Source organism: Triticum aestivum, chromosome 5A (genome assembly GCF_018294505.1).
Source record: "Triticum aestivum cultivar Chinese Spring chromosome 5A, IWGSC CS RefSeq v2.1, whole genome shotgun sequence".
Lineage (NCBI taxonomy): Eukaryota > Viridiplantae > Streptophyta > Magnoliopsida > Poales > Poaceae > Triticum > Triticum aestivum.
Window position 1 is genome coordinate 686,367,740 of NC_057806.1, and position 60,948 is coordinate 686,428,687.

General features: G+C 44.7%; 2 protein-coding genes and 1 pseudogene across 4 annotated transcripts; 1 reads left to right on the forward strand and 2 right to left on the reverse strand.

Moving 5' to 3' along the window:
• Positions 1-29,944: 29,944 nt before the first annotated feature.
• On the reverse strand, positions 29,945-38,010 carry LOC123101805 (factor of DNA methylation 1-like; annotated as a pseudogene).
• An 11,547-nt stretch (positions 38,011-49,557) lies between these two features.
• LOC123108417 (probable low-specificity L-threonine aldolase 2) lies at positions 49,558-52,549 on the forward strand. The gene is made up of 9 exons (XM_044530208.1): positions 49,558-50,108; positions 50,730-50,841; positions 50,954-51,004; positions 51,111-51,182; positions 51,275-51,407; positions 51,492-51,550; positions 51,638-51,735; positions 51,954-52,020; positions 52,114-52,549. The coding sequence occupies exons 1-9, from the start codon at positions 49,666-49,668 to the stop codon at positions 52,141-52,143; spliced, it is 1,065 nt and encodes a 354-aa protein (XP_044386143.1). The 5' UTR covers positions 49,558-49,665; the 3' UTR covers positions 52,144-52,549.
• Positions 52,550-54,274: 1,725 nt separating this feature from the next.
• Positions 54,275-59,009, reverse strand: LOC123105993 (uncharacterized). 3 transcript variants are annotated; one of them, XM_044528187.1, is made up of 3 exons: positions 58,108-59,009; positions 56,382-56,571; positions 54,275-55,784 (listed from the first exon to the last, which is right to left on the reverse strand). In XM_044528187.1, the coding sequence occupies exons 1-3, from the start codon at positions 58,654-58,656 to the stop codon at positions 55,123-55,125; spliced, it is 1,401 nt and encodes a 466-aa protein (XP_044384122.1). In that variant the 5' UTR covers positions 58,657-59,009; the 3' UTR covers positions 54,275-55,122. The 3 variants fall into 3 exon arrangements, with proteins under 3 accessions (XP_044384122.1, XP_044384121.1, XP_044384123.1); XM_044528186.1 differs by having other exon boundaries at positions 54,282-55,784; positions 56,382-56,577; positions 58,108-59,001; XM_044528188.1 differs by having other exon boundaries at positions 54,283-55,784; positions 56,391-56,577; positions 58,108-58,999.
• Between the last annotated feature and the right edge of the window lie 1,939 nt (positions 59,010-60,948).

Below are 60,948 nucleotides of genomic sequence, written 5' to 3' on the forward strand. Positions count from 1 at the left end.
CTGTGATGTTGACCCAGTTAATGGCCCCATCTGTCAGTTTGACTTAGTCAATTACTGTTGATTGCTGATGTCAACATGACATCATGCTGATGTCATTAATCCAATTTCGAATTAAATTAAAGGATTAATTAAATTCCAGAAATTAGTAAATCTTTAGAAAATCATATCTTTTAATCCGTAACTCGGATTAAATTATTTTCAACATGAAAGTTGCTCAAAACGACGAGACGAATCCGGATACGCAGCCCGTTCATCCGCCACACATCCCTAACATACCAAACTCGCAACTTTCCCCCTCCGGCTCCTCTGCCCGAAAACGCGAAACACCGGGGATACTTTCCCGGTTGTTTCCCCCCTTCACCGGTATCACCTCATACCGCGTTAGGGCACGCCTAGCATCACGCTTTGCTTTTTCATGCATCGCTATGCATCTGTTTGCTTAATATTTATTGTTTCTTCCCCCTCTTCTCTCGCTAGACACCAAGACCGACGCCGCTGCTACCCAGTACGACTACGGAGTTGACGACCCCTCTCTCTTGCCAGAGCAACCAGGCAAGCCCCCCTCCCCTTGATCACCAGATATCGCCTACTCTCCTCTATACTACTTGCATTAGAGTAGTGTAGCATGCTACTGCTTTCCGTTAATCCTATTCTGATGCATAGCCTATCATTGCTACTACTGTCGTTACCTTACCCGCAATCCTAAATGCTTCGTATAGGATGCTAGTGGTCCATCAGTGGACCTACACCCTTGTCCGTCTGCCATGCTATACTACTGGGCCGTGATCACTTCAGGAGGTGGTCATGGGCATATGATATATACTTATACTATTACTTTACTTATGATACTGTTTGGAGATGGGGGATGAAGGGGTAGGTGGCTCCATCCAGGTAGTGGTGGGCCTGAGTTCCCGACGGCCCCCGACTGTTACTTTGTGGCGGAGCGACACGGCAGGTTGAGACCACCTAGGAGAGAGGTGGGCCTGGCCCTGATCGGCGTTCGCAGATACTTAACACGCTTAACGAGATCTTGGTATTTGATCTGAGTCTGGCTACTAGCCTATACGCACTAACCATCTACGCGGGGACAGTTATGGGCACTCGATGTCGTGGTATCAGCCGAAGCCTTCGTGACGTCAGCGACTGAGCGGCGCGTGCCGGATTGGACTGGAACGCCTGCTAGGTTAGGTCTGCTTCCGGTCGTGTTCGCAACGTGCAGGTGTGCAAAGGGCGATGGGCCCAGACCCCTGCGCCATAGGATTTAGACCGGCGTGCTGACCTCTCTGTTGTGCCTAGGTAGGGCAGCGACGTGTTGATCTTCCGAGGCTAGGCATGACCCAGAAAAGTGTGTCCGGACAAAGGGGATCGAGTGTGTTGGGTTATGTGGTGCACCCCTGCAGGGAAGTTAATCTATTCGAATAGTCATGATCTTCGGTAACAGGACGACTTGGAGTTGTACCTTGACCTTATGACAACTAGAATCGGATACTTAATAAAACACACCCTTCCAAGTGCCAGATACAACCCAGTGATCGCTCTCTAACAGGGCGACGAGGGGAGGATTGCCGGGTAGGATTATGCTACACGATGCTACTTGGTGAACTTACCATCTACTCTCTTCTTCTACTACAAGATGGAGGTTACCAGAAGCGTAGTCTTCGATAGGACTAGCTATCCCCTCTTACTCCGGCTTTATGCAGTTCAGTCCACATAAGATATCCCTTTTCCATTTGATACCAATGCATACATATGTAGTGTAGTTCCTTGCTTGTGAGTACTTTGGATGAGTACTCATGGTTGCTTTGCTCCCCCGTTTCCCCCTTTCTGTACCCGGTTGTTGCGACCAGATAATGGAGTCCAGGAGCCAGAGGATCCCGAGGATGATTCTACGTGGAGTTCGACTTTGAGGAGTAGTTAGGAGGTCCCAGGCAGGAGGCCTCGCCTTTTCGATCGTTCTAACTTTTGTGCTAGCCTTCTTAAGGCAAACTTGTTTAACTTATGTCTGTACTCAGATATTGTTGCTTCCGCTGACTCTTGTGCCTTCGAGCATCTGTATTCGAGCCTTCGAGGCCCCTGGCTTGTAATATAAAGCTTGTATTATTTTAATTTGTGTCTAGAGTTGTGTTGTGATATCTTCCCGTGAGTTCCTGATCTTGGTCGTACACATTTGCGTGCATGATTAGTGTACAGTCAAATCGGGGGCGTCATAGTATATCTCCTTTTTTTAAGTTATATAATTTGAGCTCAGTGTCTTTTCGATGATGTACACTTGTTTGGGCCAGTGAGGTGTCGTTGAATATGGGCCGAGTAGTAACGCAATGCCAAACAGGTCAATTATGACTCTCAGGTCGGGCTCTCAAAAGATCCTGAAAAAAATGGCCGGGCTCTCCAAAAAAGAAAGAATAAGGACTCTTAGGCCGACATGTGGGCGCCACCGGTGTTTTCGTGCGCTTGCGCGCCGAGATCATATTGGCGCGTGCTCGAAATTCATGCTTCCTTTTCATCCCCAGTCTCCCGCCCCTCCCCCACCTCTGGAATCTCGATTCCTACTCCAGTTCCCCCAAATCCCCCTCCTGTACTCCCTGTACTCAAGCGCACTATCATGTCGCCGGTCAACGCGGATCTCCGAGCCAGAGATCCTGAGGCAATAATTCGCCCCCCTGACTGCTGGGACCCACCAGCTACATCTTCGCACGCAAGGAAGTGTCTGACAGTCGGGACCCACCTGGTCAAAGCGTACGTAGCGTTGTCATTCTGGTCGCGAATGTGTACGTACTGAAGGAAATATGCCCTAGAGGCAATAATAAAGTTATTATTTATTTCCTTATATCATAATAAATGTTTATTATTCATGCTAGAATTGTATTAACCGGAAACATAATACAAGTGTAAATACATAGACAAACAGTGTCACTAGTATGCCTCTACTTGACTAGCTCGTTGATCAAAGATGGTTATATTTCCTAACCATAGACATGAATTGTCATTTGATTAATGGGATCACATCATTAGGAGAACGATGTGATTGACTTGACCCATTCCGTAAGCTTAGCACTTGATCGTTTAGTTTGTTGCTATTGCTTTCTTCATGACTTATACATGTTCCTATGACTATGAGATTATGCAACGCCGTCGTGCTGACGAAACTCTCCCTCAACACTCGGCTGGATCGGAGTTCGAGGGACGTCATCGAGTTGAACGTGTGCAGAACTCGAAGGTGACGTGCGTTCGGTACTTGATCAGTCGAGTCGTGAAGACGTACGACTACATCAACCGCGGTGTGCTAACGCTTCCGCTTTTGGTCTACGAGGGTACATGGACAACACTCTCCCCTCTCGTTGCAATGCATCACCATGATCTTGCATGTGCATAGGAATTTTTTTGAAATTACTACGTTCCCCAACAGTGGCATCCGAGCTAGGTTTTATGCGTAGATGTCATATGCATTAGTAGAACACAAGTGAGTTGTGGGCAATATAAGTCATACTGCTTACCACATGTCATACTTTGGTTTGGCGGTGTTGTTGGATGAAGCGGCCCGGACCGACATTACGCGTACGCTTACGCGAGACTGGTTCTACCGACGTGCTTTGCACACAGGTGGCTGGCGGGTGTCAGTTTCTCCAACTTTAGTTGAACCGAGTGTGGCTATGCCCGGTCCTTGCGAAGGTTAAAACAACATCAACTTGACAAACTATCGTTGTGGTTTTGATGCGTAGGTAAGAATGGTTCTTGCTAAAGCCCGTAGCAGCCACGTAAAATTTGCAACAACAAAGTAGAGGACGTCTAACTTGTTTTTGCTGGGCATGTTGTGATGTGATATGGTCAAGACGTGATGAGATATAAGTTGTTGTACGATATGATAATGTTTTGTTGAAGTTATCGGCAACTGGCAGAAGCCTTATGGTTGTCTCTTTATTGCATAAGATGCAAGCGCCAAATAATTGATTTACTTTATCGCTATGCGATAGCAATAGTTGCAAGAGAAATAGTTGGCGAGACGACCATGTAGCAACACATTGATATAGATTAAGATGATGGAGATCATGGTGTCATGCCGGTGACGATAGAGATCATGACGGTACTTTGAAGATGGAGATCAAAGGCGCAAGATGATCATGGCCATATCATGTCACACATTTTGATTGCATGTGGTGTTTATCTTTTATACATCTTATTTTGCTTAGTTCGACGGTAGCTTTATAAGATGATCTCTCACTAAATTTCAAGATAAAAGTGTTCTCCCTGAGTATGCACCGTTGCCAAAGTTCATCATGCCCAGACACCACGTGATGATCGGGTGTGATAAGCTCTACGTCCATCTACAACGGGTGCAAGCCAGTTTTGCACACGCAGAATACTCAGGTTAAACTTGACAAGCCTAGCATATGCAGATATGGCCTCGGAACATTGAGACCGAAAGGTCGAGCGTGAATCATATAGTAGATATGATCAACATAGTGATGTTCACCATTAAAACCTACTCCATTTCATGTGATGATCGGTTATGGTTTAGTTGATTTGGATCATGTGATCACTTAGATAACTAGAGGGATGTTTATCTAAGTGGGAGTTCTTAAGTAATATGATTAATTGAACTTTAATTTATCATGAACTTAGTCCTGGTAGTATTAGCATATCTATGTTGTAGATCAATTGCTCGCGTTTAGCTCCCCTGTTTTATTTTTGATATGTTCCTAGAGAAAACTAAGTTGAAAGATGTTAGTAGCAATGATACGGATTGGATCCATGATCTGAGGATTATCCTCATTGCTGCACAGAAGAATTATGTCCTTGATGCACCGCTAGGTGACAGACCTATTGCAGGAGCAGATGCAGACATTATGAACGTTTGGCTAGCTCAATATGATGACTACTTGATAGTTTAGTGCGCCATGCTTAACGGCTTAGAATCGGGACTTCAAATACATTTTGAACCTCATGGACCATATGAGATGTTCCAGGAGTTGAAGTTAATATTTCAAGCAAATCCCCGAGTTGAGAGATATGAAGTCTCCAACAAGTTCTATAGCTAAAAGATGGAGGAGAATAGCTCAAGCAGTGAGGATGTACTCAGATTGTCTGGGTACTACAATCGATTGAATCAAGTGGGAGTTAATCTTCCAGATAAGATAGTGATTGACAGAATTCTCTAGTCACCATCACCAAGTTAGTAGAACTTCGTGATGAACTATAATATGCAAGGGATAACGGAAACGATTCCCAAGCTCTTCATGATGCTGAAATCTACGAAGGTAGAAATCAAGAAAAACATCAAGTGTTGATGGTTAACAAGACCACTAGTTTTCAAGAAAAGGTCAAAGAGAAGAAGGGGAACTTCAAGAAGAACGGCAAGCAAGTTGCTGCTCAAGTGAAGAAGCCCAAGTCTGGACCAAAGCCTGAGACTAAGTGCTTCTACTACAAAGGGACTGGTCATTGGAAGCGGAACTACCCCAAGTAATTGGCGGATAAGAAGGATGGCAAAGTGAACATAGGTTTATTTGATATACATGTTATTGATGTGTACTTTACTAATGTTTATAGCAACCCCTCAGTATTTGATACTAGTTCAGTTGCTAAGAATAGTAACTCGAAACGGGAGTTGCAGAATGAATAGAGACTAGTTAAGGGTGAAGTGACGATGTGTATTGGAAATGGTTCCAAGATTGATATGATCATCATCGCACACTCCGTATACTTTCGGGATTAGTGTTAAACCTAAAATAAATGTTATTTAGTGTTTGCGTTGAGCATAAATATGATTGGATCATGTTTATTGCAATACGGTTATTCATGTAAGTTAGAGAATAATCGTTGTTCTGTTTACATGAATACAACCTTCTATGGTCATACACCCAATGAAAATGGTTTGTTGGATCTCGATCATGGTGATACACATTTTCATAATATTGAAGCCAAAATATGCAAAGTTAATAATGATAGTGCAACTTATTTGTGGCACTGCCGTTTAGGTCATATTGGTGTAAAGCGCATGAAGAAAATCCATGCTGATGGGCTTTTGGAATCACTTGATTATGAATTAGTTGATGCTTGCGAACCATGCCTCATGGGCAAGATGACTAAGACTCCATTCTCTGGAACAATGGAGCGAGCAATAGATTTGTTGGAAATCATACATACTGATGTATGGGGTCCGATGATTGAGGCTCGCGGCAGGTATCATTATTTTCTGATCTTCACAGATGATTTGAGCAGATATGAGTATATCTACTTGATGAAACACAAGTCTGAAACATTTGAAAAGTTCAAAGAATTTCAGAGTGAAGTGGAGAATCATCGTAACAAAAAATAAAAGTTTCTACGATATGATCGCAGAAGTAAAATATTTGAGTTACGAGTTTGTACTTCAGTCAAAACAATGTGAAATAGTTTCACTACTCACGCCACCAGGAACACCACAGTGTAATGGTGTGTCCGAACGTCATAACCGTACTTTATTAGATATGGTGCGATCTATGATGTCTCTTACCAATTTACCACTATCGTTTTGGGGTTATGCATTAGAGACAGCTACATTCACGTTAAATAGGGCACCATCTAAATCCGTTGAGACGACACTATATGATTTATGGTTTGGCAAGAAACCTAAGCTGTCGTTTCTTAAAGTTTGAGGTTGCAATGCTTATGTGAAAAAGTTTCAACCTGATAAGCTCAAACCCAAATCGTTGAAGTGCGTCTTCATAGGATACCGAAAAGAAAATGTTGGGTACACCTTCTATCACAGATCCGAAGGCAAGTTATTCATTGCTGAGAATGGATCCTTTCTAGAGAAGGAGTTTCTCTCGAAAGAAGTGAGTGGGAGGAAAGTAGAACTTGATTAGGTAACTGTACCTGCTCCTTATTGGAAAGTAGTTCATGACAGAAATCTGTTCCTGTGACTACTACACCAATTAGTGAGGAATCTAATGATGATGATCATGTAACTTCAGATCAAGTTACTACCGAACCTCGTAGGTAAACTAGAGTGAGATCCGCACAAGAGTGGTACGTTAATCCTGTTCTGGAGGTCATGTTACTTGATCATGACGAACCTATGAACTATGAGGAAGCGATGATGATCCCAGATTCCGCGAAATGGCTTGAGCCATGAAATCTGAGATGAGATCCATGTATAAGAACAAAGTATGGACTTTGATTGACTCACCCAAAGATCGGCGAGCCATTGAGATTAAATGGATCTTCAAGAGGAAGATGAACACTGATAGTAGTGTTACTATCTACAAAGCTAGAATTGTCGCAAAAAGGTTTTCGACAAGTTCAAGGTGTTGACTACGATGAGAGTTTCTCACTTGTATCTATGCTTAAGTCTGTCCGAATCATGTTAGCAATTGCCGCATTTTATGAAATCTGGCAAATGGATAAACAAAATTGCATTCCTTAATGGATTTATTAAAGAAGAGTTGTATATGATGCAACCAGAAGGTTTTGTCAATCCTAAAGGTACTAACAAAATATGCAAGCTCCAGCGATCCATCAATGGACTGGTGCAAGCATCTCGGAGTTGGAATATACGCTTTGATAAGTTGATCAAAGCATATAGTTTTATACAGACTTGCGGTGAAGCCTGTATTTACAAGAAAGTGAGTGGGAGCACTACAACATTTCTGATAAGTATATGTGAATGACATATTGTTGATCGGAGATAATGTAGAATTATTCTACAAAGCATAAAGGAATGTTTGAAAGGAGTTTTTCAAAGAAAGACCTCGGCGAAGCTGCTTACATATTGAGCATCAAGATCTATAGAGATAGATCAAGACGCTTGATAAGTTTTTCAATGAGTACATACCTTGACAAGATTTTGAAGTAGTTTAAAATGGAACAATCAAAGAAGGAGTTCTTGCCTGTGTTACAAGGTGTGAAGTTGAGTAAGACTCAAAACCCGACCACGGCAGAAGATAGAGAGAGAATGAAAGTCATTCCCTATGCCTCAGCCATAGGTTCTATAAAGTATGCCATGCTGTGTACCAGACCTATTGTATACCCTGCCCTGAGTTTGGCAAGGGAGTACAATAGTGATCTAGGAGTAGATCACTTGACATTGGTCAAAATTATCCTTATTGGAATAAGGATATGTTTCTCCATTATGGAGGTGACAAAAAAAGGTTCGTCGTAAAGGGTTACGTCGATGCAAATTTTGACAGTGATCCAGATGACTCTAAATCTTAATCTGGATACATATTGAAAGTGGGAGCAATTAGCTAGAGTAGATCCGTGCAGAGCATTGTTGACATAGAAATTTGCAAAATACTTACGGATCTAAATGTGGCAGACCCGTTGACTAAACTTCTCTCACAAGCAAAACATGATCACTCCTTAGTACTCTTTGGGTGTTAATCACATAGGGATGTTAACTAGATTATTCACTCTAGTAAACCCTTTGGGTGTTGGTCACATGTCGATGTGAACTATGAGTGTCAATCACATGGTGATGTGAACTATTGGTACTAAATCACATGGCGATGTGAACTAGATTATTGACTCTAGTGCAAGTGGGAGACTGAAGGAAATATGCCCTAGAGGCAATAATAAAGTTATTATTTATTTCCTTATATCATGATAAATGTTTATTATTCATGCTAGAATTGTATTAACCGGAAACATAATACATGTGTGATTACATAGACAAATAGAGTGTCACTAGTATGCCTCTACTTGACTAGCTCGTTGATCAAAGATGGTTATGTTTCCTAACCATAGACATGAGTTGTCATTTGATTAACAGGATCACATCATTAGGAGAATGATGTGTTTGACTTGACCCATTCTGTTAGCTTAGTACTTGATCGTTTAGTTTGTTGCTATTGCTTTCTTCATGACTTATACATGTTCCTATGACTATGAGATTATGCAACTCCCGTTTACCGGAGGAACACTTTGTGTGCCACCATACGTCATAATGTTACTGGGTGATTATAAAGGTGCTCTATAGGTGTCTCCAAAGGTACTTGTTGGGTTGGCGTATTTCGAGATTAGGATTTGTCACTCCAATTGTCGGAGAGGTATCTCTGGGACCACTCGGTAATGCACATCATGTTGGAAATATACCCTAGAGCCAATAATAAAAGGATTATTATTATATTTCCTTGTTCATGATAATTGTCTTTTATTCATGCTATAATTGTGTTATCCGGAAATCGTAATACATGTGTGAATACATAGACACCAATATGTCCCTAGTAAGCCTCTAGTTGACTAGCTCGTTGATTAACTGATAGTCATGGTTTCCTGACTATGGGCATTGGATGTCGTTGTTAACGAGATCACATCATTGGGAGAATGATGTGATGGACAAGACCCAATCCTAAGCATAGCACAAGATCGTGTAGTTCGTTTTGCTAGAGCTTTTTCCAATGTCAAGTATCTTTTCCTTAGACCATGAGATCGTGTAACTCCCAGATACCGTAGGGGTGCTTTGGGTGTACCAAACATCACAATGTAACTGGGTGACTATAAAGGTATACTACGGGTATCTTCGAAAGTGTCTGTTGGGTTGACACGGATCGAGACAGGGATTTGTCACTCCGTATGACGGAGAGGTATCTCTGGGCCCACTCGGTAATGCATCATCATAATGAGCTCAAAGTGACCAAGTGTCTGGTAAGAGGTCATGCATTACGGTACGAGTAAAGTGACTTGCCGGTAACGAGATTGAATGAGGTATTGGGATACCGACGATCGAATCTCGGGCAAGTAACGTACCGATTGACAAAGGGAATTGTATACGGGGTTGTGTGAATCCTTGACATCGTGGTTCATCCGATGAGATCATCGAGGAGCATGTGGGAGCCAACATGGGTATCCAGATCCCGCTGTTGGTTATTGACCGGAGAGCCATCTCGGTTATGTCTACATGTCTCCGAACCCGTAGGGTCTACACACTTAAGGTTCGGTGACGCTAGGGTTGTAGAGATATGTATATGCAGTAACCCGAAAGTTGTTCGGAGTCCCGGATGAGATCCCGGACGTCACGAGGAGTTCCAGAATGGTCCGGAGGTAAATAATTATATATAGGAAGTGCTATTTCGGCCATCGGGACAAGTTTCGGGGTCACCGGTATTGTACTGGGACCACCGGAAGGGTCCCGGGGGTCCACCGGGTGGGGCCACCTATCCCGGAGGGCCCCATGGGCTGAAGTGGGAGGGGAACCAGCCCCTAGTGGGCTGGTGCGCCCCCCCCTTGGGCCTTCCCCCTGCGCCTAGGGTTGGGAACCCTAGGGTGGGGGCGCCCCACTTGCCTTGGGGGGCACTCCACCCCCCTTGGCCGCCGCCCCCTTGGGAGATTGGATCTCCAGGGCGGCGCCCCCCTGGGGACCCTATATATAGAGGGGGGAAGGGCAGCCGCACCCATGCCTTTGGTGCCTCCCTCTCCCTCTCCAACACCTCCTCCTCCTCCATAGAGCTTGGCGAAGCCCTGCCGGAGTACTGCTGCATCCACCACCACGCCGTCGTGTTGCTGGATCTTCATCAACCTCTCCTCCCCCCTAGCTGGATCAAGAAGGAGGAGACGTCACGCTGACCGTACGTGTGTTGAACGCGGAGGTGCCATCCGTTCGGCGCTAGGATCTCCGGTGATTTGGATCACGTCGAGTACGACTCCCTCATCCCCGTTCCTTGAACGCTTCCGCTCGCGATCTACAAAGGTATGTAGATGCATCCGATCACTCGTTGCTAGATGAACTCATAGATGGATCTTGGTGAAACCGTAGGAAATTTTTTTGTTTTCTGCAACGTTCCCCAACAGTGGCATCATGAGCTAGGTCTATGCGTAGTTCTCTTTGCACGGGTAGAACACAATTTGTTGTGGGCGTACATGTTGTCAACTTTCTTGCCGCTACTAGTCTTATTTTGCTTCAGCATTATTGTGGGATGAAGCGGCCCAGACCGACCTTACACGTACGCTTACGTGAGACTGGTTCCACCGACTGACATGCACTAGTTGCATAAGGTGGCTAGCGGGTGTCTGTCTCTCCCACTTTAGTTGGAGCGGATTCGATGAAAAGGGTCCTTATGAAGGGTAAATAGAAGTTGACAAATCACGTTGTGGCTTTTACGTAGGTAAGAAAACGTTCTTGCTAGAACCCTATTGCAGCCACGTAAAACTTGCAACAACAATTGGAGGACGTCTAACTTGTTTTTGCAGCAAGTGCTTTGTGATGTGATATGGCCAAAGTTGTGATGAATGATGAATGATATATATGTGATGTATGAGATCATGTTCTTGTAATAGGAATCACGACTTGCATGTCGATGAGTATGACAACCGGCAGGAGCCATAGGAGTTGTCTTTATTTTTGTATGACCTGCGTGTCATTGAGAAACGCCATGTAAATTACTTTACTTTATCGCTAAACATGTTAGCCATAGTAGTAGAAGTAATAGTTGGCGAGCAACTTCATGGAGTCATGATGATGGAGATCATGGTGTCATGCCGGTGACAAGATGATCATGGAGCCCCAAGATGGAGATCAAAGGAGCTATGTGATATTGGCCATATCATGTCACTATTATTATTTGATTGCATGTGATGTTTATCATGTTTTTGCATCTTGTTTACTTAGAACGACGGTAGTAAATAAGATGATCCCTCATAATAATTTCAAGAAAGTGTTCCCCCTAACTGTGCACCGTTGCGACAGTTCGTTGTTTCGAAGCACCACGTGATGATCGGGTGTGATAGATTCCAACGTTCACATACAACGGGTGTAAGACAGATTTACACATGCAAACACTTAGGTTGACTTGACGAGCCTAGCATGTACAGACATGGCCTCGGAACACAGAAGACCGAAAGGTCGAGCATGAGTCGTATAGAAGATACGATCAACATGAAGATGTTCACCGATGTTGACTAGTCCGTCTCACGTGATGATCGGACACGGCCTAGTTAACTCGGATCATGTTATACTTAGATGACTGGAGGGATGTCTATCTGAGTGGGAGTTCATTATATAATTTGATTAGATGAACTTAATTATCATGAACTTAGTCTAAAATCTTTACAATATGTCTTGTAGATCAAATGGCCCACGTTGTCCTCAACTTCAACGCGTTCCTAGAGAAAACCAAGCTGAAAGACGATGGCAGCAATTATACGGACTGGGTCCGGAACCTGAGGATCATCCTCATAGCTGCCAAGAAAGATTATGTCCTAGAAGCACCGCTAGGTGACGCACCCGTCCCACAGAACCAAGACGTTATGAACGCTTGGCAGACACGTGCTGATGACTACTCCCTCGTTCAGTGCGGCATGCTTTACAGCTTAGAACCGGGGCTCCAAAAGCGTTTTGAGAGACACGGAGCATATGAGATGTTCGAAGAGCTGAAAATGGTTTTTCAAGCTCATGCCCGGGTCGAGAGATATGAAGTCTCCGACAAGTTCTTCAGCTGTAAGATGGAGGAAAATAGTTCTGTCAGTGAGCACATACTCACTATGTCTGGATTACATAACCGCTTAACTCAGCTGGGAGTTAATCTCCCGGATGACGCGGTCATTGACAGAATCCTTCAGTCGCTTCCACCGAGCTACAAGAGCTTTGTGATGAACTTCAATATGCAGGGGATGGAAAAGACCATTCCTGAGGTATTTTCAATGCTGAAATCAGCAGAGGTAGAAGTCAAAAAGGAACATCAAGTGTTGATGGTCAATAAAACCACCAAGTTCAAGAAAGGCAAGGGTAAAAAGAACTTCAAGAAGGACGGCAAGGGAGTTGCCGCGCCCGGTAAGCAAGCTGCCGGGAAGAAGCCAAAGAATGGACCCAAGCCCGAGACTGAGTGCTTTTATTGCAAGGGAAGTGGTCACTGGAAGCGGAACTGCCCCAAATACTTAGCGGACAAGAAGGCCGGCAACACAAAAGGTATATGTGATATACATGTAATTGATGTGTACCTTACCAGTATTCGTAGTAACTCCTGGGTATTTGATACCGGTGCGGTTGCTCACATTTGTAACTCAAAGCAGGAGCTGCGGAATAAACGGAGACTGGCGAAGGACGAGGTGACGATGCGCGTCGGGAATGGTTCCAAGGTCGATGTGATCGCCGTCGGCACGCTACCTCTACATTTACCTACGGGATTAGTTTTGAACCTCAATAATTGTTATTTAGTGCCAAGTTTGAGCATGAACATTGTACCAGGATCTCGTTTAATTCGAGATGGCTACTCATTTAAATCCGAGAATAATGGTTGTTCTATTTATATGAGAGATATGTTTTATGGTCATGCTCCTATGGTGAATGGTTTATTCTTAATGAATCTTGAGCGTAATGCTACACATATTCATAGTGTGAATACCAAAAGATGTAAGGTTGATAATGATAGTCCCACATACTTGTGGCACTGCCGCCTTGGTCACATAGGTGTCAAACGCATGAAGAAGCTCCATGCAGATGGACTTTTAGAGTCTCTTGATTACGAATCATTTGACACGTGCGAACCATGCCTCATGGGTAAGATGACCAAGACTCCGTTCTCAGGAACAATGGAGCGAGCAACCAACTTATTGGAAATCATACATACTGATGTGTGCGGTCCAATGAGTGTTGAGGCTCGCGGTGGTTATCGTTATGTTCTCACCCTCACTGATGACTTGAGTAGATATGGGTATGTCTACTTAATGAAACACAAGTCTGAAACCTTTGAAAAGTTCAAGGAATTTCAGAGTGAGGTTGAGAATCAACGTGACAGAAAAATCAAGTTTTTGCAATCAGATCGTGGAGGAGAATACTTGAGTCACGAATTTGGCACACACTTAAGAAAATGTGGAATAGTTTCACAACTCACGCCGCCTGGAACACCTCAGCGTAATGGTGTGTCCGAACATCGTAATCGCACTCTATTGGATATGGTGCGATCTATGATGTCTCTTACCGATTTACCGCTGTCATTTTGGGGCTATGCTTTAGAGACTGCCGCATTCACTTTAAATAGGGCTCCGTCGAAATCCGTTGAGACGACACCGTATGAATTATGGTTTGGGAAGAAGCCTAAGCAGTCGTTTATAAAAGTTTGGGGATGCGATGCTTATGTCAAGAAACTTCAACCTGAAAATCTCGAACCCAAGTCGGAAAAATGCGTCTTCATAGGATACCCTAAAGAAACTATTGGGTATACCTTCTACCTCAGATCCGAAGGCAAGATCTTTGTTGCCAAGAATGGATCCTTTCTAGAGAAAGAGTTTCTCTCGAAAGAAATAAGTGGGAGGAAAGTGGAACTTGATGAAGTATTACCTCTTGAACCGGTAAGTAGCGCAGCTCAAGAAAATGTTCCTGAGGTGCCTGCACCGACTAGAGAGGAAGTTAATGATGATGATCATGAAACTTCAGATCAAGTTGCTACTGAACTTCGTAGGTCCACAAGGACATGTTCCGCACCAGAGTGGTATGGCAACCCTGTCTTAGAAATCATGTTGTTGGACAACGGTGAACCTTCAAACTATGAAGAAGCGATGGCGGGCCCCGATTCCAACAAATGGCTTGAAGCCATGCAATCCGAGATAGGATCCATGTATGAAAACAAAGTGTGGACTTTGACAGACTTGCCCGATGATCGGCGAGCCATAGAAAACAAATGGATCTTTAAGAAGAAGACAGACGCGGATGGTAATGTGACCATCTATAAAGCTAGGCTTGTCGCTAAGGGTTATCGACAAGTTCAAGGGGTTAACTACAATGAGACTTTCTCTCCCATAGCAAAGCTGAAGTCCGTCCGAATCATGTTAGAAATTGCCGCATACTATGATTATGAGATATGGCAAATGGACGTCAAAACGGCATTCCTTAACGGTTATCTTAAGGAAGAACTGTATATGATGCAGCCGGAAGGTTTTGTCGACCCTAAGAATGCTAACAAGGTATGCAAGCTCCAGCGATCCATTTATGGGCTGGTGCAAGCATCTCAGAGTTGGAACATTCGCTTTGATGAGATGATCAAAGCGTTTGGGTTTATGCAGACTTATGGAGAAGCCTGCGTTTACAAGAAAGTGAGTGGGAGCTCTGTAGCATTTCTCATATTATATGTAGATGACATACTTTTGATGGGAAATGATATAGAACTTTTGGACAGCATTAAGGCCTACTTGAATAAGAGTTTTTCAATGAAGGACCTTGGAGAAGCTGCTTATATATTAGGCATCAAGATCTATAGAGATAGATCAAGACGCCTCATAGGTCTTTCGCAAAGCACATACCTTGATAAGATATTGAAGAAGTTCAATATGGATCAGTCTAAGAAGGGGTTCTTGCCTGTGTTGCAAGGTATGAAATTGAGCTCAGCTCAATGTCCGACCACGGCAGAAGATATAGAAGAGATGAGTGTCATCCCCTATGCCTCAGCCATAGGGTCTATTATGTATGCCATGCTGTGTACCAGACCTGATGTAAACCTTGCCGTAAGTTTGGTAGGAAGATACCAAAGTAATCCCGGCAAGGAACACTGGACAGCGGTCAAGAATATCCTGAAGTACCTGAAAAGGACTAAGGACATGTTTCTCGTTTATGGAGGTGACGAAGAGCTCGTCGTAAAGGGTTACGTCGACGCTAGCTTCGACACAGATCTGGATGACTCTAAGTCACAAACCGGATACGTGTATATGTTGAATGGTGGGGCAGTGAGCTGGTGCAGCTGCAAGCAGAGCGTCGTGGCGGGATCTACATGTGAAGCGGAGTACATGGCAGCCTCGGAGGCAGCACATGAAGCAATTTGGGTGAAGGAGTTCATCACCGACCTAGGAGTCATACCCAATGCGTCGGGGCCGATCAAACTCTTCTGTGACAACACTGGAGCTATTGCACTTGCCAAGGAGCCCAGGTTTCACAAGAAGACCAGGCACATCAAGCGTCGCTTCAACTCCATCCGTGAAAATGTTCAAGATGGAGACATAGAAATTTGTAAAGTGCATACGGATCTGAATGTCGCAGATCCATTGACTAAACCTCTTCCGCGAGCAAAACATGATCAACACCAGAACTCTATGGGTGTTCGATTCATCACAATGTAACTAGATTATTGACTCTAGTGCAAGTGGGAGACTGTTGGAAATATGCCCTAGAGGCAATAATAAAAGGATTATTATTATATTTCCTTGTTCATGATAATTGTCTTTTATTCATGCTATAATTGTGTTATCCGGAAATCGTAATACATGTGTGAATACATAGACACCAATATGTCCCTAGTAAGCCTCTAGTTGACTAGCTCGTTGATTAACTGATAGTCATGGTTTCCTGACTATGGGCATTGGATGTCGTTGATAACGAGATCACATCATTGGGAGAATGATGTGATGGACAAGACCCAATCCTAAGCATAGCACAAGATCGTGTAGTTCGTTTTGCTAGAGCTTTTTCCAATGTCAAGTATCTTTTCCTTAGACCATGAGATCGTGTAACTCCCGGATACCGTAGGGGTGCTTTGGGTGTACCAAACGTCACAACGTAACTGGGTGACTATAAAGGTATACTACGGGTATCTCCGAAAGTGTCTGTTGGGTTGACACGGATCGAGACTGGGATTTGTCACTCCGTATGACGGAGAGGTATCTCTGGGCCCACTCGGTAATGCATCATCATAATGAGCTCAAAGTGACCAAGTGTCTGGTCACGGGATCATGCATTACGGTACGAGTAAAGTGACTTGCCGGTAACGAGATTGAATGAGGTATTGGGATACCGACGATCGAATCTCGGGCAAGTAACGTACCGATTGACAAAGGGAATTGTATACGGGGTTGCGTGAATCCTCGACATCGTGGTTCATCCGATGAGATCATCGAGGAGCATGTGGGAGCCAACATGGGTATCCAGATCCCGCTGTTGGTTATTGACCGGAGAGCCATCTCGGTTATGTCTACATGTCTCCCGAACCCATAGGTCTACACACTTAAGGTTCGGTGACGCTAGGGTTATAGAGATATGTATATGCAGTAACCCGAAAGTTTTTCGGAGTCCTGGATGAGATCCCGGACGTCACGAGGAGTTCCGGAATGGTCCGGAGGTAAAGAATTATATATAGGAAGTGCTATTTCGGCCATCGGGACCAGTTTCGGGGTCACCGGTATTGTACCGGGACCACCGGAAGGGTCCCGGGGGTCAACCGGGTGGGGCCACCTATCCCGGAGGGCCCCATGGGCTGAAGTGGGAGGGGAACCAGCCCCTAGTGGGCTGGTGCGCCCCCCCTTGGGCCTTCCCCCTGCGCCTATGGTTGGGAACCCTAGGGTGGGGGGCGCCCCACTTGCCTTGGGGGGGCACTCCACCCCCCTTGGCCGCCGCCCCCTTGGGAGATTGGATCTCGAGGGCCGGCCCCCCCTGGGGACCCTATATATAGAGGGGGGAGGGAGGGCAGCCGCACCCATGCCTTTGGTGCCTCCCTCTCCCTCTCCAACACCTCCTCCTCCTCCATAGAGCTTGGCGAAGCCCTGCCGGAGTACTGCTGCATCCACCACCATGCCGTCGTGTTGCTGGATCTTCATCAACCTCTCCTCCCCCCTTGCTGGATCAAGAAGGAGGAGACATCACGCTGACCGTACGTGTGTTGAACGCGGAGGTGCCGTCCGTTCGGCGCTAGGATCTCCGGTGATTTGGATCACGTCGAGTATGACTCCCTCATCCCTGTTCCTTGAACGCTTCCGCTCGCAATCTACAAAGGTATGTAGATGCATCTGATCACTCGTTGCTAGATGAACTCATAGATGGATCTTGGTGAAACCGTAGGAAAATTTTTGTTTTCTGCAACGTTCCCCAACACATCACTATAAGCCTTGCAAGCATTGCAACTAATGAGTTAGTTGCAAGATGATGTATTACAGAACGAGTAAAGAGACTTGCCGGTAATGAGATTGAATTAGGTATTGAGATACCGACGATCGAATCTCGGGCAAGTAACATACCGATGACAAATCAAACAACATATGTTGTTATGCGGTTTGACCGATAAAGATCTTCGTAGAATATGTAGGAGCCAATATGAGCATCCAGGTTCCGCTATTGGTTATTGACCAGAGACTTGTCTCGGTCATGTCTACATAGTTCTCGAACCCGTAGGGTCCGCACGCTTAAAGTTCGATGACGGTTATATTATGAGTTTATGTGTTTTGATGTACCGAAGGTAGTTCGGAGTCCCGGATGAGATCGGGGACATGACGAGGAGTCTCGAAATGGTCAAGATGTAAAGATCGATATATCGGACGACTATATTCGGACATCGAAAAGGTTCCGAGTGATTCGGGTATTTATCGGAGTACCGGGGAGTTACGGGAATTCGTCGGGGAGTGTATGGGCCTTATTGGGCTTTAGGGGAAAGAGAGAGAGAGAGAGAGAGGCAGGCCACGCGCGCCCCAAGGCCTAGTCCAAATTGGACTAGGGGGAAGGGCTGCGCCCCCTCCTTCCTTCTCTTCTCTTTTCCCTTTCCTTCTCTCCTACTCCTACTACTTGGAAGGGCTCCTAGTTCTACTAGGAAAGGGGGAATCCTACTCCCGATGGGAGTAGGACTCCCCTAGGGCACGCCATAGAGAGGGCCGGCCCCTCCCCTCCTCCACTCCTTTATATACGTGGCCAGGGGGCACCCCATACAAACAACAATTGATCTCTTGATCTCTTAGCCGTGTGTGGTGCCCCCCTCCACCATAATCCACCTCGATCATATCGTAGCGGTGCTTAGGCGAAGCCCTGCGTCGGTAGAACATCATCATCGTCACCACGCCGTCGTGCTGACGAAACTCTCCCTCAACACTCGGCTGGATCGGAGTTCGAGGGACGTCATTGAGTTGAACGTGTGCAGAACTCGGAGGTGACATGCGTTTGGTACTTGATCGGTCGGATCGTGAAGACGTACGACTACATCAACCGCGTTGTGCTAACTCTTCCGCTATCGGTCTACGAGGGTACATGGACAACACTCTCCCCTCTCGTTGTTATGCATCACCATGATCTTGCATGTGTGTAGGAATTTTTTTGAAATTACTACGTTCCCCAACACGTACATATATACTGGTGGATGTAGAGGCGCGCACGTGTCGTAGTAGAGGCGTGTACGTGTCGTAGTAGAGGCGCGCACGTAGCATGTACACGTACGTACAGCGGCCAGGGTGCAAGAAAGAAAATACGGCCACGTATGTGTACCTACGGACGGGGTATCGAACGCCTACTTGCGCATACGTACGGCCAGGGCTCGTGTACATGGCTGGGTCAGAACGGAGAAATAGCGTCGTCGTCGTGTTCATGGGGAGGCAACGGAATGCGTCGTGTTCATGAGGAGGCAACGGAATGCGTCGTGTTCATCGGGAGGCAACGGAACGCGTGGGAGTCAACCGGCTGGGTCGGAACGGAATGCGTGGTCGTGTTCATCGAGAGGGCTTGGACGGAACAGGCGATGGAAACGAGGCCTGGCGTACCGCACAACGGAGGAAACGGACCTCCTACGTTCGGAACGGGGTCCTGTTGATCGGGAGGGGTCTGGCATACCGCAAAACGGAGGAAACAGACCTCCTACGGTCGAAACGGGGGTCCTGTTGATCGGGAAGGGTGTGGCGTACTGCAAAATGGAAGAAGCGGGCCTCCTACGGTCGAAATGGTGGTCCTGTTGACCGGGAGGGGTGTGGCGTACCACAAAACGGACGAAACGGACTTGTGTTGGAGCGCTACGGTCGAAACGGGGGTCCTGTTCATCGGGAGGGGTGTGGCGTACTGCAAAACGGGACTCCACGGGATACTGTTCATCTCCACCGTCGACCTCCTCCAGCCTCCACGGGCTACCGTCGGCCTCCTCCAGCCTCCACGGGCTCCTGTTCATCCAGCCTCCACCACGCGCTACTCCACCGGCTACTGGTCAACCACCCCTCCACGGGCACCCCTCCACCGTCTACTGTTCATCCAGCCCTCCACACCACGGGGTCCTATTCAACCACCCCTCCACGGGCACCCCTCCACCGCCTACTGTTCATCCAGCCCTCCACCACACCACGGGGTCATGTTCATCTAGAGGAAACGCCAGCGCTCACTGTTCATCCAAACCCCCCCGCAACGCTCACTGTTCATCCCAGAGGCAGCATCAATCGGCTTCAGTTAGCAGCAGTATCGAAGGAATCGCTTGATCGGGTTCAGTTAACAGCCATCGATCGATTGCTCGGGTTCAGTAACGCGTAGCCTGCAGTGCAATCGCTCGGGTTCAGTTAGAGCCCAACGCCTCGCTCGGGTTCAGTTAGAGCCAACGCCTCGCACACACGCCCGTAGGTGTACGAGAGAAACGCGCATTGCTCAGCCCCCGACCTCCCACCATAACCGGGAACTCTCCGAAATTTTCCTCCCCCTCGCTTCTACCACGGTTTTTTCCGTCATGGACGGCCCAAAGAATGTCATGCAGCTGCGTCTCCGGCCCGCCGAGGACGAAAAGCCCATTTTCTGTCATGATTTTTTGTCATAGAAGTAGGAGCCCACCATATCTATGATGATACCGGGTTTTTTCACAATTATCGTCATAGAAGTGTCATATGTATGACAGAAAAAAATTCGTTCGGCCCAAAATGTCACGGATATGTCTTTTTTGTAGTGAATAGTGGAAGGGTGAGAGTGCGTATAATCCATGGACTCAACATTAGTCATAAAGAACTCATATACTTATTGCAAAAATCTACAAGTTATCAAAGCAAAGCATTACGCGCATGCTCCTAGGGGGATAGATTGGTAGGAAAAGACCATAGCTCGTCCCCGACCGCCACTCATAAGGAAGACAATCAATAAATAAATCATGCTCCGACTTCATCACATAACGGTTCACCATACGTGCATGCTACGGGAATCACAAACTTTAACACAAGTACTTCTCAAATTCACAACTACTCAATTAGCACAACTTTAATATCACCATCTTCATATCTCAAAACAATTATCAAGCATCAAACTTTTCATAGTATTCAACACACTCATAAGAAAGTTTTATTATTCTTGAATACCAAGCATTTTAGGATTATTTAAGCAAATTACCATGCTATTTAAGACTCTCAAAATAATCTAAGTTAAGCATGAGAGATCAATAGTTTCTATAAAACGAATCCACCACCGTGCTCTAAAAGATATAAGTGAAGTACTAGAGCAAAACTATATAACTCAAAAGATATAAGTGAAGCACAAAGAGTATTCTAACAAATTCCAAATCATGTATGGCTCTCTCAAAAGGTGTGTACAGAAAGTATGATTGTGGTAAACTAACAAATAAATACTCAAATAATACAAGACGCTCCAAGCAAAACACATATCATGTGGTGAATAAAAATATAGCTCCAAGTAAAGTTACCGATAGAAGTAGACGAAAGAGGGGATGGCTTCTGGGGCATCCCCAAGCTTTGGCTTTTAGGTGTCCTTCGATTATCTTGGAGGTTCCATGGGCATCCCCAAGCTTAGGCTCTTGCAACTCCTTGTTCATAATCCATCAAATCTTTACCCAAAACTTGAAAACTTCACAACACAAAACTTAAAATAGAAAATCTCGTGAGCTCCGTTAGCGAAAGAAAACAAAATACCACTTAAAGGTACTGTAATGAACTCATTATTTATTTATATTGGTGTTAAACCTACTGTATTACAACTTCTCTATGGTTTATAAACTATTTTACTAGCCATAGATTCATCAAAATAAGCAAACAACACATGAAAAACAGAATCTGTCAAAAACAGAATAGTCTGTAGTAATCTGTAGCTAGAGCAAGATCTGGAACCCCAAAAATTCTAAAATAAATTTCTGGACGTGAGGAATTTATCTATTAATCTTATTAAAAAATAATTAACTAAATAGCACTTTCCAAATAAAAATGGCAACAGTTCTCGTGAGCGCTAAAGTTTCTGTTTTTACAGCAAGATTAACAAGACTTTCCCCAAGTCTTCCCAACGGTTCTAGTTGGCACAAACACTAATTAAACGCAAAAGACACAACCTAAAAAGAGGCTAAATAAATTATTTATTACTAAATAGGAGCAAAAAGCAAGGAATAAAAATAAAATTGGGTTGCCTCCCAACAAGCGCTATCGTTTAACGCCCCTAGCTAGGCATAAAAAGTAAGGATAGATCTAGGTATTGCCATCTTTGGTAGGCAATCCATAAGTGGCTCTCAAAATAGATTCATAAGGTAATTTAATTTTCTTTCTAGGAAAGTGTTCCATGCCTTTCCTTAACGGAAATTGGAATCTAATATTTCCTTCCTTCATATCAATAATTGCACCAATCGTTCTAAGGAAAGGTCTACCAAGAATAATAAGACATGAAGGATTGCAATCTATGTCAAGAACAATAAAATCTACGTGTACATAATTCCTATTTGCAACAATAAGAACATCATTAATTCTTCTCATAGGTTTTTTAATAGTGTAATCCGCAAGGTGCAAGTTTAGAGAGCAATCATCAAAATCACGGAAACCTAACAAATCACACAAAGTCTTTGGAATCGTGGAAACACTAGCACCCAAATCACATAAAGCATAGAACTCATGATCTTTAATTTTAATTTTAATAGTTGGTTCCCACTCATCATAAAGTTTTCTAGGTATAGAAACTTCCAATTCAAGTTTTTCTTCATAAGATTGCATCAAGGCATCAACGATATGTTTAGTGAACGCTTTATTTTGACTATAAGCATGAGGAGAATTTAGCACGGATTGCAACAAGGAAATACAATCAATCAAAGAGCAATTTTCATAATTAAATTCCTTGAAATCCAAAATAGTGGGTTTAGCAACATCTAGGGTTTTAATTTCTTCAATCCCACTTTCATCAATTTTAGCATCAAGATCTAAAAACTCCGAATTCTTGGAACGCCTTCTAGGTAAAGGTGGATCATATTCAGTCCCATCATTATTAAGATTCATATTGCAAAACAAAGATTTAATAGGGGACACATCAATAACTTTTAGATCTTCATCTTTATTTTCATAGCAATCCGGTTTAGCGGCCATCCTATTAACCAAGATGGCTTGCTTATCCGAAATTTCAGCGGTCAACTTCTCAAGACGAGCAATTTGGGATCTTAAACCATCAAATTCTTTAGACATATCATCGAGCTCTTTATTCATAAAACTCATAAAACTTTTTTGTTCCTTAAGCTCGTTTCTAAAGAAACTATTATGCTCAAATTGCAAGACCATAAAACTCCTAACGTTGTTTTTGATTTCTTCTAACCTTTTAAGGTGAAGATCACCAAATCGGGGAAGAGCCATCGAGACAAGCAAGCAAACTAACACACAAGCAAACAAAAAGCCAGCGGACAAAAAGCGACAAATAGAGAAAGAGAGGGAGGATAGAGAGAGAGGGCGAATAAAACGGCAAGGGTGAAGTGGGGGAGAGGAAAACGAGAGGCAAATGGCAAATAATGTAATGCGGGAGATAAAGATTGTGATGGGTACTTGGTATGTTGACTTCTGCGTAGACTCCCTGGCAACGGTGCCAGAAATCCTTCTTGCTACCTCTTGAGCACTGCGTTGGTTTTTCCCCAAAGAGGAAGGGATGATGCAGCAGAGTAGCGTAAGTATTTCCCTCAGTTTTTGAGAACCAAGGTATCAATCCAGTAGGAGGCTACGCGCAAGTCCCTCGTACCTGCACAAAACAAATAAACCCTCGCAACCAACGCGATAAGGGGTTGTCAATCCCTACACGGCCACTTACGAGAGTGAGATCTAATAGATATGATAAGATAATATTTTTGGTATTTTTATGATAAAGATGCAAAGTAAAATAAAAGCAAAGTAAAAGCAAAGGAAATAACTTAAGTATTGGAAGATTAATATGATGAAGATAGACCTGGGGGCCATAGGTTTCACTAGTGGCTTCTCTCGAGAGCATAAGTATTCTACTGTGGGACGAATTAGTGTTGAGCAATTGACAGAATTGAGCATAGTTATGAGAATATCTAGGTATGATCATGTATATAGGCATCACGTCCGAGACAAGTAGATCGACTCCTGCCTACATCTACTACTATTACTCCACTCATCGACCGCTATCCAGCATGCATCTAGAGTATTAAGTTAATGAAAACAGAGTAACGCCTTAAGCAAGATGACATGATGTAGAGGGATAAACTCATGCAATATGATGAAAACCCCATCTTGTTATCCTCGATGGCAACAATACAATACGTGCCTTGCTGGCCCTACTATCACCGGGAAAGGACACCGCAAGATTGAAGCCAAAGCTAAGCACTTCTCCCATTGCAAGAAAGATCAATCTAGTAGGCCAAACCAAACTAATAATTCGAAGAGACTTGCAAAGATAACCAATCATACATAAAAGAATTCAGAGAAGATTCAAATATTATTCATAGATAGACTTGATCATAAACCCACAATTCATCGATCTCAACAAACACACCGCAAAAAGAAGATTACATCGAATAGTTCTTCACAAGAGAGGGGGAGAACATTGTATTGAGATCCAAAAAGAGAGAAGAAGCAATCTAGCTAATAACTATGGACCCGTAGGTCTGAGGTAAACTACTGACACTTCATCGGAGAGGCTATGGTGTTGGTGTAGAAGCCCTCCGTGATCGATGCCCCCTCCGGCGGAGCTCCGCAACAAGCCCCAAGATGGGATCTCATGGATACAGAAAGTTACGGCGGTGGAATTAGGGTTTTGGCTCTGTATCTGATCGTTTGGGGGTACGTAGGTATATATAGGAGGAAGGAGTACGTCGGTGGAGCAACAGGGGGCCCACGTGGCCTCCTCTTTTGTGTCTTGACATAGGGTCCAAGTCTCCTGGGTCTTGTTCGTTGAGAAAATCACGTTCCCGAAGGTTTCATTCCGTTTGGACTCCATTTGATACTCCTTTTCTTCGAAACCCTAAAATAGGCAAAAAAAACAGCAATTCTGGGTTGGGCCTCCGGTTAATAGGTTAGTCCCAAAAATAATATAAAAGTATATAATAAAGCCCAATAATGTCCAAAACAGTAGATAATATAGCATGGAGCAATCAAAAATTATAGATACGTTGGAGACGTATCAAGCATCACAAAGTACAGAGGTTTTTGCAAAAGAATGAGTTAAAAACTTAGTTTTAGTTTTCCACATAAAGCATTTCGGATCTCGGTGATACCGAAGCAGCTTTTGGAACCTAAACTAGTGAATCCGGTCAGACCGAGTCACAGTTCGGTGGCACCGAGACTGCTAGGGTTTCACAAAGTATTGAACTCGGTCACACCGATTTGCAACTCTTGGTCAGACTGAGAATCACATGTGCAATGGCCTTAGCCAAATCAGTGGAACCGATTTCAACAACTCGGTCGGTCCGAGATGATTTCGGCGGAAACCTAACCCTAAATTTTCAATCCACAACTAAACTACGGAGTGATTTCACTGGATAGAGTGATCTCAATCATGGCAAGATGCATGGCAAAACATTGTGCTAGGGATCGGAGTGAGATTAGCACAAGGATCAAGTCCATACCCTAAGTGCGGCGATGGACTTGCTACGGCGGCAACGGCGGAGACGATTTCCGTTGACGGCGGCGGAGACCAGCGGCGGGAGGAAGCTGGCGATGAGGAGGATGATCCGGAGACCGAGGGAGGCAGAGCAGGCTGAGCGCGGGCGAAGGGATTCGAAAATTTTTCCAAATTTTGGCCCGGGGATATATATAGCCTGACCCTGTCGGTGTGACCGAGTGGAACAACTTGGTGGCACCGAGATTCATAACTGCAAGCAGTTATTGAAACTTAGTGTGACCGAAAAGTTCAAATCGGTTGCACCGAGATTGAAAACCTAGATCGACTTAGTGATCTCAGTATGACCGAAGTGGATGAATCGGTCAGACTGAAACGCACAAAGAAGTTTTGGAAGTTTAAGTCTATGACGAATCGGGGACTCCGAGTGCTCCTCACACAGAGTGGTTTGAATCTGACTTGATCAAACTTTGTGATGTAGCATGAATAGAGTTTGAGACAAGAAAAAGCATAGATAGCTAGAGAAGGTTCTTAGGCATTCTTGTCCATCCACTTGGCAAAAGGAAAAGGAGCCAAACAATCAAAACAACAAGTGGATGTCCTTGAATGAGTAAATCATGCAACCAACATGCTCACACAATAAAATGGCAAATGAAATATGTGGCAAAGCATGCACAACCAATTCTAGCATCTATCAAGCAATTGGCGATGACTAGGTCATCTATATATGAGTATATTGACTTAGGAGTCAAATGAGAACATTTGATCATAGGTCATACTCATCGTTTAAGCACAAGTGGGGTTACCACTTTTACATAAAGCGTTGTTGTGTTCACACCATTAGAGTTGCTTTAGCTCAATTCTTCGAGTAAAGCTCCCCCTAGATGTGAGATCCCCCCTAAGAGGGATGAACTAACCTTGGGTTTTGTCGATGATGACTTCATGTAGGTGTTGAAGATGTGGATACTCAATGTTGATGTAGATCATTTGGAGCAATCCTTTGGAGTGAGTTGCACTTTCAATACCTACACGGGTTAGTCCCACAAGGAACAAACAAGGATATCCATAGACATAGAGTGATGCACACACAAGATGATGTCTATGAAATCATTAGGTTATCTTGTCCCTTGTCTCACCAACAAGAGGGTTTGTGACTCCTTGAACTAGTGCAAGATGTGGAAGTTGATTGTACTTGTTCTTTCCAAAATGATAGGAGTGAAGTATGTTGGCGGAGTCACCCTCAGGAACTCTCTAGTTCTTCTTCTTCGAGATCCACATCATCTTGATGGGAATCCTTGGAGTTGTAGTCGTACTTGATGAAGTAGAACTCGATGTAGTCTTGGGAACCCACTTGACCAAGGCCTTGGGTGCTTCTTCAAATGCATCAATTTCCTCTTGAAGCTTATCCTTGAGTGACATCTCATGAGCGACAATTCTTCCAATGACTTCTGTTGGCTTGAGATCTTTGTAATTGGGCATCATTTGGATCAATGTGCATATGGTATCATATTTTCCGTCCAAAGCTCTTAGGATCTTCTTGATGATGAATTTGTCGGTCATCTCTTCACTTCCTAAGACGGCGATCTCATTTGTGATAAGAGCAAGCCTAGAGTACATTTCAGCGACACCTTCACCATCCTTCATTTTGAACTTGTCAAGCTGACTTTGAAGCACATCCAACTTGGATTCCTTGACGGAGTCGGTACCTTCGTGCATATCAATCAAAGTATCCCAAATTTCCTTTGCATTCTCAAGACGCCTGATTTTGTTGAATTCTTCGGGGCACAATCCGTTGAAGAGGATATCACAAGCTTGAGCATTGTATTGGAGCATCTTCAACCCTTCCGCGGTAGCTTCACGGTTCGGTTCTCTCCCATCAAAGAATTCACCTTGCAAGCCAATACACACAATAGCCCATACGGCGGGGTTATGTCCAAGAATATGCATTTTCATCTTATGCTTCCAACTAGCAAAATTAGTACCATCAAAGTAAGGACCTCTACGGTGGTAGTTTCCCTCGCTAGACGCCATACTCTCCTAGGTTGTGAAACCAAGGCTATGACTTCCAAAAGCTATGGAAATCAAAGCAAATGGAGACCAAAGCTCTGATACCATTTGTAGGATCGAAAGTATGTCTAGAGGGGGGTGATTAGACTACTTGACCAAATAAAAACTTATCCTTTTCCCAATTTTAGTTCTTGACAGATTTTAGCAACTTTGGACAAGTCAAGCAATCTTAACACAATTCAAGCAAGCATGCAAAGAGTATATGAGCAGCGGAAAGTAAAGCATGCAACTTGCAAGAATGTAAAGGGAAGGGTTTGGAGGATTCAAACGCAATAGGAGACACGGATGTTTTTGTCGTGGTTCCGATAGGTGGTGCTATCGTACATCCACGTTGATGGAGACTTCAACCCACGAAGGGTAACGGTTGCGCGAGTCCATGGAGGGCTCCACCCACGAAGGGTCCACGAAGAAGCAACCTTGTCTATCCCACCATGGCCGTCGCCCACGAAGGACTTGCCTCACTAGCGGTAGATCTTCACGAAGTAGGCGATCTCCTTGCCCTTACAAACTCCTTGGTTCAACTCCACAATCTTGTCGGAGGCTCCCAAGTGACACCTAGCCAATCTAGGAGACACCACTCTCCAAGAAGTAACAAATGGTGTGTTGATGATGAACTCCTTGCTCTTGTGCTTCAAATGATAGTCTCCCCAACACTCAACTCTCTCTCACAGGATGTGGATTTGGTGGAAAGAAGATTTCAGTGGAAAGCAACTTGGGGAAGGCTAGAGATCAAGATTCATATGGTAAGAATGAAATATCTTGGCCTCAACACAAGTGTAGGTGGTTCTTTCTCAGAAAAAGTAAGTTGGAAGTGTAGGTTTGTTCTGATGGCTCTCTCTCCACGAATAAAGAGGTGGTGGAGGGGTATATATAGCCTCCACACAAAATCTAACCGTTACACATAACTTGCCAATCTCGGTGGGACCGAATTGATAAACTCGGTTGGACCGATTCAGCAAAGCTAGTGACCGTTAGGAGTTTCGGTGGGACCGACATGCAACTCGATAGGACCAATATGGTTAGGGTTAGGGCATAACGTAATCTCGGTGAGACCGATTACACAAACTCGGTGAGACCGATTCTGGTAATAAGCTAACCAGAGAGTTGGTCAGGTAAACTCGGTGGGACCGATTCGCTCATTTCGGTGAGACCGAAATGTTACAAAAGGGAAACAGAGAGTTTACATTGCAATCTCGGTGGAACCGATCGCTCATCTCGGTGGGACCGAAACGTTACGAAGGGAAACAGAGAGATTACAATTCCATCTCGGTGAGACCGAGATCCCTATCGGTGAGACCGATTTTCCTAGGGTTTGTGGTAGTGGCTATGACATTTGAATTCGGCAGCGCCGGATAGAAAGAATCGGTGGGGCCGAGTTTGACTTTTCGTTTAGGTCATATGTGGATGTGAGAAAATAGTTGAGGGCTTTGGAGCATATCACTAAGCATTTTGTGTGGAGGTCATATGTGGATGTGAGAAAATAGTTGAGAGCTTTATTAAGCAACACCTCATCCCTCCTTAATAGTATTGGCTTTTCCTATAGACTCAATGTGATCTTGGATCACTAAAATAGAAAATGTAGAGTATTGAGCTTTGAGCTTGAGCCAATCCTTTTGTCCTTAGCATTTTGAGGGGTTCACTTTTCTCATCCATGCCATGCCAATCATTGAGCTTTCCTGAGATATTAATCTTGAAATAGCATTAGCTCAATGAGCTATATGTTGTTAGGAATTACCAAAACCACCTAGGGATAGTTGCACTTTCACGCGCGTTCGGTACTTGATCGGTTGGATCGCGAAGACGCTCGACTACATCAACCGCGTTACTTAACGCTTCCGCTTTCTGTCTACGAGGGTACGTGGACACACTCTCCCCTCTCGTTGCTATGAATTCCTAGATAGATCTTGCGTGATCGTAGGAAAAAAATTGAAATATTGCGTTCCCCAACAATGTCATGGTTCACACATCTGCACTTTCCCCTTTTTCTGATATTTGCGACGAACCCTAGCTATCGAATCTGCTCCAATCCACAAGGGGGCATGAAAATTGTAGGGTTTTGTTAGGCATGTCCAGCACCAGGCAATCACATCATGCATTTAAATCAACAAGAGAACCGGTCATCATACATCTAAATAAAAAATACAGTCATCGCCCATTTAAATTAGCAGTCCGGTACAATATACATGGTCCTAAAATGGCACTTCACAGTCTCAATTTAGCAGTATTCATGTCAAGGCCGAATAATCAGGCCACTAAACTCCAATAACTAACCGTACGTTCACCGACACCAAGAGTCACAATCATCGTTCATGAGAAAATAAAACAGGCATATGGGGCATCAGTGCAGCAGGTCACAATCAGATCTACATTGTTCATTAGACAACGGGGGACGTCAGTGCAGCAGGTCAAGGTTCAGTTCATTGCTCTTCTTCAGTCACAGCGTGCTCAGCGCTTCCTCTTCTTGAGGGTGCGCCACTGCTTGAGGAGGTACTCCACCACCTCCTCCAGGCCCGCCTTTCGGTTCTCCTTGAAGTTTCACAGCTCCGGCACCGAGTAGCGCCTGCTCGGATTGTACTCGTTCATCTCGAGCAGCGCGTTTGTCACCAGGGCGTACACCTCCCCGGCGTGCTTTTCTTTCAGTTCTCGCAGCTTCTCGTCGTCCTCCCGGAGGATTTCCTGACAAACAATGCATACATGCACGCCATTAGATAAATGATGCTAGTCCGTTCCAAAATGGAAGATGAACAATTTGTTTAATCAATAGCTTCAGAACTTGGCGCCCCCACAAGGAAGGACCTTGTGCTGGCAAAGCATTCATACAGGAATTGCGCACTGTCCAGGTGTTGTCTGAACCAAAGTACATCAAAAACATGGTGACCAAAAACTGTTTGTGCGTGCTAGAATTCATGCAAGACATGCCTACTTCATTACTACTGGAGTACATCGTAATGTGTCACTGCAGAGAAGAGTATATGTCAAATACACGCACACAGGGACCTTTCCATGCCTGCGGCACTAGTGTGCTACAGAAAGTACAGGAAAACACATGGCGTTTGCAGATGGCAGCAGAGCTTTGAGCTACAAGTATCAATGTCTCAGGTCCAATTTGCGCAGCCAAGTCATGCGATGTGCCTAACTTAGCCAAGCAAGGAACTGACAAAGAACGCTCTTTTGTAAAAGACAAGATGAAACAAACTTGCCTCGGCTGAGTCCAAGCAGAGAATGTTATTTAATTTTCTCGATTTAACTGACTAAGGTACATCATATACTGCTAGGAGGGGGGTAAGTTATTAGCATGTTGTGATGTGGGTAACTGGGTACCGACTACCGAGTGTCAAAGCTTATTATCTGAAACGGTGTGGTTGCCCCACAAATAACTCCACGATAAAATGCTAGATGGACTCTGTTCTGAAAGCTGAATTATTACAAATAACTTGACTGGCATAGAACTGACTGTCAATTTCAGAGTAAAGCGATAAAAAGACAAAAGCAAGTCTTGGGTAAATACAAATCACAATGTATCAATACAATGCTACGCCAATCTCTACAAGGTACCAAATTAAGTAGATGAAGCTTAGCTAACTTGTTACTGTCAGCACAGACACATATTCCTATATTATCAAATCGTCCCTTCATCAAGCATCCATCAAATATTAACTATTGCACAAAAATAAAATAGAAAATCTAGCACAATCTAATTCCTTGGCTTGTGACACCTGGTGGCTGACAGTTTCTTGTTTTCCACCTCTCTTTTTTGCATGTAATGAAAGAACAAGGACGTAATAAATTGATGAAAGGGCGAGGATATGAACTGGTAATGAAACTAATGTTTTTGTGTCAGGCTCAAATACAGCTAGATTCAAAGCCTATAACACTATTTGGAGCCATTAACCCGGTAAGTCCATATGTTTTTACTGTGGCAGGATTCTACCATTGACAATACTTTGATCAGCAGATTAGGTACTTCCCATTTTCCTTAATAATGTGGGAATTTCTGCTACTTATGTCCCTTCAGATCACAGTACCAATTTTTCGGGGGGTACACTGAACTTGGTGTCTGGGATTCTCAGTTTTCACCACAATTTACTTATACATAGATGTACCATGTTACTGTTTGCAGAACAAGAAATTCACTCTGAGATTATTACCTTCTCTTTGCCGCCATCCACGACAACTTTAAAAGGGTGCCACTCTGGATTTCTTATCTCATCCTCCCACTTTGAACAAAGAACGGAAGCAGTAACTTCTGCATCTTCTTTTGCCATTTTATTTTTGCAGGCAATCGCAAATGATTTCCGATCAAGATCACCCATCCTTTTGATGCCTATATTTGCTTGGCCAGTTGTAACATCTAAGAAGCCCTGCAACATATGCAATTGATAGCTCTAAGATGCAATTCAAACAAAATACTCCCTCCGTCCGAAAATACTCGTCGACGGAATGGATGTATCTAGACGTATTTTAGTTCTAGATACATTCATTTTTATGCATTTCTTCGACGAGTATTTCCGGACGGAGGGAGTACTAGACAAGTGCAAATGCTCAAACAAAATACTGGACAAGTGTAACATCCAACTTACATCTATCAGCTTCTTCCGAGCATCTTGCAACTCATTGTCGCTCATCCTTTCCTTTATAAGCAGAATCCCATGGAGTGATTCCATCTCATTTATTTCATCATACTTCTCCCGCAGCTCCCCACTAAGTTCATCAATTTTCCTCTTCGATTCGAAGTCTTCGTCACCTGGCATATGCTTCATGACATTCAATTTTCTCTGCAGCTGTTTTATTTTTAACTCAAGCTTCTGTCTGGGATCCATTTTCTGCTCTAACTTGATAATCTCATCTATAGTAGCTTGCTTCTCTCTCTACAGTTAGCCATTTTGAGCACAGTAAGACAATCATATGAATTAGCATCAAAAGAACTCATGTGAAACAATATATCAAGGCACAAACCTTGTGTTTTTCCACAAGCTTCAGCACATTTTCGTCGGACTTCTGTTGCTCCGTTGTTGCCATCTTGAGATACTTTGCTTTGATCATGTTCTACATTCACCAGTCACCACAACAGCCTGACATGAGTGTTATGAATAAACACTGAGTGAGGGGGTACCTAATGCCATCTATATGTTGTACCTACCTACCACCATGCCCTCTCTAGAGAAAAAGTTCCATGCATTTTGCCCAAATTTTCGGAATGTCTAATGACAAAAAAAGTAAACAGAAAGATGCATTTTTTTCAATGGCATGTGTTTGTGTCAGACGGACATGGGATCCTGATCACCTCATCATTATTTTTCCCTCGGGTCTCTCTCTGGATTAATCCCATGTTAACGCAAGTGTACCTTGTTTGCAGCAACATGTTTTTGGTTTCTCTAGCAGACACGGCACAAGTAGTAACAGAAAGAACACTAGGGTAGTGTTTTTTGTGTTTAAGCCTAGAGGAACAATAGGTTTTTTATGTTTATTAGGCCTAGTGCAACTCTGTAATTATGAGAAAAGGGGGATTACTGATTAATAATCACCCCAAAATTGAAAGAAATATTTGCCTCTCGTTTGTGTGCATATGTGTTCTATCTTGGGCTGAGGACTCAAGTACTCCCTCCGTTCCTAAATATAAGATCCTTTAGAGATTTCACTATGGACTATATACAAAGGTATATAAACATATTTTAGAGTGTAGATTCACTCATTTTGCGGTGAATGTAGTCCATAGTGGAATCTCTAAAAGGTCTTATATTTAGGAACGGAGAGAATAGCATCCTGAGCATTGTTCTTGTACAGTCTATATCGTGTTTTTTGGGTTCTGAAGTCTGAACACAGGAAATATTTTCTACAAAGCAATTTTGCAGTGATTTTTTCTTGCAGCATAATCTAGAAAGAAGCACCGAAAAAATCAAATATCATCCATAACAAACAAAAACGGATGACACAAAACTAATTTCCATATGATTTTCTTATGGGGGACATTGTACCTTTTCCTTTTGCTTATCGAGATTCCTTCTGTCAGAGTCGTTACGCACAGCAAGGTCATGAAGCTGCTTGGGTTTGAACTCAAGATCATGCATCTTGGAATCCAGTTCCAAACAGACCTTCTGATTCTCGTCGATGATGATCCGAGAATGCCTACGAGCAAGCTGCTGCATCTTGTGGATTCCTGGTGACAATGCAAGCCCAGAAGGCATTAAATAGTTGCAAGGTCCCAATTCTCAAAGCAAAGAAATGCAGGCATATAAGTATGTTGTTCTACCATAACACAAGCACAGAACATATAAACAGAAAGAGTTGGCAACTAACCATTATTATATCTCTGGACGATCGGCTCCTTTTCCTCCAATCACCCTGCCAAGTGAGCTGGTCCTCTCACAGTACTGCTTAGATTCAAGCTCCTGGACATGCTTAGCCTTCACCTGAATCCGGCTGGCCAAATTGGCCACCAGCTTGTCGGTTTTGGGCGTTCCTTCGCTCTCAAGCTCTGCAACAGATTTCAGATCATCGTTCCTCTGCAGGTATTCCCCGACCAGCCCTGGAGCCCGTTGGTCATCGGCCCTCGCAACCCACCCAAACATCTCCGGCCTTCCCGCTCCTCGGGACCTGCTCGCCTCCCAGCCCCGCTTGCCATGCCCCTGCGCCTCGAAGTGGTTCTCGAAGCTGAAGGCGTTGCCGATGCCGAGAGCGGGATAGTCCTTTCCAAACTCAACAATGGCGTTCCCCGTGTGGCCTCTTTGGCTCCACAAAGGGACGACCTTGTGCGGGGCAGAAGCTGGCGAGCTGCTCCTTGAGGAGGCTCCCGCTCTCCCCTGTCTGGCGCCCGCCTCTCCACTCGGTGGGCACGTTGGCCAGCACGCCCCTCCACGCCCACACGAACTGCCCGTCTCTGTTCTGAACATGGCGAGGCTCCGATGAGTCGGCCACTTCGTCCTTGACGCGCTTGGTGAGGCCACGGCCATGTCAATTAGCATCTGAGCATGCTCCAGCTGCGTGACGCTGATGAGGCATGGTGTCGCTGGTGCCCCGGCCGCGAATCCTACCGAAATCGGAGAAAGCAAAGACGCTCAATTGCACCTGCGTCTCTCTGAGGTGCCTCGCCGGATGTGGAGCCAAATCTCGAGAGATGGAAAGAGGGGGACGGCATCACGTACCGCTCATCAGGTGCCTCACCGGAATCCATGGACCCGCGCGCGTGCTCGCCAGACCAGCGCCGCCGCCGCCGCCAACCAACCAACCAACCTATTCCCTCTGTCCGGTGAAGAACGTACATCTAAAAATTTTAAAGGGAGTGCCTAGAACTCATCTAGATGAGATATAATTTGGCCTCATTCACCTGAAAACAAAAACAGATAAAAATAGTACTACAAACCATGTCAGCACACACGCATCTTATAGTATCAATCCAATGGCTATAAAAGTGAATGAGATATAACTAAAACTCAGCTAGATGAGTTCTAGCAAAGCCGAATTTTAAAACAAATTATGAAGTTGAGTAAAAAATGCATTAGAAAGGTGTAAGCCATCATCTCTTTTCTCTTTAATTATCTAATCGTCAATGAGCTATAAGTGTATGTAGAAATTAAGAAGACCATGTGTAGATTATTATTAATCTTGATTACCGTATGATGAGAGAGAAGTATTTTTTTCCATTTTAAAGTACATTAGAAAGATAAAAGTACACTCTTTTGTGAACAAATTTTGAAACTAGATGTATATTTTTCACCGGACGAAAAGAGTAGGGTTTACGGCCTAGCGAGGATTAGTCAGTCAAATGCCGCTCAAAGGAAGGGGGGCGAGCGAGTACGAGGGAGGCTTGGGCTCACCTTGCCCCGGCGCCGGCGAGCTTCAGGGTGCTGTTGCCGGGCAGGAGGGGCACAGCGGAGAACCAGGAGTGACTAGTATAGAATCTGAGCTCCCAGTACAAAAATAGAAAAAGCAACCTGAGCCACTGGATTAGAGATCAATGGTACAGATTCTGGTGGAGGGGCATGTTCCCACTTAATGTCCATTTCACGAAAACCCCCCTACCAACACTTGAATATAAAACATGACTTTTACAGTTACAACCTCAAGTCACTCGTCCATTTCCAAATTAGCACAACGTTGATGTCATCCCCCTAGAAGCTTGTCAATATTTCAGTACGTGAGAAAGTTGACCCATCCCCTTCAAGGTTCAAGCACAACTCAACGTACATGTTCTCTCTAAAAATTAAGAACTAAATATACAGGCCAAACTTATGTTTCGAAAATAGAACAGATATGGCAGAAAGAAAACTGTCCCTCAAGGCAAAAATAATAATTTATTCCAGACTTGGTGAGCACCTTCTAAACTTATTACAAACTATATTTGCCAGTCTTGTTGCTTGATCTTCACAGCCAAGCAACAGAAATGCCGCAATGATCGAAATGATTGAAGTAAATACAATGGACATATATCTTGATAAATGTAGAGGGCTCTAGCAATTAAACAAGAAAACTACTAATTCATTTATAACTATTATGCAACACTAAATTAAAGTCAACATTAAGCTTCTCTAGTAATAAACACCCACATCTCAATAGGATGGCGAAAATGAATTTCACAAGGTATTCTATTTCTGGTCCACTCTGATCCATATACATGGCCTGATTAACATGACAGGACCATTTAGAGCACATGACCGACAACAAAGGATTTAAATTATCATGCAGACAAATGAGTTTTGCTCCTGCAATTGTAAGCAAGGGAAGCCTCTGCTAAGCGCTTCTTCTCTCCATATGTACTCCTGATGCTTCTGGTTGTTAAAGCATCATCCATCTACAAATGAAGACAAATGAAGAAAAAAAATTATAGTTCACATCAGAAGGAAAGAAATTGAAAATAATTATGATCGTTGGTAGACTAAATGGTTGTAAGGGAGAAAAACAGAGCAAGATGTAACAAGCATATATGTTGTACTTTAACCACTAGAATAGTACATTTAGGTGACTAGCATGAAAATTAAGTAAGATTGTCAGAACTGAAAACATTGACCAGAGTGCTACATCCTTTGCAAGTGAAATACCAACATCAGTAGAATAACCCAAAAGAATTGCCTGCAGCAGAGGTGTAGTGCTTAAAAAGTATTTAATATTAATAATACAAATTTCTAGGCTTGAATAACAGTTCATGTCCTAATCATGTGTGTGCTTCACAATTAAGAATGGGTGTTAAGTTTTTTTTCTAACTCGTAGATGAGGAAAATGTAACATCTTACAATAAATGAGTGGAGCCTTGTTAGAATGCTGCATCACAAAAACGTATGGCAGACCAGTGAAGAGAAAAGAACAAGAATACCATATGGCAAAATATATTCAAAGCTTGACAATGACCGATCACTTGTATCATCAGAAAAGTGAAGGTGTAATTTGATGTTGTTACAAGTTCCAACTCTTAATTGTTTTGTTCAATATCAAGTTCACCTGACTTCCAATCAACCAGAACAGTATGATTCAGGAATGCTCGTATAGAATAAGAAAATTGCAACCGAGCATTGATTTAAAGGCAAGTAACCCTCATCGCTCAAACTTATGAGCTGAAGAACATACTTTATGAATGTTTGACAGATGCAAATTATTATTCTAAATCAATAGTAAACAAATAATTTGATGGCGTGCATAAATGGTAGTCTTCAAAGCAAGAAGTGCAAACCTCCACTCTTGTGTTATATTATTCTTAGAGCATGTCCTTGCATGACGGAACACCGCTATCATACAAATGATGCATTTCCGTGGAGCATATAAAGCTAGAAGTCTATTGTCACATCTCATACATCCCAATATGACTTGCTTGTCAGACTTACTAGAGCATCAGCGCCAATTTTTAACAGAGTAATAACATTGTATTTGACCAAGATCAAAACTTGACTAATAAACATGGACAAGTATCTATTGTGTGAAGTATTGGTAGTTGGTACATATTCCCTTTCTGTATAGAAAATCAAGAGTTTGGGCATTGTTTAAGATGGTTAAAGGAGATGGTAATGATGGCCAATTTTAGTTTGTGTAATCTTTAGACTCGTGTGTTTTTTGATACAGTATCACAGCTTTCTTTTGAAGAAAAAAAGAGAGCCCCCCTCTCTGGTTTCCTTTATATAAAACCAATGTCTTACTAGTTGCTACAGAGAAGGGAAAAACATCTAAAGAACTCTGGAAGTGTTTCGGTTTATTTAACAGTAGAGCAAGTCTAAATAACCCCTGGACTGGGAAGCTCAAATTTCCATCACTTCGGCTGATTGGAAAGCAGTTCAACAGTGATACACAAAGCTTGTCATCAGCCAGTAGAATACACATTACCACAACTAAATCATGCACTAATCAGCATGCTATTGCTGGATCCGGAATGAATAGATCAAACATAGACACACATATAGGAAGCTAACAATTAAAAAACTAAAAAATGTTATAAAATAGGAATTCAACGAACATAAGCATCATCTCATAATGAGTCCCTCACCATGGTGATCGAGGACCTGGCACATGCGGCCGTCGATCTGCGTCATCGCGAACACGTCCGTGATGTGGGACTTCCGACCAGTCACCAACCCGTCATATAGTCCAGCACGGTGAAGGTCGGGTGGTGCTCCTGTGGAGCAGACCGTGGCAGAGCTGGATGTGGCCGAGACGATGATGTGGAGCGCGACATCGGGGTGCCCGGAGGTGGATCCAGACGGCCTGGGTGGCGGAGTAGTTAGGGGAGGGGCCACGCACGGCGGCGGCCTCCCGCCGGATCTGGATCGCCGCCACAGCCGGCAAAGAGAACGAAGATGTGCGAGAGGGTTCAGTCGTTTGCACATAATTATTCAGAATCGGGGGACCTTTCTGCACAAACTTTTGTGACCTTGAGTACATATCCCACACCCCAGAATATGTGCCATCGATTTCTAATCCGACGGCCCATGTCACTTTTTTCTATTTTTTGCACTGTAAGCTCAGATTCTATTCTAGTCGCTCCCCGGAGAACCAGAGGAGGTGAATGGTAGTCACGTGATCGACGAGACGAGAGGACGATATGGACAAATGGGGTAAGCGTCCGACCCATGGAGGGGACGGGACGGTGCAGCCGGACTGCCCCGGCGGACCCAACCAAGCTCTGCCACAGTCATGAAGCCTCTGCTCCCATCCACGTGCCGGCATCTTATCCGCGTACTGTTTTTTTCGAGGAATCACCTTTAACTTTAAAGACACTCCACAATATTTGCGATATGAATCATAAACCTAAAAAACAACTCAAATGATAAGTGCCCCATGTGAGGTGCGTGGCACCTTGGTCCTAATTTTTCAATAACAATTTTAGTTATGCAAAAGATGGCATGATACACAGCAAGTTTCTCTCAAAAATAACTCATGAAGGGGCGTGATACACGGCATCTTCGCATATCTAAACTTGTCATAAAAACGTTCGGAGCTGCCATGTGCTTGTACCTGACGTGTGGCACTTATCCGGGTCTAGAAACAACACGGAGTAACTATCTCGTGTGAGTACGAATTACATCAAATTTGACGGTAAGGCCAGAATTGGATCGTCATTTTCCAGCCAAAACCGCATGTAAAGCGGGTCCCTATAAATAAAAACAGATGGTCTTCGGTGACGTGATTCATTGGTAGTTTTTGACTGGTAAATTATACACTTGTTTTCTATATCACACGAGTTATTCGCATGTTTCCGTTATAGACCTCAGTTCGTCGGTATCGTTACATGTCGTCGAACCATAAAACCTTCGCCAAAGTACCATAGAAGCAATCTAAAACCACAAAAGGTTATACCAACAAAAGCACCAGACACTAGCACACACCAATCAAATCCGCATGAAAGCATCTGCCAGGATATAAACCCGAATTCCGCAAGATCGAACTTGCGGAGAAATGACTTGTCTGGCTCCATGAGGCTTCCTGGTAATTTATTCTCAACGCCATCGCATTCTCCGCCTAAGTGTTGCCGACAAAGAGCCTAAGCTTCATATTGATGTACACTTTAGAAACATGCCTAGAAGGACCCCTGAGGTTCCCTCGCCTCGCTGCACGGGAGGCGAGGGAACCGATGAATCACATCAGCTGCTCAAACCCTACTCACCGCCTATCTTCTGCCTCATCGGTGTACTACTATTTTCCTTTTGCGATTTTATTTATTTATTTATTTGTGTACTATTTGAGCAAAGCCCCAAGAGCGTTTTTCTTTTTTAAACCGGACGTAGATTTATTTTAGAAGATTTCTACTGATACAAAACACCTAAAATAAGAAAATTGCAACGAGGTCCTTAGAGTATCAAACAAACTATGCAAGAGCATGGGATTATTAGATGGACAGAACATACAACAATGTTTATATATGAAACTATAAGATGGAAATAATTTAATAGGTATAATCATTAGGGGCAAAAATGAATGATACAGCTGAAGGAAATATGCCCTAGAGGCAATAATAAAGTTATTATTTATTTCCTTATATCATGATAAATGTTTATTATTCATGCTAGAATTGTATTAACCGGAAACATAATACATGTGTGAATACATAGACAAACAGAGTGTCACTAGTATGCCTCTACTAGACTAGCTCGTTAATCAAAGATGGTTATGTTTCCTAACCATGGACAAAGAGTTGTTATTTGATTAACGGGATCACATCATTAGGTGAATGATCTGATTGACATGACTCATTCCATTAGCTTAGCACCCGATCGTTTAGTATGTTGCTATTGCTTTCTTCATGACTTATACATGTTCCTATGACTATGAGATTATGCAACTCCCGTTTGCCAGAGGAACACTTTGTATGCTACCAAACGTCACAACATAACTGGGTGATTATAAAGGAGCTCTACAGGTGTCTCCAAAGGTAGATGTTGGGTTGGCGTATTTCGAGATTAGGATTTGTCACTCCGATTGTCGGAGAGGTATCTCTGGGCCCTCTCGGTAATGCACATCACATAAGCCTTGCAAGCATTGCAACTAATGAGTTAGTTGTGAGATGATGTATTACGGAACGAGTAAAGAGACTTGCCGGTAACGAGATTGAACTAGGTATTGAGATACCGACAATCGAATCTCGGGCAAGTAACATACCGATGAAAAAGGGAACAACGTGTGTTGTTATGCGGTCTGACCGATAAAGATCTTCGTAGAATATGTAGGAGCCAATATGGGCATCCAGGTCCCGCTATTGGTTATTGACCGGAGACGTGTCTCGGTCATGTCTACATTGTTCTCAAACTGTAGGGTCCGCACGCTTAAGGTTTCGATGACAGTTATATAATGAGTTTATGAATTTTGATGTACAGAAGGAGTTCGGAGTCCCGGATGAGATCGGGGACATGACGAGGAGTCTCGAAATGGTCGAGACGTAAAGATCGATATATTGGACGACTATATTCGGACATCAGAAAGGTTCCGAGTGGTTCGGGTATTTTTCGGAGTACCGGGGAGTTACGGGAATACGGGAGAGAAGTATTGGGCCTTATTGGGCCATACGGGAAAGAGATAGGGGCTGCCTAGGGCAGCCCCCCCCCCCCCCCCCCAAGGCCTAGTCCGAATTGGACTAGGGGAGGGGTTGCGCCCCCTCCTTCCTTCCCTTCTCCCTTCCCCTTCCTTATCTCCTACTCCTACTACATGGAAGGACTCCTAGTTGGACTAGGAAAAGGGGAATCCTACTCCCGGTGGGAGTAGGACTCCCCTAAGGCGCGCCATAGAGAGGGCCGGCCCTCCCCTCCTCCACTCCTTTATATACGGGGGCAGGGGCACCCCATAGACACACAAGTTGATCTTCGTGATCGTTTCTTAGCCGTGTGCGGTGCCCCCCTCCATCATATTCCACCTCGGTCATATTGTAGCGGTGCTTAGGCGAAGCCCTGTGACGGTAGAACATCAAGATCGTCACCACACCGTCGTGCTGACGGAACTCCTCCCCGACGCTTTGCTAGATCGGAGCCCGGGGATCGTCATCGAGTTGAACGTGTGCCAAGAACTCGGAGGTGCCGGAGTAACGGTGCTTGGATCGGTCGAATCGTGAAGACGTACGACTACATCAACCACATTGTGCTAACGCTTCCGTTGTTGATCTACAAGGGTACGTAGATCACACTCTCCCCTCTCGTTGCTATGCATCACCATGATCTTGCGTGTGCGTAGGAAATTTTTTGAAATTACTACGAAACCCAACAGTGGCATCCGAGCCTAGGTTTTATATGTTGATGTTATATGCACGAGTAGAACACAAGTGAGTTGTGGGCGATATAAGTCGTACTGCTTACCAGCATGTCATACTTTGGTTCGGCGGTATTGTTGGACGAAGCGGCCCGGACCGACATTACGCGTACGCTTACGCGAGACCGGTTCTCCCGACGTGCTTTGCACAAAGGTGGCTAGCGGGTGACAGTTTCTCCAACTTTAGTTGAATCGAGTGTGGCTACGCCCGGTCCTTGAGAAGGTTAAAACAGCACCAACTTGACAAACTATCGTTGTGGTTTTGATGCGTAGGTAAGATTGGTTCTTGCTTAAGCCCGTAGCAGCCACGTAAAACTTGCAACAACAAAGTAGAGGACGTCTAACTTGTTTTTGCAGGGCATGTTGTGATGTGATATGGTCAAGACATGATACTGAATTTTATTGTATGAGATGATCATGTTTTGTAACCGAGTTATCGGCAACTGGCAGGAGCCATATGGTTGTCGCTTTATTGTATGCAATGCAATCGCGCTGTAATGCTTTACTTTATCACTAAGCGGTAGCGATAGTCGTGGAAGCATAAGATTGGCGAGACGACAACGATGCTACGATGGAGATCAAGGTGTCGCGCCGGTGACGATGATGATCACGACGGTGCTTCGAAGATGGAGATCACAAGCACAAGATGATGATGGCCATATCATATCACTTATATTGATTGCATGTGATGTTTATCTTTTATGCATCTTATCTTGCTTTGATTGACGGTAGCATTATAAGATGATCTCTCACTAATTATCAAGAAGTGTTCTCCCTGAGTATGCACCGTTGCGAAAGTTCTTCGTGCTGAGACACCACGTGATGATCGGGTGTGATAGGCTCTACGTTCAAATACAACGGGTGCAAAACAGTTGCACACGCGGAATACTCAGGTTATACTTGACGAGCCAAGCATATACAGATATGGCCTCGGAACACGGAGACCGAAAGGTCGAGCGTGAATCATATAGTAGATATGATCAACATAGTGATGTTCACCAATGAAACTGCTCCATCTCACGTGATGATCGGACATGGTTTAGTTGATTTGGATCACGTGATCACTTAGAGGATTAGAGGGATGTCTATCTAAGTGGGAGTTCTTAAGTAATATGATTAAATTGAACTTAAATTTATCATGAACTTAGTCTCGGTAGTATTTTGCAAATCATGTTGTAGATCAATAGCTCGCGTTGTTGCTTCCCTGTGTTTATTTTGATATGTTCCTAGAGAAAATTGTGTTGAAAGATGTTAGTAGCAATGATGCGGATTGGATCCGTGATCTGAGGTTTATCCTCATTGCTGCACAGAAGAATTATGTCCTTGATGCACCGCTAGGTGACAGACCTATTGCAGGAGCAGATGTAGACGTTATGAACGTTTGGCTAGCTCAATATGATGACTACTTGATAGTTTAGTGCACCATGCTTAATGGCTTAGAATCGGGACTTCAAAGACGTTTTGAACGTCATGGAGCATATGAGATGTTCCAGGAGTTGAAGTTAATATTTCAAGCAAATACCCGAGTTGAGAGATATGAAGTCTCCAACAAGTTCTATAGCTAAAAGATGGAGGAGAATCGCTCAACTAGTGAGCATGTGCTCAGATTGTCTGAGTACTACAATCGCTTGAATCAAGTGGGAGTTAATCTTCCAGATAAGATAGTGATTGACAGAATTCTCTAGTCACCATCACCAAGTTAGTAGAACTTCGTGATGAACTATGATATGCAAGGGATAACGGAAACGATTCCCAAGCTCTTCGTAATGCGGAAATTGACGAAGGTAGAAATCGAGAAAAACATCAAGTGTTGATGGTAGACAAGACCACTAGTTTCAAGAAAAGGGCAGAGGGAAGAAGGGGAACTTCAAGAAGAACAGCAAGCAAGTTGCTGCTCAAGTGAAGAAGCCCAAGTCTGGTCCTAAGCCTGAGACTAAGTGCTTCTACTGCAAAGGGACTGGTCACTGGAAGCGGAACTATCCCAAGTGATTGGCAGATAAAGAAGGATGGCAAAGTATATTTGATATACATGTTATTGATGTGTACTTTACTAGTGTTTATAGCAACCCCTCAGTATTTGATACTAGTTCAGTTGCTAAGATTAGTAACTCGAAACGGGAGTTGCAGAATAAACAGAGACTAGTTAAGGGTGAAGTGACGATGTGTGTTGGAAGTGGTTCCAAGATTGATATGATCATCATCGCACACTCCCTATACGTTCGGGATTAGTGTTGAACCTGAATAAGTGTTATTTGGTGTTTGCGTTGAGCATGAATATGATTTGATCATGTTTATTGTAATACGGTTATTCATTTAAGTAAGAGAATAAATTGTTGTTCTGTTTACATGAATAAAACCTTATATGGTTACACACCCAATGAAAATAGTTCGTTGGATCTCGATCGTAGTGATACACATAATCATAATATTGAAACCAAAAGATGCAAAGCTAATAATGATAGTGCAACTTATTTGTGGCACTGCCGTTTAGGTCATATTGGTGTAAAGCGCATGAAGAAACTCCATGCTGATGGGTTTTTGGAATCACTTGATTATGAATCAGTTGATGCTTGCGAACCATGCCTCATGGGCAAGATGACTAAAACGCCGTTCTCCGGAACTATGGAGCGAGCAACTGACTTATTGGAAATAATACATACTGATGTATCCGATGAGTGTTAAGGCTCGTGGCGGGTATCATTATTTTCTAACCTTCACAGATAATTTGAGCAGATATGGGTATATCTACTTAATGAAACACAAGTCTAAAATATTTGAAAAGTTCAAAGAATTTCAGAGTGAAGTGGAGAATCATCGTAACAAGAAAAATAAAAGTTTCTACGATCTGATCGCAGAGACAAATATTTGAGTTACGAGTTTGGTCTTCAATTAAAACAATGTGGAATAGTTTCACAAACTCATGCCACCTGGAACACCACAGCATAATGGTGTGTCCGAACGTCATAACCGTACTTTATTAGATATAGTGCAATCTATGATGTTTCTTACCAATTTACCACTATCATTTTGGGGTTATGCATTAGAGACAGCTGCATTCACGTTAAAAGGGCACCATCTAAATCTGTTGAGACGACACCGTATGAACTATGGTTTGGCAAGAAACCAAAGTTGTCGTTTCTTAAAGTTTGGGGTTGCGATGCTTATATGAAAAGGTTTCATCATGATAAGCTCAAACTCAAATCGGAGAAGTGCGTCTTCATAGGATACCCAAAAGAAAATGTTGGGTACACCTTCTATCACAGATCCGAAGGCAAGATATTCGTTGCTGAGAATGGATGCTTTCCAGAGAAGGAGTTTCTCTCGAAAGAAGTGAGTGGGAGGAAAGTAGAACTTGATGAGGTAACTGTACCTACTCCCTTATTGGAAAGTAGTTCATCACAGAAATCTGTTCCTGTGACTACTAGACCAATTATTGAGGAAGCTAATGATGATGATCATGTAACTTCAGGTCAAGTTACTACCGAACCTCGTAGGTAAACCAGAGTGAGATCCGCATCAAAGTGGTACGGTAATCCAGTTCTGGAGGTCATGTTACTTGACCATGACGAGCCTACGAACTATGAGGAAGCGATGATGAGCCCAGATTCCGTGAAATGGCTTAAGGCCATGAAATCTGAGATATGATCCATGTATGAGAACAAAGTATGGACTTTGATGGATTTGCCCGATGATCGGCAAGCCATAGAAAATAAATGGATCTTCAAGAGGAAGACGGACGCTGGTAGTAGTGTTACTATCTACAAAGCTCGACTTGTCGCAAAAGGTTTTCGGCAAGTTCAAGGGATTGACTACGATGAGATCTTCTCACCCGTAGCGATGCTTAAGTCTATCCGAATCATGTTAGCAATTGCCGCATTTTATGAAATCCAGCAAATGATGTCAAAACTGCATTCCTGAATGGATTTCTAGAAGAAGAGTTGTATATGATGCAGCCGAAAGGTTTTGTCGATCCAAAAGGAGCTAACAAAGTGTGCAAGCTCCAGCGATCCATTTATGGACTGGTGCCAGCCTCTCGGAGTTGGAATAAATGCTTTGATAGTATGATCAAAGCATATAGTTTTATACAGACTTGCGATGAAGCCTGTATTTACAAGAAAGTGAGTGGGAGCACTACAGCATTTCTGATAAGTATATGTGAATGACATATTGTTGATCGGAAATAATGTAGAATTATTCTGCAAAGCATAAAGGAGTGTTTTTAAAGAAGTTTTTCAAAGAAAGACCTCGGTGAAGCTGCTTACATATTGAGCATCAAGATCTATAGAGATAGATCAAGACGCTTGATAAGTTTTTCAATGAGTACATACCTTGACAAGATTTTGAAGTAGTTCAAAATGGAACAGTCAAAGAAAGAGTTCTTGCCTGTGTTGCAAGGTGTGAAATTGAGTAAGACTCAAAGCCCGACCACGGCAGAAGATAGAAATAGAATGAAAGTCATTCCCTATGCCTCAATCATAGGTTCTATAAAGTATGCCATGTTGTGTACCAGATCTATTGTATACCCTACACTGTGTTAAGCAAGGGAGTATAATAGTGATCTAAGAGTAGATCACTGGACAGCGGTCAAAATTATCCTTAGTGGAATAAGGAAATATTTCTCAATTATGGAGGTGACAAAAAGGTTCGTCGTAAAAGTTACGTCGATACAAGTTTTGACACAGATCTGGATGACTCTAAGTATCGATCTAGATACATATTGAAAGTGGGAGCAATAAGCTAGAGTAGCTCCGTGCAGAGCATTGTTGACATAGAAATTCGGAAAATACTTACGGATCTGAATGTGACAGACCCGTTGACTAAAATTATCTCACAAGCAAAACATGATCACACCTTAGTACTCTTTGGGTGTTAATCACATAGTGATGTGAACTAGATTACTGACTCTAGTAAACCCTTTGGGTGTTGATCACATATCGATGTGAACTATGGGTGTTAATCACATGGTGATGTGAACTATTGTTGTTAAATCACATGGCGATGTGAACTAGATTATTGACTCTAGTGCAAGTGGGAGACTGAAGGAAATATGCCCTAGAGGCAATAATAAAGTTATTATTTATTTCTTTATATCATGATAAATGTTTATTATTCATGCTAGAATTGTATTAACCGGAAACATAATACATGTGTGAATACATAGACAAACAGAGTGTCACTAGTATGCCTCTACTAGACTAGCTCGTTAATCAAAGATGGTTATGTTTCCTAACCATGGACAAAGAGTTGTTATTTGATTAACGGGATCACATCATTAGGTGAATGATCTGATTGACATGACCCATTCCATTAGCTTAGCACCCGATCGTTTAGTATGTTGCTATTGCTTTCTTCATGACTCCCGTTTGCCAAAGGAACACTTTGTATGCTACCAAACGTCACAACGTAACTGGGTGATTATAAAGGAGCTCTACAGGTGTCTCCAAAGGTAGATGTTGGGTTGGCGTATTTCGAGATTAGGATTTGTCACTCCGATTGTCGGAGAGGTATCTCTGGGCCCTCTCGGTAATGCACATCACATAAGCCTTGCAAGCATTGCAACTAATGAGTTAGTTGTGAGATGATGTATTACGGAACGAGTAAAGAGACTTGCCGGTAACGAGATTGAACTAGGTATTGAGATACCGACAATCGAATCTCGGGAAAGTAACATACCGATGACAAAGGGAACAACGTATATTGTTATGCGATCTGACCGATAAAGATCTTCGTAGAATATGTAGGAGCCAATATGGGCATCCAGGTCCCGCTATTGGTTATTGACCGGAGACGTGTCTCGGTCATGTCTACATTGTTCTCAAACCGTAGGGTCCGCACGCTTAAGGTTTCGATGACAGTTATATAATGAGTTTATGAATTTTGATGTACCGAAGGAGTTCGGAGTCCCGGATAGATCGGGGACATGACGAGGAGTCTCGAAATGGTCAAGACGTAAAGATCAATATATTGGACGACTATATTCAGACATCGGAAAGGTTCCGAGTGGTTCGGGTATTTTTCGGAGTACCGAGGAGTTACGGGAATACGGGAGAGAAGTATTGGGCCTTATTGGGCCATACGGGAAAGAGAGAGGGGCTGCCTAGGGCAGGCCGCCCCCCCCCCCCCAAGGCCTAGTCCGAATTGGACTAGGGGGAGGGGCTGCGCCCCCTCCTTCCTTCCCTTCTCCCTTCCCCTTCCTTGTCTCCTACTCCTACTACATGGAAGGACTCCTAGTTGGACTAGGAAAAGGGGAATCCTACTCCCGGTGGGAGTAGGACTCCCCTAGGGCGCGCCATAGAGAGGGCTGGCCCTCCCCTCCTCCACTCCTTTATATACGGGGGCAGGGGGCACCCCATAGACACACAAGTTGATCTTCGTGATCGTTCCTTAGCCGTGTGCGGTGCCCCCCTCCACCATATTCCACCTCGGTCATATTGTAGCGGTGCTTAGGCGAAGCCCTGCGACGGTAGAACATCAAGATCGTCACCACACCGTCGTGCTGACGGAACTCCTCCCCGACGCTTTACTGGATCGGAGCCCGGGGATCGTCATCGAGCTGAACGTGTGCCAAGAACTCGGAGGTGCCGGAGTAACGGTGCTTGGATCGGTCGGATCGTGAAGACGTACGACTACATCATACACGTTGTGCTAACGCTTCCGTTGTCGATCTACAAGGGTACGTAGATCACACTCTCCCCTCTCGTTGCTATGCATCACCATGATCTTGCGTGTGCGTAGGAAATTTTTTGAAATTACTACGAAACCCAACAACAGCACTAGAAACACGAAACATAAACAAGCTAACGGTTAATTTTATTATTATTATGTAGATAAAGAATACTCTAATATTTTATATATATTAAATTTAATAAAAATGTGTGCGAATATATTTAGTAAAAAAATAGAAATAAGAAAAAATGCATACAAACTCCTTGTTGAATTCTTAAATGGATAAATTTAGGATATGATATTTTTTTTAGATATCCACATTAAATGGATACAAAATACATTCATTTTTATATAAAGGTATTCAGACGAAACCCATATAGAGTCCCTAAATTGATGAATTTGGGAATAATGGTCCTTGTATACATAATACTTTCATTTATAAGGTTTTCACACGAACTCCAACTTGGTCACTTTGCTAGTTTAGTTCTGACTGAACCAGAAAGCAAAATAAAGTATTTGAAAGATGCCCTCTCCTACCAGAACACTTTAGCAATTACTGTAAAACAACATATGCAGTGTTCATGGCTTAACCGCATGATCATAGAAGCAAGTAACAACGACGAAAACATCAAACATTTTATTTGAGGAATGATAAAATCAGGGCTTTAACACGATGATTTCCCGACTGTCTACTACAATAAGATTTGTTCAGTTCCGGTGAGGGAGGGGCGATGACGGCGACGGGCCTTAGGCTCGCTCCAGTGTTTGTAGTCGTGGCTAAGTAGCCTACGGACATGGATTTATTTATTTATTTTGTTATTTATCGTCTTCTTTGTGCTGTCATGATACATGATGAATAGATTAGAAGTTTTTCTGAAAAAATAGATAGATAGAGAATTAAAGATAAAGCATCTTGGGGGCCTTGGTGAAAACTCTATCTGACAGGGAAGCTACTTAGCACCAGCGAATCTTCAGTGCTTGTAAAAGAAGAAGCAGGGAGTCAACTTGTCTTCTGAATAACTGAATATATATCCTGACACATCGTACCTTTGGTGTGTTTTAATTGGTGCGAACTGAGTTGACCGATCTATGTAGATGATTTTAATTGGTCACTTGGTCTCTGTATATTGTAGCTTCTTCCAGCTCCACCTCCTCTCCTCTTCCTCTAGCCGCGTCTGCAAAGCCCGACTCGTCCTCGGTGGCAACGTACGCCGCCCAGACCTTGACGCCACCTCCAGTGAAGCCACAGCCCTCCACTCACTCTCGGTCCGACCCACGCCTCAGAAAGAATGGCGACCAAGGTAGTGGACCTTCGCTCGGACACGGTGACCAAGCCCTCGGAGGCCATGCGCGCCGCCATGGCCGCGGCGGACGTGGAGGACGACATCCTGGGCTCGGACCCGACCGCGCGCCGCTTCGAGGCGGAGATGGCCCGGATCATGGGCAAGGAGGCCGCGCTGTTCGTGCCGTCCGGCACCATGGCCAACCTCATATCCGTCCTCGTGCACTGCGACACCAGGGGCAGCGAGGCCATCCTCGGCGACAACTCCCACATCCACGTCTACGAGCACGGCGGCATCTCCACCCTCGGCGGCGTCCACCCCAGGATCGTCGCCAACAACGCCGACGGCACCATGGACATCGATAAGATCGTTGCCGCCATCAGGAGTCGGGATGGGTCGCTGTATTATCCCACCACCCGGCTCATATGCTTGGAGAACACACAGGGAAAGTAAGTTGCTCTGTCGATGCTCATGTTACTGATCATTCAGAAGACTTTTTTCTTTTGAGAAAGAGATCGTGCAGAAGGCTAGTGTGGTAGTGATACGAGTAAAACTTTGACTATTCATGTGGTTGACTTTTTCTCATCTTTGACGCACAATTTTAACTATGATTTTCACTTATAATATTCATATATATAAATAAAAATTATGAATGTATATAAAATAAAATTATTTTGCAAGATAGATACAATAATACCATTCTTACATGCCCGTACCATAGAACTTGGTGTGTACAAGTAGTCAAAGTCATGCATCAAAGACCATGCAAGGCAAATGCGCTTTATATTTTGGAAGGAGGAAGTAATATTTTGGGAGGGAGTAAGCAGTATCGACCATTGTGGTCTTCTCTTTCCTTTTTTTGTGACTATTACGTACTTTGAATAATTGTTTAGTAAAATGGATGCGTGGATCTCGATACTGTAGAGGATTGGCTATTCCCTTTTTGAAATGAAAAAATAAAAGAGTAGTATAGTTCAAAACCATGACACTTGTTATGGATCGGAGGTAGTAGTAGCTAGCTATGCTATGTTACCTGATTGATAGTGTGTTTGTTCTTGCTGCTGCTGCAGTTGCGGAGGAAAGTGTCTGTCTGTAGAATACACCGATAAGGTTGGTGAAGTTGCTAAAACCCATGGCCTGAAGCTTCATATCGACGGAGCTCGTATTTTCAATGCCTCCGCAGTAAGTACTATGTACTATATATGGGATCAATTAACCGGATGTTCTAAGTACCAAGTATGTGTGTCGATCTTCTCCTGAGATTTTACATCATCACTGCTATCGTATCTGTCAGGCACTTGGGGTTCCTGTTGATAGACTTGTGAGAGCTGCTGATTCGGTTTCGGTACGTATCGATTTGCTGGGCACTTCTACAATGGCAGATTATATACAATGGGCCACGCTGGTATAGGAGGTGTGACTGTATTTCTTTGTTAAACGTGGAAGTGCAGGTAGGCCTAGCGAAAGGGGTAGGTGCTCCTGTTGGATCAGTTATTGTTGGTTCCAAGGCCTTCATACACAAGGTTATGATGGACATTATTTCTTCTAGTAGTATGTTTTAGCTGCCTGCTTAAGAGAACATGTAATAATAATCTGAAAAAAAAACTATTTTCAGGCTACAATTCTTAGGAAGACACTAGGTGGTGGAATAAGGCAGGTAGGAATACTTTGTGCTGCTGCTGAAGTTGCAGTGCGCGACACTGTAGGCAAGCTTGCGGATGATCATAGGAAGGCTAAAGTCTTAGCAGGTTTCATATTAATCTTTTCCATCCTATCTATATCGGTATTCCATTGTTCAGTCCTGAATCTGTTTTTCTTGTCCAATTGTTCAGATGGACTGAAGAAAATTGAACAGTTTACAGTTGATTTAGCTTCAGTGGAGACCAATTTGGTTAGTCCTGCTAGTCCATCTATCAGAGAGTTTGATTGATGTTTTCTGATTATATTATATGCATCCACATTGCACTGTATTCCCTAGGTCTTCTTTGATATGGCGGATGCACGCATATCACCTGCCAAACTGTGTCAAGTCCTCGAACAGCGCAATGTGCTTGCAACGCCAATAGGCTCCAAGAGGTTCACTTCAGTTGGCTCAACTGCTTTCTTTCAGTACTACTCTATATATTGTCAAGCTCAACATAAGCGTATCCTTATGCCTGTGTTGGTCTCTAACTGCAACTTGATATATAGGCAGGCTGTGTTTAAAAGCGGCGCGCTGCTTTATTTCACACGAGTATATATGATGCATGTATAACTTTTTCTAGGCCTCCATTTTGAACTCCTTCAATTTGCAGTGTCAGACTTGCGGTACACTACCAAATTTCAGATGCTGACGTCCAGTATACTTTGGCATGTATCGAGGTACGAAAATCTTACTTAGATTCTTGTGTGACCTTGTATCAACGACGCTCTAGGTTGTGTGTGGATAGCACTGATATGTTGCTCTGTTTTCAGGAAGCCGTGGAGGAAATACTGACAGTCTGACAGGCGATGCATCTGACGAACGGCGCTACCACGAATTCATAAGGGCGCTAGTATCCAGCTTGTTTGTGATCGCGGCCAGCTTTGGTAGTAGTAACAACTTCCAAGAATAATCTATTGCCTTCTTATGCATGCGATGTGCGTGTGATTATGTTCTTCTTCAGCTCGGAGCTTGCAACTAGGTATAGTATACTGAAAATAATTGCTTGCACCATTCATTATGCCCTTTATCGTCTCCACCAGTATTGTTTATTTTCGAAGTGGAGGCAAAAGCTTTGTGTTGAGTATACGATTATTAGGAAGTATAGGCAAGACTAGGATTTAGTCCTGCCTTGTCTTGTACTCCATATTGGTCATTGTACTCCTATATACTTATATGCCTACGAGGCTCAAGCAATACAATCAACAATTCCACCAATATCTCATTATCCCTTCTAACACTTTGCCTCATCCATTAATTAAGAAGTTATAGTGATATTACATTGTCCCCATTATTACAAAGCCGCTACTCTGCCGTCATAATTTTACCCAAATGTTTCGCTCCTGCAACTTTCCTAAGCTGACCATGTCAAAAATGATGAAGGGTGGGATAGACTTGTGCCGGAACCCGGAAGACCCACGCATCCTTTTATTCCAAATGGTTCAAGAGAAGAGCATGGTGATAGATGCCATTGCTTTGCACTGTGGCATGTGGAGATCCGACATCGCTATCTACCACTCCTGTAACTAAAAAATCAAAATAATGAAGTTTTATAGGAAAAATAAATTAATGACATTGCTATTACCCTTTAAAAAGAAAAGAAAAAACTTGCACACCACTTTGCACTGAAATTGCATATTTTGCGATATGCAAAGAATAATTATATAATAGTGCAATCTTTCTGTGTACTTTATAGTATTTGTGAATATACATTTACACTGACCCAACATCCAAAAATTCCACAAAAGAAAAACAAACTGACCATAAAGGAAAAAAGAACAGAAAAGATCAAAGGGGGAGATGGGAGGGCCAACAACCCACAAAGAAAAAAGAACTAATAAAGGAAAGGAAAAAAGAAAAAATAAAAACGCATAGAAACAGAAATAAAAAAATGAAGCAAAAGAAACAAACAAAAGGGAGAGAGATGAAGGCTGGATCGAACTCTTGACGGGATTCGGCCCAGTGGCAATCGACTACCCAAATATGGGGTCAGTCGAAACAAACAAGCCATGATGTAAACCTTCATATGTGGATTTGGGTTCCTCACCCACTCCTTCTTTATAATATAATATGCACGCTCGTGCGTATTCGAGAAGAAAAAAAAAACAAGCCCAGTGCAACAAGCAGCATAGGCAGAAGAAAAAAAATGCAGCACGAATCATAAAGCAAAAATCAACGGCCAAAAAGATCGACTGACCCAAATTTAAGATTCAAGCAACTCACAAGTAGCTTTTTTTTGCGAGGGATAAGGATTTTTGTTCCAGTTCAATAGGGTTACAATCAGCTATAACAAGATCTTGAACAAAATCTGGAAACTCTATGCAACCAACAAGCGGAACAATGAGCTACCCTATTTTGCCACATAGCAATCTTACTCTGTTTGAACTCCCGTTCTTTCATATAATGTTTGAATTCCTTGACTAAGTAACCAACAACAGATCTAAAGTGTCGAAATTTTAAGTTGCAAAATGTGCAATATTAAGGCATGTCAGCCAAGAGAGTCTCGGTGATAAAGATATTACAATGCCGAGCAAGCGCTGTTTGAAAATATATTTTTTTATGAACTTGGTTAAAGTTTACAAAGTTTAATTTGATTAAATCATATACGTTCTATAACTTGCCAAGGAGAAAATACGATTTAGGTGATGTCATAACGGTGTGTGGTGTCAATTCCCCTCAACAAGGTACGAAGTACTCCGTCCGTTCAAAAACAAGTGTCATGGTTTGAGTTGAAACGGAGGGAGTGAGTACTCGATATGAAGTACGTACGTACTATCAATTTGCTCGCACCAGTGGCGAAGCCACGCTATAACTGTGTAGTCGCTTGACTGCACAGGATTTTCGTACGACATTGACCCCCACGTCTCACGTCTGCATACCACCACGTCGTTGAACCAGCGATATTTGGAATTTAACTACACAAGCCCATCTATTCTCTTTTGTTTTTGAGACAAGCCCATCTATTCTCTTATTCCCTGCTTCTGTAACAATTAGTTGGGCCAGTACTGGGCCATAGAGCAAGAAGAAAGTCCAAAATCCCTTAACTGATCGCACTGTATCGCTTGATCCCCAAATTACGTGATCTCCTTGCCTCCCCTTCACACATACCTCTCCAATGACAGTGGACGGCCGCCGCAGCACATCGTCTCCAGACAGGCGCCGGTGATCTTTGGCTGGACCCTGCACATGAGACGCGAGGAACAACCACCTTGGGCCGTCCAGCGAGCCACGAGCGGCGCACCCGCGGCTGCACATGAATTGTCCGTCTGAAACTCTGAATCAATACTACTGTACTAGTCTGCACTCTGTATCTGATCCAACACAAGGCAAGGCCCTCCACTTTTCTACTTCTACTTGTTTGTTTTATGTGCAAAAACAGCAATACAGTTCAATATTTTCCACTTTTTCTCTCACTAGCAATATTAGGATTCAGGATGTAGGAGATTATTTTGATTAAGAATAAGAATTGCATATTTGCCTTTTTCTTAGTAATAGATTTATTTTGTCAGGTCTTTGGTTTGATAAATGGATAAATTTGTGAGGTAAGATGTTTTTTATTCCTGTTTATGATCTAAAAAAATTACTAGTAAAGTTTGACATCACAAGGTTTTGATCCTGGCACCGCCACTGCGCACCACCCAACCATGCATGTGAAACCACGTCATGTTTTAACACTCCAGTTAATAACGTGCACTCAAGACTCAACGCGTCTACCCTTCCTACCAGACCAAACCAGCGGCACACGGGTACGCGCACGACGTGCACATATTTTACACCGTACGTCAACGCCGTGCTGCCAATGCCAAGTCGCGCACCAGCTCGGCCACCAGCGCGTCCATCACCAGCACCTCTAACGCCGCGCCCACCTCCCGCTCCTCCTCGCCGGCGCGCACCCACCGCCGACCCCGGTCCATGTCCGCCAGCGCCGCCTCCCCGGCGTACAATACGTCCTCCGCGCCCCACCGCGTCCCGGCGCCCTGCACCCATTCCTGTGCAGCACGAACCAGCGCCGACTCGTCGTCCGACGGCCTCACCGCGCCGACCACTGGCCCTGCCTCCGACGAGCGGCGCCGGTCGAGCCCCTCCTCGAAGAAGTCCAGGAGCAGCCGTTCCGTAGCACCCGAAGTAACTGCCGTGCCGTCGTCGTCCTTGAGGAGTCGCGCGAGGAGGCGCGAGGGCTCGTCAGGCTCGCGCTCTGCTTCACGATCGGTGTAGCTCCTGCACCGTGGTGACCACGTCGCCGCCTTGCCGCCGTCGGCGCTGGTGCCGCTGCAGTTGCAGTTGCTCGTCTGGGTGTGCGTGTCGTCAGATTCCGCGGACTGGCGATCAGATTCGGTGCCGAACTGCGCCTCGAGATCCACGGGGCCCACCGGCTGCGCCAGGCCGTGGAGCCGTCGGATCTTGTGCAGCAGCAGCAGTTCCTGCGCCTGCGCCTTGTTCGACCCTGCAGTCAGTCCCATGCATCGACGAGGTTAATTAAATCAACGGCTGTGAGTTGTTAATAACACTAGATCGATCCATGAAAATTACAGTGCTCGCTCTTGATGGTTGACCTAGTGCTGCTCATACGTAGTACGACTCTCCAGGTTGCGAAAAACTTATTTACTGCGCACGATGCGTTGAGTATGTATACTTGATCGACTCGACAAGCGTCACGATCACATGCGGCGGCCTAGATTCCGCTGCTCATCGTAGCATGCATGCATGGCGGCAAGGGTCAATTCATGGGAGGTCTCTAGCCAAGCCGGCCAGCCAAAGGAGACCGGCCGGCACGCCAACCGGGGAGAGCTCAACGCGGCTGCCTGTGGTCCAGTCCAATGGGCAATGGGGACTACTCAACGGTTTCGATGGAGCTCTGGAGTCTGGACCGTGGGTCGATCTGGAGGTTGGAGATTCAGCTGAGGCGGCTTTAATGCACATAGTGTCGTGTCCGAGCAAGCGGTGTGAAGATCACGGTGCCTACTCCGGCGTGGCACGCTAACCAACATTGATCGACCACGTACGGCACCGATGAATTAATCCGGGAGAAGAGAAAGCTTACGTAGCGTACGTTCGGGATCATCGGGGAGGCAGTGCTGGAAGGGGGTAGCAGGCGAGTAGCAGGTGCCGGCGTCGCTCGTTTCGTCGTCGTCGTGGTGGTGGTGGTGGAAGGGGAAGTCCATGACGGAGACGGGGCTCAGCTGCTGCTTCTCCTCCTCCGTCGACCCCACGGCATCGCCACCATGTGTTAGCTGCTCCTGCAACGCACGCACGCACTGTTTAATTTACCATCTCGATCATTTTAACCACTTACATACACAGGGAAGAAGAGCAGCCAAAAAGGACATGCCAAACAGAAAGGGCCACACTGTCAATCGAAAACCAACCCAACGTACGTCCCAACCCATTTGGGGTGGTTGGATCGGCTTCTTCTCCTTGATCTACATACAGTATTTTCTGACGGAAGACGTGCTCCACACCACAGGGATGGAACCAAAAGAGCAGCGTCGCGTTGCAAATGTCAGACACATAGATGTAGATACACTCTTCTTTTTTTGTTGCTGACAACCTTGGTGGATCATCGGGCCATTCATTCCGGTGGTCACCGCGATGGTGGCTGCGGCCTGTGGAGGAGAGAACGCGGCTTGGCGTTTTCGTGGCAGCTGGCCAGCAGACGTAGGTGCTCGAGCATGACGTGTCGGTGCCACCGTGGGCGATACATACCTGAGCAAGACGCTACTACCACCACGGAAAAGTACACTTCATCTGCCAAAATTTATGAGTTCCACTCCACGAGCGGTGAAGCGGACGAGCGATTAGTTAGCCTTGCCTAGGTAGATAGATGCCGTCTTGAATCAGCAATGGCGGAAGCTGGCTGTTATAAATTGGTGAGCTCACTCGAACCGATGTCACCGCACCGTACTGCCGGAGCACACAGGCACACAGCTAGCTAGCACATCACATGCTGCTCCCTCTTCACTCCACTCATAATGTGCCCGTACGTACATCACTCGGTGAGTGGGGGTAATAACTTGTCTATACTTCCCCTAGAATTAAAGAGTTTTTTCGGTGTCTAGACTGAAGCACCCAGCTGCATGCCACGGTAAAAAAGGCACCCCCATTTCTGAGGCACGTCGCAATGCACCTTTCCGGGAGGGAGTATACTACTGCTGTGGCCCCACATGTCAGCGAGCTGGAAGCTGTTTACGCAGTCAGCCGGGTGTCGGTCCGTGGATGATGACTCGAGTTGACAAGGACGCACGCGCGGGGGCAGGGGTACGGGTACAATCTTATTACACTAGTCGTCGTCTCCATCACATCGAAATCAAGAGAGAATATTTTGGGCTCACCAATAACACACGGAGAGCCCATCCCGCCCCGTCCCTATACTTGAGTCCCCCTACGACCTCTACTCGTGGCAGCTGCCCATGCATTGTTTTATCACCAGCGTTGCAGAAAATCGCTTGGAAAAAATCGAGAGTGATTAAATTTCGTAACACAAGATCGATATAGAAGTTTTTTCCCTAGTGACTGATGTGGAGATTTTTCGAATTTTTGTTGAGGTGCCCATCTAAGCCATGCATGTATGCAGTGGCGCTGCCCATGCATATGCATAGCGATCGATCACCGAACTCGACTGTATTTACGACGCGCCAACTAACAAATCGCGCAATGATTGACGTAGCATTCAACGCGCGGGCACCACCAAGGCGACGGCGAGCGAGCGAGCGGCAACTAGTCAAATATGCGTGCAGAGCAATGGACTGGGCCGGAGCTGGAGGACTCACCTTGTGCTTGGCTCCGGCGGCGGCGGGGTTGTCATCTGCGTCGACGCTGCCCGAGCTGGACGACGGTGATGGCGACGGCGACGGCTTCGAGGCGGGCTTCTCCTCCGCCGCGTCGACGGGCGGCGGGCCAGGCGCCTCGGCCTCCGACTCGGCGTGCTCGGACGCGGAGCAGCTGCTGACCACGGGGGACGGGAGGCCGAGGGAGTCCCGCTCGCTGCCGTCGTCTTCGCCGGGGTGGCGCCTCCAGAAGACGAGCCGCCGCGAGAGGGTCCTGGAGAGGCGCGAGATGGCGGCCAGCGACCGCGGGCTCCTGGGGAAGAGGATGGAGGAGAGCGTCCGCGACGGGCTCCGCCGCAGGTCGGCCTCGATGAGCAGCCGCACGGGCGCCGTCTCCTCCTTTAGCTTCGCCTGCGTGGCCAGGGCGCCGTCGTCAGAGGACGACGGGCAGGGGAGGACGCGGCGCGGGTAGGAGCGGAAGCCGTCGCTGCAGCTGGACTCGCACGCCATCTCCAGGAAGTCCCGCAGCGTCAGCGGCGCCGCCGCCCCCATCGGTGCCGACTGCCGAGTGTCCTGCGTGCGCGCGTGCTACGGTCGACCTTGGTGCCGACGAGCTGCGGCGCGCGTCGGCGGAAAATGCATGCGCCGGCTGCGCGCGTGCAGTGCAGGCTCGACTTGTGCCGGGCCGGCGAGGTTTTGGGTAGCTGAGAGCCTGAGAAGGAGGAGTGATGGGGAGGGAGAGGAGAGACGAGCGAGGTGGCTGCCGGTGTGGCAGCTGTGGGGTGGCTCAGCTTAAGTAGAAGAAGCAGTTGGATGGATGCACGCGGTGGGCCGGCGTTTAAACGAAGCCCGCTGGCTGGCTGTTCCCGCTGTATCTTTTTCCCGTGGTCACCGGCCGGTCAGTCAGCAGTCAGCACCACCTGTGATACTACGCGATTATATATCAACCAGCCGCTTAATTAAGCTCACGAGTATTAGTTGTGATCAACCGGAGTGGATACGAAGACCGACTTTTGGAGTATATAAGTGTATGATTAAACGAAAACATGATAATCTGGTATCTATAGAAAACGTGAACGCGCGTCATGTGGTGCAAAATATGCAGAGTAATTGGATCCGGTCCGGTCGAGCGAGGCACTAAGCGTGTGTTCCTTTTCTATATATACTTCCTCCGTCCAAAGATACTTGTCGAACACATGGATAAAAATTAATGTATCTAGACTACTGAAATGCATTCCATTTTTCTGATAATTATTTTCGGATGGGGAGAGTATATGTTTCAGGCGATAGATTTTTTAAGCCTCTGTCCAATGTCAATGATCGGATGTTGCTATCCGTGCAAATTTTTACATTTTTATTAGGTTCTAAGAGTAAACAAATACATTTTCTGCATTACGTGACAAAAATACACAGATGAACATGGTTCCACACGAGCTCACATGAATAGTATATTCAACAAAATGCTAGAAAAAGAAATCTGAAAATTTAGGATATCAAATTTGGTCGACCATTCTACTTGCGTACGAAGTTTCGAGAAGGAATAACACATGAGTATTCCGTAGTTGAGAAAAATACAATCCGACCTTACTAGTCCTTGAAACAGTGTTTTCAAATATAGCACATATTTTGCCATTTTTGCCTAGAATGCCATGGGTGTCATTTCTTTGTGAAACTTCATACACGAGTAGAATGGTCGACCATGTATGCTAAAACAACATATTTTTAAAAAAATTATAGTATTCTTTCTTGAATTTACTAATCATAATGGTAGACGTATTTTAAAGTGTAGATTCACGCATTTTGCTCCGCGTGTAGTCTGTATTATAATCTCTAAAAAGGCTTAGATTTAGGAACATAGGGAGTATATATTACTCCACTATAGAGTAGTTTTTACCTGTGGATCAGTTGTGAAAATAGAAAAAAAAACTTTTCTCTCGAAATAGGCGTTTGTCCTGCTATATAGATATAACAACCACCCAGTAGAATTGTGAGTCAAATGCTAGGGCAAACAGCACAAGCACGCCCAAACAAAACAAAAGAGAAAGAAGTTGCCCGAACTGGTCCTAGGGTTTCCCCCGATATGTGTTGGGACGTGGGGAAGGGGAATATCTGACGTCCTTCAGGAAAGAACGACGGCGCCCACGGGCGTCACCGTGTCGGTGCCGGCAAGCTGATAGGGATTTCTCCCATCCACCAAACACCCACAACCCCGGATGACCCGTCGTGCTCCACCAAACTTGCCGTCCACCAACATGCGCCACCACGTTCTTGCCATCATCACCACTGCCTCACCATGGTCAACAAAAGCGAGACCGACGGAGCCAAGAGGGAACAACTGGGAACGAGAAGCGGTAGAGTCAGCAAACACGCGGGAGGGGACAACCTCCACTGCCATCGATGATCATCGACCGGACGCAGCAATAGGAGCACACCAGGCCCTCTAGGCCCGGCCAAGCCCGAAAGGTGCTCATGAAGCTCCCGTCGTCGCGCTGCAGTAGAAGAACCACCGTCTCCGCAACCCCCCCGCACGAGCCGCACATCCATCTGCCGAAGCCGGAGCAGGCGAGTCCGGGCCAGGCCCGCCCAGACCCAAATGGGGCCCAAAAGGGCCCAGGTTGGACCCGGAGGGCGCTGCCGCCAGCCCGCAGCCAAGTGGCTGCCCTACCGCCTCCTGACCACCCAGAGCAGCGCCACTCGAGGCAACGCGCCACCGCCGGAGCCACCATGGACCGAGGGACACCGCCACCAGCCGCCACCACCCGAGCTAGGGTGCCACGCACGAGGAAGCACGAGATCGCCATGCGGGGAGGGCCCGGTGACGCACAACGACGGTGGCGGGAGGGG

Bases quoted from the DNA above. Each gene is read 5' to 3' on its own strand.
- LOC123105993 (XM_044528186.1), bottom strand. From the start codon at position 58,656: ATGGGGGCGGCGGCGCCGCTGACGCTGCGGGACTTCCTGGAGATGGCG. The intron at 56,578-58,107 runs GTGAGTCCTCCA...CGTGCGTTGCAG, and splicing joins CCGCCGGAGCCAAGCACAAG to GAGCAGCTAACACATGGTGG. The intron at 55,785-56,381 runs GTAAGCTTTCTC...GACTGACTGCAG, and splicing joins TGATCCCGAACGTACGCTAC to GGTCGAACAAGGCGCAGGCG.
- LOC123108417 (XM_044530208.1), top strand. From the start codon at position 49,666: ATGGCGACCAAGGTAGTGGACCTTCGCTCGGACACGGTGACCAAGCCC. The intron at 50,109-50,729 runs GTAAGTTGCTCT...CTGCTGCTGCAG, and splicing joins TTGGAGAACACACAGGGAAA to TTGCGGAGGAAAGTGTCTGT. The intron at 51,183-51,274 runs GTTATGATGGAC...AACTATTTTCAG, and splicing joins CCAAGGCCTTCATACACAAG to GCTACAATTCTTAGGAAGAC.